The 62,856-nt window shown below is 37.2% G+C and overlaps 1 protein-coding gene across 1 annotated transcript; it reads right to left on the bottom strand.

Moving 5' to 3' along the window:
- Window positions 1–17,192: 17,192 nt before the first annotated feature.
- Window positions 17,193–55,488, bottom strand: CDC5L (cell division cycle 5 like). Its single transcript, XM_011354754.2, has 16 exons — window positions 55,319–55,488; window positions 52,901–53,004; window positions 51,704–51,865; window positions 50,988–51,115; window positions 49,302–49,401; window positions 44,346–44,564; window positions 42,833–42,977; window positions 41,434–41,622; window positions 37,843–37,991; window positions 35,976–36,138; window positions 33,590–33,754; window positions 32,277–32,357; window positions 31,746–31,988; window positions 28,913–29,110; window positions 18,371–18,583; window positions 17,193–17,621 (listed from the first exon to the last, which is right to left on the bottom strand). The coding sequence occupies exons 1-16, from the start codon at window positions 55,361–55,363 to the stop codon at window positions 17,517–17,519; spliced, it is 2,409 nt and encodes an 802-aa protein (XP_011353056.1). The 5' UTR covers window positions 55,364–55,488; the 3' UTR covers window positions 17,193–17,516.
- Window positions 55,489–62,856: the final 7,368 nt, after the last annotated feature.

Raw genomic sequence — 62,856 nt, 5'->3', positions numbered from 1 at the left:
AGTCAGAAATGATTAAACTGGGGCTGGTGTTGGGGACCTAGACATCTTCTATATGTTCTCTCCCAAGCCCAGCCTCCCTTTCAGCATTGCCTTGTGGTGCAGTGGCTATAGTGCCAGGTCCCCAGTTGCCAGCACAGAACTCCTAAACCTCTCGGAATTTCCTGAGTGATAGTGATGATAGGAGTGTCTTTTGTTATTCATGACAACCATACCTGAGTCTATGCTAATAAGATGACTCTTGGTGGTACCCTAAAGGGTGCTGGCTGCCAGAGAAACCAAGCACATGATTAGAGGGTTGGAACTTTCAGCCCAATCCCCCACCTCCAGGGAAAGGAAAGGGGCTGAAGGTTGAGTATAGTCACCAATGGTCAATGATTAAGTCAATCATGATGACATAATGGAACCTCTGTGAAAACCCTAAATGATGGCGTTCAGAGAGCCTCTGGACTGTGAATGCATCCACACGCCAGGAGGATGATGAACCCCAACTCCACAGGGGCAGAAGCACCTGTGCTTGGGATTCTTCCAGACGTCACCGTATGTACCTCTTCACCTGGCTGGGCTGTTCATCAGTATCTTTTAAAATAGCCTTTATAATAAACTGATAATAGTAAATAACGTGCTTTCCTGAGTTCTGTGAGCCATTCTAACCAATTGTCAAAGGAGGGAGTCAAGGGAACCCCCTTGAGGAGGGAGTCAAGGGAACCCCCAATTTATAGCCAGTCAGTCAGAAGTACAGGTGGCAACCTGAGACTGGTGTCTCAGATTGGGGGAGTCTTGTGGGACTGAGCCCTTAACCTGTGGGATCTGACGCTATCTCTAGGTCAATAGTGTCAGAACTGAACTGTAGGACATCCAGTTGGTGTCTAGAGAATTGGTTAGTGTGGGGAAACAAAAACCCATGCATTTGGTGCTGAACTGTTGTGACTAAGAACAGTGAAGAAAGAGGGAAGAAGGGCACCCCCACCCCTCTTTTTAAGAACACACCTCTCATACATTTCTGCTTCCATCCCATCCCTCTGGCCAAAACTTAGACACATAGCTTTTTTTATATGGACTCTGAAAATTGTTAAAGAGTGCTGAGAATGTTAATTGAGAGAGTGGTAGTTATTTTGGAAAAATACAAAACAGGCTTAAAGGCTAGACCATATGTAGGAAGTCTGGGGCTTGTAACTTTAAATTTCTTTCCTAAAAGATGTGGGGAATTTATTTGTAAAGTAAGGGTATTAGTCGGGATTAAATTCAGCTGTAACAGAAAACCCCAAAGTAACAGTGGTTTGGTTCTGTTTCCCGTTTCTGAATGAATTAAGTGATAGTAATACCTACCACTGACTGGAGACCTGCTGTGTGCCAGGTGCAGTCCTAGACGCTTCACGTTTTAATCTTCACCATATCCTAGGGAGATCCCTACTTTACAGGTGAAGAGACTAAAGTTCAGAGAAGGTAGGTAACTTTCCCAAGGTCACACAGCTCCTTCACGGTAGAATGTGTATGAATCCAAAACTCTTTCCACTCCTTCTGTCCCTCAGGGGACAAGTGCCACCTTCACTTCTCCCCTGGTCAGCACTAAGGGAGGAAAGACATCACCCAGCTAACTGTACAGTTGTCAGAAGCCTGCTTTCCCAAACTGGTTTTCCGTTTTAATGGTTGAAAACTAAAACTGAAATGTGTTGCCACACTCATCACCACATAATGCTCTTCCTGTTAACTTTTTTTCAATCCCACAGAGGAACATATTTGGGTTGTGCTTCTGGTTCACCAAGTACAACTAATCAGCACGTTCACTCACCCAGATACAAACCAATGTTAAGCCATCTGAGTCAAGACACCATGGAATGATGAGTCTGCGGGTGCTCTGGGCTCCCCAGCCAAGTCCCCTTTTCCTCCACAGTACCACGTTTTGGCTCTGAATCTGGTTGAGGCTCTCTCTAGTATCTTTCTCCATGGGCTACAGTCAAGAAGTCATGAAGAGCGTGGCCGGTAAGAAAGATTTGCAGGTATGGGTGCTTGGCAGCTCACACACCACACTCACCTGACTCTCGAGGCAATCCTTCAATGAGAGCATAACGGCTGGCTGCATTTCATGCAGAGAAGTCAAGTTCAGAATCGTCAAGTATTTGCCCCAAGTCACACAGCCTAAAAATAACAGAGGCAGGACTCAAACTCAGGACTGCTAACTGAGAACAGAGCTTGTTCTCGTTCCCAAGCAGTTCTACCTCCATGACTCTCCTCTTCCCATTTCCTGCTGTCCGTCACAACAAAAGTAATTGGTCATTTCCGGAGTTAAAGCTCATCTGCTCGTGCTTGGTCATTTCTGGAGTTAAAGCTCCTCTGCTCGTGCGAGTGCTGGGGGTGGGAGCTGACAAGGGATCTGGTGTTCGTGGGCCAGAGGAACCCAGAGACGTGAAGAAGAGGGAGACACACAGAGACAGAGAGAGACAGACAGAGGAGAGACAGACACAGAAAGTAATCAAGCAGACCTCTTTCCAGGCAGATGCTTAGAAGACATGGTTCCAAGAAGTGTATGATCTAGCTAAGGAGTAAACACATGACACAGGAAGAAACCACAAATGAAGTCTAAAACACGTGAGACCAAATATATGTCAGTGCCAAGAAGAGGGCTGAGTGGGGATGGGTGGCCTGACTGGATTTGGAATGGAAAGAGAATGGTGAAGGCCCAGTGGGATGACAGAGAAGACTGGGGGAGGCCCCGCAGCCCCAGGGTGCAGGGCTGTGTACGCCTTCGTGGCGTGGCTGCTGCCATGATGAATTTAATCCATTGGCAGGCTTTTGAGTTGTTCCCAGCTTCACACATACAATGCTGCAATGATTTCCCTTGTGTTGCCGGTATATCTGTAGGATAAATCTCCAGATGTGGAATTGCTCACTCAAAGAGCATTTTTCAGGCATCCTTATTACATTCTGTATTACAGGGCTTGATTTTTTTCTGCCAGGCTCCCCGCTGTCTTCACTGTGCTAAGACAGCCCCAGAGGGGCCCTCTTTCTTCTTCCCAGCTCTGTGACATGGTAATTTGTGCCCTCGTAGCGTATTTGAGGAAATGTAGAGAAATTAAGGTTTATAAGGTTATTCTAACCTTTTCAAATGTACTGGGAAGCCTAGGCAGGTCTGTAAACTCCACACTGACTCTTGAATATAGAGAAAAATCACTCTCTCTTTTATGTGCTGTGGGAAAATGTCCAGGTTTTCAGATGGATTGGCATTTGCGGGGCTTGTTTAAAAGGGCATGGGAAGAACATTGTTCTCTGGCAGTGATCTCCACACCCCCAGGCCCAAGTTGGTCAAGCAGGTGCAAAACTGAGAACCGGGCAGTCATAGATCTGGCCTGAACCGTGAAGGTCTCTGAGATTTTGCTGCCATAGTAACTTTTGTCTTAAATTGTTGACCCTGCCTGGGGCATTCCTTCTCTCTCATCCATTTCAGGATTGCATAGAACTTTGCACCTGTGTTCGCATGTCTATAAGATGTGATCTCAGCTGAGTTTGAGAGACATTGAAATGTGCTATCAAAGACCAATACACAGACATTGAACTAATTCTTAGACACTGTTTTATTTGTATACAAGAAGTACCAATCAACAGTGCTGACCAACTGAGTCAAAAGACAAAAAGCTTCTTATTGACAGGAAAAACTGCAAGGACAAGGTACACTTTGAATTGTAGGCAGAAAATGTATAGACACATTTTATATGTGCGAACTCTTACATAAAATGTTGAGCCGTATAAGAATGCAAACGCCTTAGTGGTTTAAAGTGTCATTTTGCTGAGCTGCCAAATCAAGGTTTTGTTACGCAAAACAGTCTACATCCGAGTTCATTTCAAACCTGTTAAAATTAAACTCAAAAGCAAGACTAAACTTGTATAACTTCATGTTCTAATACTAAATATTCGCCACCACCACCACCCCCGCCCCCCGAGTTTTCTTCTAGATAGAACAATAAGCACATTATGGAAAGTGCAGAGTGACAAGAGTATATTTTTGGTTGTTGCCGTTTAATTCAGCTAAATGGAGATTCATGAAGTTTTTCATATTATAAGCTCCATATGCAATTCATAATCGCACCGTCTCTTTCTCTGGCACACACCCACACTGTCAGTCAGTGAAAGACACCATCCTTGTATAAAGAGACCACTTGTGTTACCAATTGTTCAGTATGACACAAGGCAGACCACGAAACCAGGTCTTCTGGCTCTGGGCTCAGTACGTGGTCCACAGCTCCTTATCTCTCACTCCAATAGAGGAAATGGGCACAGATGCCTGTGTTTTACTTTCTGCCTTCAATGCATCCCAGAGTAGGAAGGCATACTTACCACGCTTGCTTAGAGAAGACCATGCAGACTTTCAGGCCCCCTCTGGTGCAGTACAGTTTTAAATTAGAAATAAATTGCTACATCTTAGCAACCAACATAGGTCTACCTAGGTCTTACAACCCTAAATGACTTTCTAGAAGAACAATGCCCAGTAGTCCTTTCTCAATGGTGGGAATGGTGACTATTGAGAACTTGAAATGTGGCTAAGGTGACGAAATGTAACTTTACTTAAGTTTATGTAAATTTACTTAAATTTAATTAATTCAAGCGTTCGTTTTAGCTGTATGTAGCTAATGTCCATATTGAACAGCACAATTCTAGGAGAACCAGCCTCTTACTAAGACTATTTTTCCATGGATTTCCTGCCTCTTTGTCAAAGTACAAAAATGGGTATTATGAATACAGCAAGAGCCCTTGTTCTCCCCATACTCACCCCCAAGCTTCCCTGCCCTTTCTACCATTCCCCCTTCTACCTAAATTCTCTAGAGAACTTAGGACCAAATATTATTTCTAATAACAGGGTTTTCTCACTCCAGTTGTAATCACAAATCTGTCTGGGAAGAAAGTCTTATAGGGAAACAAATGGCCTATCCAAAGGTTTCAGAAAATTACTTTTTAAAAACTCTTTGGAGTGGACTATGCAAGAAAATGAAATAAGTATCGAGTTAGTTTGAGTAAGTTATCACATATGCCCCATGAGCTTCAGGACATGTTTTGAGAAGGCTTTTTTCCACTGCTCCCAAATAACGGACAAATTGTTGATGATAATGAGTGATCGAAGGAAGGGCCGGTTGGCAGCCTTCAGAGCAGGATGGCCTCTGCAGGGAGGAGAATATTAATCAAGCCTTCCCAAGAGCAGAGGGCGACCAGGAGAAAAACAACTTCTCCTTCATGTACAAGGCAGCTCCTGGGTACAGCTCCAGCAGTGTTTCTCAAACTTTAATGTGCATGCATGCAACCTGAGAATCATGTTAAAATGCAGATTCCCAGTCGGCAGGGCCGGGTGATGCTAAAGCCACTGGTGCAGAGACTGCACTTTGCATAGTGAGGCTCAAAGCCTGAATGTTCCTGAAGTCCACAGAGACAGTCCACTCAGAACATCTGGCAGTTATCCACCATTGCCCTGACTCCCAGCCCACCCCTGCCTGCTGAGGGCTGGGTTCTCTTGAAATGATCATCTTGGAGCCCATCTCCTATATCCTGCAAACAGCAATTGACAGAGCTTTGTGAAGTTGTCAGAATAAATAAAATATATAGGACCAAAGCCCTGAAAGATCAGTGTGAGGCTGCAGCCTGTGTGAAAGCATCTGCTCTGCAAACTCACATTGGCCCATAAGGAGGCTGCTCAGAGACCTGGATGTTGTAGGAGCACTAGGCAGTCACTATTAGCACAAATCTAAGCCCCTTTCTCCAGTCTGGTTTCATCTGTAATGACACTGATGTTTTCATTTATTTCTCTGATTTCCTACTCTCTCATTTGATTCAGCCATAAGTGAGGACAAAATGGGTATAATTTGCCCTTTCCAACCCCTTTCCATCTATAAAGTGAGGATAATAAAACACCTACACCTATCAGTTTTGTGAGGATTAAGCTAGTGTACAGAAGGGTTTAGCATTGTCCCTAGTATGGCAGGTACTTACTAAATGCAAGCTGTTATGATTAGTACATAACAGCTTATTCCATGAATTAAGTACAGATCAGTCTCCAACGATGATCTCCTTCTTGACCTCCAGTCCCAATGCCTGCTTGATATTTCCAGTAGCTATAAATATTTTATCTTTTCTCCAAAATCAGTTACCCTCACCATCTTCTGTCAGGTCAGGTATCGTCATTGTCCCTGTCAGAGACTACTAACCAGAACCATTTTTGCCTCCATACCCAGGTACTGACACTTTTTAATTCGGCCTTCACGAAGCCTCTTGAATCCACCCTCTTCTATCTCCATTGCCCCAAACCTCATTACCTGTTCTTGGACTTCTGCAAAAACTTCTCACCAATCTTTCTGCCTTCATCTCTCTTTTCCAATTCCATTACAGGAACTGACTCCAGGTCAGTCTTTCCTGAGCACCACTGGAGGTATTCAAAATAATCCCAATAAGCAGTTCCAAAGACTTTTTTTTTTTTTTTAAAGCAGTGGCAGCATTTTTAGAATAGTGCATGGCTTCCTAAAGGACTGCTTGGGAAAAGGCCACACACGTGTCCCGAGGCTTATGAAATTGTCCCCCAGTCGTGATACTTTAGAGCCACATCACAGCTCCTGTTGAGATGCAGACTCTCACTTCCTCATCCACATTCAAGGCGCTCCTACTAGGGCTGGATACTTAGGTACTGACACCTCAGTCTATCGAATAATACTCAAGTCTCAGGTTGGAAGAAATTGTTTCTCAAAGAGCACTGGTTTTGTTTAGGTTTTTTCCTCTACATATGTATTGTGGTTTTGCCATCAAGCAAAATCATTGTTTTTATTTCTTCATTACCTGTTAGGGACTTTGCAACCTAGTATTATTTTGGAATTCATATAATTCAAAATAAATATTTCCAAAGAAACAAGTTCATTTTAAAATAGCGATGACACTTAAGAACAAACACGTTCTGCTTCTCAGATTTGAAGGTCAAGAGTCTTGGTCCAAAAGGGCCAGGTGTGGGTCCCTCGAGTAATAGCCACTAGATGGTACTTGAGCCTGGTATGCTGAGCCAGCTGGCTCAAGTTTAGGGCCACCCACTGTAGGCCTAGAGAGGACAGTCAGAATTTGGAAGAGGTGTGCCACCACTTCTTTAACCAGGCATGTCACTTGGAACTGATTCTTATTAAAGGCAAAAACAAAATTCTTAATTATCATTAAAATGAGGGGAAAATAAAACCAAACAGGTGACTTCAAAAATAATTCCACACGAGGGTGGCTCCGTAGTGTAGTGGTTAGCACATCTCCTTTACATGCAGAAGGTCCTGGGTTTGCCCCCCAGGTGGAGCCACGGACCATATCCTGGGTGTGCCAGGCGCCCCCAGTGCGCCAGGCCCTAGGTGAGCGCCGCGAGTACGTGGGGGTGACACCCCGCCTTCAGAGATCCAGTTCTTAAAAAAGGAGACGGCAACATCCGTAGGTCAGGGGTGGAAGGGAGCGGAATTAAAGAGGGGGAAAAATAATAATAATTCCACACAAGAGTCTGTAAATCATGCCTCTCTCAAGTCCCACCCTCTGGTTCCATCCACCTTCCCCCTGAAAAAGACAGCCTCTGCAAGCTAACTGCTCCCAAATCCCCATCTTCTCTCCGAGCTCAGTTCTCAAAGGTGTAAAGTATTCTGAAGCTGTTTATTCCACCTAACTCAAACCCAAGCAGAGGAGGCGAGGAGGCTCGCTCATGCCAAGCCTCAGTTCCCTGCCAGCTGAACGCCAAATTAACACGTGGCTGTTATTCTTCTTCCACCAGACTTTATGAACCAATTCTGAACTCTGGGGGCAGAAATTATGTTATGCTCTGGTTTCTACACGTCAGGAATTCAGACAGGGCATAGAAGAAATGGCTTGTTTCTGCTCTATAATGTCTAGGGCCTCTTAGCTGACACCAAAGTTCAGAATTGGACATTTCTATGGATGTTAAAACTTTTAGAGGTCTCAAGCAAACAAATCCTAAATCTGAACACATTTTCTTATTATTAAAAATTATTAGGGTAACATTGATCAACAAAATCCAGTTACGTTTCAAGTGTACAATTCAACAGTATATCATATATATACTGCATTGTGTTAACCACCCAGAGTTAAATTTCCTTTCGTCACCAAATATTTGACCACTTTTATCCATATCTACCTCTACCCATTCCCCCTTCCCTCTGGTCACCACTAATCCACTGTCCATGTCCATGAGTCTGTTTTGTTGACTTCTCCTTTCTTCGGTTTTAAATACAAAACTATAGTTGGCATCATCTACATAATTTGAACAAATCTACTCTGTCAGATATTAAGTTTCCCTGCAAGGGCTACTCTGGGAGCAGAGAGTAAATTATGTTTCATCTTCCAGTGAATCCATGATACATCTCCTAGAGATAGGCCATATGCATCCCTTCTAAAATCTGGTCCAACTTGTTTAGCCACTGCATTATACCAGGACAATTCTCAAGTACATTCTGCCAAAGGTTCATGGTGGGAGAAGAGGCAGAGGCAGAACATCAACTGACACTTGGTGGGAAAGGATGACAGTTGCTCTTCCATGAATTTAGTTTTAAAGGTTCATCAATAGAAGATATATTCCCAAATACAGACAAGACCTTCGTAATTATTCATGAATCAAAAAGGTGAATTTCTCTGCTCAAGACCTCGGTCAGCCCCAAGCTTTGACTCCTAGTCTCACCCTCCACCCTACAGACCTTAAAGGTCTTATCTTAGCTCATCCCAATCCATTCCTGGTTTCTGGATGTAGCACAAGTGCACATTTGTGTCCCTTCCCAAATTTATATGTTGAAACTTTAACTCCTAATGATAGGAGGCGGGGCCATTGGGTGGTGCTCATAAGCCCTCAGTAATGGAATTGAGGTTTCATAAAAGGGGCTCCAGAGTGATCACCAGTCCCTCCCACTTTGTGAGGACACAGGGAGAAGGCTCTGGCTATGAACCAGAAAGAGGGCTTCACCAGAAGGTGACCATGTTGGTGCCTTCCAGCCTCTAGAACTGTGAGAAGTAAATTTCTATTGTTTAACCAAAAAAAAAAGTTTTCTTTAAACCTTCAGTTTATGCCAGTTTTTAGAGAGTTGAGTCCCTCAGGTTTATTAGGTACAATAATATAAAGAGTTTTACTTAAAAACTATTTAAGTGTTCTGGGATTGGTCTGGTCTGAGATTTCAGACCCCGTGGAGGCTGGCTACAGTGGGAAAACAAAGGCTGGACCTTGGAGTTGGCTTGAACATCAATTTCATTATTTGGTCATATCCTTTCCTTATCCTCATGAGATCTGTCATTTATCTGCAAATAAGATTTAATTGCATTAGTTGTTTAGTGTTCCTTCATGACTCTATTTTGCACACCTCTCTAGAATCAATAAAAACAAAACAATGAAATCAAACTAGCTGCTTCTGCTGCTTATTTAAGTTGAAAAAACTCAATCTAATAAAGAGTAAGGAAAGGACAGTGACTCACTGCCCGCACAAGACACAGCCACCAGCAGCCTTTCCCAGGCACAGGTGGAGCTGGAAGAGCCCGGGGAGAGCAGGGCACACCACATTTCTAATCAGAAACCACACAGAGCTGCAGATTCTGAGCAGAACATGTTCCTTATATCCAGCAAGTTTAATCTAAATCAGCAATTCTTGCTCTTGGGATCTCAGAATTCCTCTACACTTTTAAAAACTGAGGATCTCAACAATTTTTTTACATTGAATCCTATCTATTCATACTTACTGTAGTAGAAGTACAAACTGAGAGAGGTTTTAGATATTTACCTACAAATTTATTTTTAAACAATAAATACTTTACTAGAGCAAGGGTAGGCAAAGTTTTTCTGTAAGGCCAGACAGTAAATATTTTAGGCTTTGTGGGCCATATGGTTTCTGTTACAGCTTCTCAACTCTGCTGTTGTAGTGTGAAGGCAGTCAGACAATATGTAACAAATGAGCATGGCTGCATTCCAATAAAATTTTATTTACAAAAAACAGGCATGGGCCATAGTTTGCTTGAAAACAAGCCTCAAAAGGATTAAACTTATCTGCAAGTAAATTAACTATCTGCTAAATAAAGCCGAATATAGAGAAAACAAAAGCCTGCAACGTTAACATTCACAATGCGTACCATCCTTTGTAGGTACTAGACTTGTAAAGAACTGGAAAATGACCAGGAACCAGGAGAAAAATCAGTCAACAGAAATAGACCCAGAAGTGACAGATGATTAAATTAGATGATAAGGATGTTAAAACACCTATTATAAACATGCTCTATATGCTCAAGGATGTAGAGGAAAATATGAATATAGTGAAGAGAGAAATGATGTAAAAAAGAATAAAATGGAACTGCTAAAAACAAAAACATAATATCTGACATGAAAATTTCACTGCAAAAAAATAACAATTAGACACTGAAGAAAAAAAGATCAGGAAACTTGAAGAACAGAAGGAAAAAAAGGAATAATTTTTAAAAACAGAGCCTCCGTGACCTGCGGAATGACACTCTAAGACACATGCCTACCCCAACCAACAACATACCTATAAAAACCCACTTCACATAAAGATACAAAGAGGTTAAAGGTAAAAGAATGAAAAAGATACATCATGCAAACACTAAATATAACTGTAGTAGCAATATTAATATCTGACAAAGTAGGCTTCAGACCAAAGAATGTTGCAGATATAAATAACATTTCATAATGACAAAAGTGACAATTCAACAAGAAAAGATAATAATCCTAAATGTGTATGCAGACAAAAACAAAACTTCTGAACGGAAGTAAAAACTGACAAACTGAAAGGAAACATGTGCGAATCCACGATTACAATTAGTGACTTTAACACACCACTCTCAACATCTTACAGAACAAGTGCAGGGAAAAAAGCATTTAAAGATATAGAAAACTTTAACTCTACCGATCAATATAACCTAATCGGTATTTATAGAATATTACAGGCTGCAGAATACACATTATTTTCAAGCGAACAAGGAACATTCACCAAAATAGACCATATGTTGGGTCATAAAACAAGTTTCAATGAATTTAAAAGGACTGAAATCATCCAGAGTATGTTCTCAAATCATAATGGAATTAGAAATCAATAACAAAAAAAATTAGAACAGTGTTGTGAGTAGAAATATAATGCAAGCCACATATGTAATTTAAAATGTTCTACTAGCCACATCTTTAAATGTAAGAAAAACAGGTGTACTTAATTTTAATAATATATTTTATTCGACGCACAATTATCAAAAATATTCTTATTTCACCATGTAAGCAATATTTAAAAATTACATTTTTAAAAATTCATACTAAGTCTTCCAATTCCAGTAAGTTACTTACGACACATACCAATTTGAACCAGACACATATCAAGTGCTTGATAGTCACAATGAGGCCAGTGGAGACCATACTGGACAGCGCAAGTCAACACGGTAAGTTAACAAATATAGCCAGTAACATTTAATACCCATATATTACTGTTGTACTTTTTTCCCAAATGAAAAAAATCTTGCCTTGAGACAGACTTTTTAAATGTGTAGGTGTAGCTAAAAAAATGTTAACCCGTTAATCGTCAAGGTTGCTAATTTGTCTTCAAAATATTACCCCTTTAGCTCACCCACTACTGTAGTGAGCAAAGCCCTTCCCGGTTTTAGCCGCTGTTCTCAAATTGGTCTACAACTCACTCCATGAATACTTGTTAGCCTCTTTAAGTTTCTCCTGTTCTTAGGTTTGTCAGATGCCCCACTTTCTTTTTTTTCTGCAGACATAACAGCACACAGGTCTCCGTGCCTACTGGTGGTTTATCCCCACCCACACATATTTTGCAAGTTCATGGGGATGGATACTTGTCACCTAGTTGTTGTAAATGTTGTCCAGAGGGGTTTGGCTGCTATGATTTCATGCGGAGAGTAAATCAAAAAAGTATTCCAGTCATCATTCCAAGATCTGATTTTGTAAAATATATGCATGTATTGCTGATAAAAATAACCTTTTTTAAAGAGATAATATTATTAAATTCCCTTGATCTTTATCTTTGGCTGAAAATGTTGAATAAAGGGGACCCAGAGAAATAATGGGTATTATAGGAAGGGTAAGGAAGGAGGAAACATTTCCAAGAAATGCTCTAAGCACAGGAGGCCAGGCAGAGATGAAAAACCTGGATCCAAAACCACAGATTGGCCGCAAGGGACAAACACCAGATGAAATAAACAGTTTTGAATAGTGAAATAGGATGCATACCCTGGAGATATCCCCGAGGCTAAAATAGAAAGAGTCCCCTTATCATGGTGTAAAGGAGTTGTTTATGGAATTAAAACCAGTTCAGACACTGGTTTCATTCTTGACTTAGCCACTAAGGAAAAGAAAGGCTCAAGTATGATTTTAGAAAACAATGGTTGTAGTGCCAGCTGCAAATCCACCTTTTTGCCCTGCTTCATGATACTGGAGTTGTACAATCTATAAACATTTCTCATTTGCCAGTGACACAATATTAGGCGTCAGAAGGCGGCACTGGAAGGACCCTGCAAACCAAAAGGGGCTTCACTTTTCATTCCAGTCTTTCCCTCTTGCTCTTACTGTGTCACTGTCAGCATGTGACTTCCCTGCCAGCAGGAGGCTGCTCTGCCAGTAATGTGTGAAAGAGCCAGTAGCATACATTCTCCAGTTTTGCTGGCACCCCAGAGGCAGCTTTCCTCCAAGTGTCACCTGCACCCCAGCAAGTGACTTCCTATAGTTTCCCTGCCTCTCACTTCTAACTGTGGGACCTCAGCAAACTTCTCCATCCTGTGGGCCACACACATCCTCTTCAACGAGATCTGAATCTCAGCCTTGCAGAGAAGGGCAGGGCTCTTCCAAGTCTATCCCTTCCCCGAGTAGTACTCCCCACATCTACTAGTCCTGTATTCTCTTAAAGATGTCTTAGACCCTTTGGTGGTTAATCCTGTTACTAGTTAATAATTCTTCATATTGAATTTTCCCTGTTCAAATTATTGGTATGATTTCTTTCTCCTGAATAGATCCTGAACCCTAAATGATACCATAATCATTTGTAAAATTTAAAAGAGGATGTATATTTTCTAAATCTCTAAGAAAATTAAAGCAGGAAATAAGTCCATTTAGGAAATGAGAGGCATCAGTGAGAAAGCGTAAAACATGATCACAGATGACTAAAGTCAGTAATTAACATAAAAGCAAATGGATCAGACTCCACTATTAAAATGCAGACTCTCCAAATGTGCTGAAATATAAAAATCTTTAGTTGAAGAGACAACTAAAAATTATATAAAAGTTAAAAATAAAAGGACAGACAATTTATCAAGCAAATATAAAACAAAAAAAGAGAAATATTCTAATATCCAAGAAGTAAAATTCAAGGCCAAAAAACAAATAGGACAAAAAGAGTAACTTTATAGACTAGTAAGTCTTCTATATGAATTGTACACAGCAGACACAAGTATCTGTACACTAAATAACAGTATCAAACTATACAAAGCAAAAGCACCAGACGAGACTGAAATAACTATATTAAAAGAGACTTTAAAACAATGCTATTAATCTATCGTAGTTTATAACCAAACATAAGAAAATAAAATTTGAATAATTAAAGTGGTTGGATACACATTCACCTGTCCCACACAAATTGAATAAAACTTTATTTAAAAATCCACAGAACACTTTTTTAAAATGCTAGGCCCCAAAAAACCTCAATAAATTCTAAAAATCAAAACTACACAAGCTGTATTTTCTTTCTGCAAGGGAAAAAATCCTCCAAGTAGCTAAAACTGGGGGGTGGGGGGCGGGGGGAAGCCAACCACAAAGAAATTTTTAAATATTCTTAATTATTTAACCAAAAATTTAAAACACAACAATAAAGTACTCAGAAAATAAAACACATCAGCACAGCTGGGATGTCAACATGTTTGAAACCAGAGATATGCAAAAGCCTTGAAAGTATTCATTTGTACACAAACAAAAACAAAAAATAAGCACTAGACTCAAAAAGTTACAGGGAAAAACTTAGAGAAAACAAAAATAATAAACATAAAATGAGAAATTAACATATTTTAAAACAAAATCACAATTGATAAGCAAATCCAAACTGGTTTAAAAAAAAAGACACCTTTTCCAAGTCTAATCAAAGAAAAAATAAGAAATGTTAGAACAAGAAAAGGTAAATTTCTTAACTTAGAAGTAGCAAATTTAATAGAAATTTTTCATTCTCTTTCTACTAAAATCCTCTGCTAATAAACGTATTATTCAAAAAAATGAAGTTTGTTAAAAAGTATGTTACCTAAATTTAGTAAATAATAAACACAAATGGTGAAATACATTTTAAAACAAAGTTTAAATTTAAAATTAAATTTAAAAACAGATGACATACTAATAGCCACAGAAGACACTCACTGACAGTTATCAAAAAACTATTTCCAAAAAGGGCTCTGAACTCAAAAGTTTTATAAGCACAGTCCTTCAATCCTTCATGGAACAAATCACTCCCGTGCTATAATGTAACCTGCTTAATGCATAGAAAAATATATATGGTTATCCTATCCGCTTTATAGAGCTAGCAAAATCCCTATGTCGAAACTTGGACAACAGCCCAAAAGACCAAACTCATGTAAAAATGCAATTTTCCTAAGTAAAATATTAGCAAATCAAATTCTATAGTACCAAATTCTATAGAGGCAGTCACATTTTATGAAAAATGCACTCCAGAGGACATCACGTATTTCGAAACTTTAATTTTCCCTGAAAAATAAATGTAAAAATAGGGAGGGTACATGGTTGGACTACATAAGTCAATAATCACTGTACTGTACTTTTTCTTTGAGACTGCTTTTTCTTATTATTTCTAAGATTTCAAAAAAGGCTCTTGCTCATAGTGGTGGTTTCTTTTAGATCTTTATCACATTTAATTTCTGTCTTAAAGTTACTGAGACTTGAACATGCTTTCACGCCAGTTTTAACACTACCACTTAATGAACGCCTCTAAGAGAATAACTGTGAATGTTAAAATAGTCACCAAAATTGGCCTCCCAGTGTTGCTGGTAAGGAACCCTGGGCTTTACAGGATACGAACAAAGGATGATGGCATGTCCATTTGCCAAAGTTGCACCGTTATGTGGCAAAAGCATGAGCAGTTTACAATGCACTGAGACTGCCAGTTTTGAAATAATGCAATTCTTGGCCTTTTTTAGGCCACAAGTACGTGCATTACTTCAAATTTTGAAAGCAAAGTGAGCCTTTACCAGTATTATTAGATCAACAATTTTAAAACCTTATAATTCAAGTCTATGTAAGATGCAAGTAAACTGTAAATCCTTAAAAAAAAAAAATTTTTTTAATTAAGTTTCCTGATTCCAGAAATTCAATGATTCAATATTGGAAAAATCTATTAATATGTCATCCAGAAATCAAATTTTAAAAACTATACCCAAAAAACATATTTGACAGAATTCCAGAGCCATACCTAATTCAAATTCTTTAAAAACTAAGAAAAAAAAGAGGGTAATTTCCTTGCTAAATGAAGAATGTCTGACTCAAAACAGCCAATGTAACAATAAAACTCTATGGACGTTCCCATTAAAATCAGAACCAAACAAGAATGTCTACCACCATCGTCGTCACTTAACATTGTTCTAAACATTTCAGCCAAGGAAACACGCAATAAAATTAAATGTAACTATTAGAAGAAACATCATTCCTTACAGATGATATCAAAGTATTTCTTAGAAAATCCATGCAATTACTGAAAAAAATGCCAGAATTAAGTAGATACCAGGAAAACATACATTTATGGTCTGATGAGACTACAGAACTATTACTGCTCAAATCTTTCCAGCTGTTTCCATCAGGATTGTTTCTATCCTAGTTTGAGTCACTATTATTGTTTGCCTGGATTACTGCATCAGGGTCCTAAACTGGCTTCCCTATCTTCAGCCCAGTGTGGGTGTTTCCAAAACAAATCTGATCATATCATTCCTTCACTTAGAATTTTCTCATAGCTTCCCATCAGTCAGAATAAGATCCAAATTCCTTACCACAGTCTTATAAATATGGCCCTATACAACCAGGCCTTATACAAATGCCATTCTTGACGCTCTAGCCACAATGACTTCCTTTGTTTCTCAAATACACCTTTGTGCTAGTTCTTCACTCAGCTGGCATTGTTCTTCCCTTGAATCTCACAAACATAGCTCCTTCTAAGGTGTCAGTCACATCCTATCTTAAATGTCACCTCCCTAGAGAGCTCTTTGATCATCCAACCTAAAGGAGCCAGCCAGCTCACTATTTCCCAACACCTATTTTAGTTCCCGCCATAGAAGCTACAGCTCATGATCTAATATTTTTTCCTGCATGTTTAGTATCTTCTCCCAATAATGTCACCTCCATGAGAGCAAGAACTGTGTCTTAATAACTGTTTAACTCTAGCACTTAAATAAGTGCCTGGCACATAAGAGTCACTCAGTAAACATTTGAATTTTAGCTGTCATTCTCAATAGACTATAAGCTCCACAAAACAGGAACCATATTTTATTCACTGTTTTATCCCCAGGACTCTGACACTGAGTACACAGTCAATAGATGGATGGATGGATGGATGGATGGATTCCTCCTTCCCTATTAAGATTGGGCAAACTTTTTTGGTGAATCCAACACATTGTTGGCCTATACTGAACTTGTAGCCAACTAATACTGTTGTAAATAATTTGATATGAATTGCTATAAAGTTAGATCTTCTCACCTCTACCCATCCATTCCCCAAATTCTACACTTGTGTAATTGACTTAAAATAAACACAGAGCTTTAATAAAGTTTGACAGCTTGTTGAAATTAATCTTTAAAATACCTTTGTCAAATATTTACAAGAAAATAACACATCAAGAAAATTTAAATCTTTTCGGTCCTAATCCATAAACTGTGTAAGTAGCTGGGCAGAGACAAGACCTTCCTTAAAGTTATATTGAAAAAAAATGAGGTATTAAAAAGTTAATCTATTTTGTCAGTGTATAGACAAATGACCATTTTATGCTAAAATGGTCAAAACTAACAAAGCCACAAAAGGATTGCCTCTTAGAGACTTAAACTAAGATATTGGATTACCATCTTGATTACCAGGAGTTATTAAAATATGACACAGTATACATATTTGCTGATTTGGGGGGCACTCTAAGTATCTAATTACTTCAAACAAAAGGCTACATTCTCAATTTTTTATATTGTTTTTATTCAAGAGTATACTCACAGGCTGGCACTTTAAAATCAGGCTTTTAAAAATAAAGGCCAAAACTGAAAAAATTTTGCAAATATGACACTGCAATAAGAATGATCGTCTTAATAATTTAAACCCTAAAATGTCCTGTGGAGTTAAAGTCTTTATACATAGAATGTGTAAGATTGATATCATTTAAAATAAAAAAAAAAACACCGATCTTGGTCGAATTTGTCAATGAAGATAAACATCGGTTTCAGCCTTCCAGATATGAAAACCAGCAATTAATTCATCTTGTGACAGAATATAAACTGTGCTTCAGAATTTGGCCTTTAAAGTCTCTTTCTCCAGCAGCAAATCAGCATATCTATGCTGAAGTTCCTTTTCTCTTTCTTGTTGTCGCTGTACATCTTCTTTTAGACACTTGAGGAAACAAAATGTTAAATGATTATTTCATATGTAAGCATACTGAAAATCAAAAAGGTCTTATGGTACTTTATCATCTTACAAACAGCTGAGTTAAGTCACGATTCTTAAAGCAAGTAGTCCCCAAAGAGAGACAAAAATAGCAATTATGTTTCCTATAAAACAGGTACTACTACAGCCATTCTTCGGTCATATGAACGACTGCCATCTTTTTGTAAAATTTCTCTTCTACCTCAAATAAACAAGCCATTATTGTCCTCTCGCTATCCACAAATGCATTTAAATAAGCTCTGACTGCTCTTTATCTGAGCAGAGGCTAACATGGACACTTGAGAAATAAAGTTAAACCAAAAGAATCTGATGTTTTGCAATGACTAGCTACTCCCAGCATCCTAAGTTACTAAACAAAAAGACACTGGTTTAATGTACCTCGGAGAGCTATATGAATGGGATGCAATTAACTTTCAGGGGACAAATCAGAAGGGTTACTTATTCCATTTCATAATATATCTTTAGATAAAACAGAAAATGAGTAAAGGAAAAGCTTTTGTATACACCACTGGCCTGGTGTATCCATCTACATCCAGGCAATTCTAGATCAGAAAGTCAAAAAGTTTAGGCTCTCACTGAAAAAAGCCAGACAGTATCAACTTCAGAAGATAGCCTGCACAGGAAGAAGAAAAAAAAGTGCTGGATAATTCTTTGCAGCTCTCTTTCTAAGCAATGCTGCAAGACAATAATGTTACCTCTAGCCTCCGGGGAATAGCAGAATCTTCATGTTTCTTGAGTTCTTCAAAAGTGCGTAACTCTAAGTAAGCCTGCTCAATTTGGTCCCATAAGTCATTCAACTGTTTCATAAGCCCCATAGCACGAGACTGGTAACCCCCAAGCAAAATTTTCATCTTCTTTTCCATCTTTGCAGCTCTCTTGGCTTCTGTCGTCATGTGACCCCTATTTATCTGGGGCGGGGGGAGAGGAGGAGGAGGAGGGAAGATATCACATCAGCACACATGAAAAGCAGGCTAAATAACAGGACTAAAAGGGCACTTATTGGTTCATCTACCGTCTCAAAGCAGAAATACTTTAGAGTTCTTTTATACTTCAGCTACCGTAACACAAAATTACAATAGTCTTGCACCTGAAGGGTTTTACAGGTTAGTCCCAAATAATCTATTTATAACTTCACTCCTGATTCAATCTCAAAGGAGGCTTGAATTTCATAGTATGGAAAAAACTAATTTCTTCTTCTGAAAATAACTTCAGCCATCATTAATCTGCATTGATTTTGGCAGCAACCCATCTTCACCACCTATATCTCAAAAATGCACCTCTACATTATATATGTAGTACATTTTAAAACTGAATAATATGCAATTAATGAACCATAGTTGTGATCAAAACATAACTCCTCAAACTATAAAATTACTAGATTTTTACAATGTAATAACCCTAAATTTGGCATAAAGCCTATTAAGGAAAGAGAGTATCACATTTGGCAACATAAAAAATTTCATTTTTGAGGAGTAAAAGGATACTATAAAATTAAACGAAATGACAGTTTTCCTATTAAATATGCATACTGAGCACAGGTGGGCTGCCTCCTCAGCTCATTCTAAAATTAGGGGAATAGAATTAAAAATGTATAAACTCACAAAAGAACAAGACAGGGACAATTAACAGTTGAAAAAAATTCTAAAGCTGATGCATAGAAGCAGAGAAAGCCCCACCCTAGAAGGTCCAAAGAGAAGTGGATGAGAAGGGAGTAGGTATGTAATGCAGACTCTCCCTGGCATAATACCTTCTCTAGGTGTATATTCTACATCCTACAATATAATTGCTTCATAGTTTAAAATGATCTGCAAATGCTTGTTTTCAACATGAAATACTTAAAATTGTGAGGTCAAAGCCTTAGGAATACTTAGTAAATTTGTGTTGATTTCTTTGTGTCTGTCTGTTCCTCTTTTCCTCCCTCACTTCCTTTCTCTCTCTGCTCTCCCTCCCATCTCCTTCTCTCTCAACTGATTCCATCAAGTGGCATCCATAAGTAATCAAAACTAAGCAGTTTCAGCATAATGGATATTCTGTAATACTGTAATTCACAGTAATGTAACTGAGAGCACCCTATAACATGGAAGACAGTATGACAATGTTAATACTGTTTTTTTCTGAGATACTGAATGTGGGGGTGGTGATAAATAAGCAGAGAAGGTACCGAAGGAAAATGTCAAATGCAAAAAGCTGATATGAAAACTGTACCTAGGATTTTTTTAAATATTTAGAAACAATATAATCTCCTAAACAAATATACAGCTTTCCATGACAGCTTTGTAACATCCCCTCCAGTGCATAACATCTGATTTAAAAACAAACATGTCAATTTCAATGCTTTGTGTTAAGTTAGAATATATTAGAACACCAAACACTAAAGTATTACTCAAAATATAAAGTATACTTCTAATGGAAAAATCTCCAATTTAGTTTATTAAAAGTCAAAGTCAAATGAGCCATTGGGAAGGGGGGAGAGGGGAGGACATGCTCATGTCTGTACATTAAGAACATAAGATCAATCTAAAATGAATTTAAATAAAGCTCTTTTAAAACCGGTCATATCTTCAGCATTTTATAAAAGTTAATAAGCTTTTTATTCCTCTGCAATTCACTTGAAGAATAAGCCATGAATAAATAATATCCTTTATAAAGAGCCATTTTCTTCTAATAACAAATCAACGTTAAGTCCCACGGCAAAGATATATCTCATGAGTCAGGAAATACTGGTGAAGTCAAGCAACACAGTACCGTGGGTAACTTACTCTTTCTACCTAGCACTGCCACCCAGATGTTCTGAGTTGATGCAAGTTATCTAACCTCTGTGTCTCCATTTCTCGAACATCAGTAAAATGGCAGTCTTTGCTAGAAGTTATTATAAAGCTTAAATAAGATAATGTTCATGAAAAACCTTAGCCGCCCAATGACTGGCACACAGTAAGCGGTCAATAAATGTTAGCTCTGACTACAATTATTTTACAGGCATTAAAAGTTTAACCATTTTTGCTCTCCTCTCTTAATGAACCAAGGGACGAAGGATGAGGCTTTAAAATTCTCTTTAAAATTCCAACCTTAATTTAAAAAATGACATGGACCCCTTCCTGGAAATAAAGCAAAGGAAAAAGAGCTGTTCCTTATTTTAAGTCAGCAGTTTGCCTCTTGAGAACCACCACACCACGTAACACAACTGGAGCACGTCTTTTCAAGTCAGTGGTTTTCAACCCCTACTAAACTTTAGAATTACGTGTAGAAGTTTTAAAAATCTACCAGTGCAGGTGCCCTAAACCTAGGAACCCTTATTTAAATGGTCTCGAAACTTTGTATTTTTAAAGCCCCCAGGTGATTCTAATTGGCAATCAGGATGGAGAACGCTTTTCAGCCAGTCATTACAGAAGCTAGGTATCAGCTGTTTCCTCTTAACTAGACCTACCAAAAAGTCCTCATTCTCAGTAAGTGAAAAACTAAATCCACGAGTTGCATCAAGTTCCTTATACTACAATTCAGCATATTCTAATAGTATCAACATTTGATACTCAAATTACATGTGGATTCAAACACCAAAAACCTTAACAGCATAAAATTTTAAATTAATACATTTAAGTGGGGTTTTCTCTGCTTTTTTAAAATTAGTCATACACAATAGATGTCAAATGATAATGTACACCTGAAAATTATATAATTGTATTAACCAATGTTACCCCAATAAACAATTAAAAATTAAAAAAAAAATAAAAGAATATTTAAAGAAAAAAAGTCATACAAATTATCATTTTCATTGTTAAGATAATTCAATTAGCTATGCAGTGCACTCCATGGATATTCAATTTCCAATCTGATGTAACAGCATAAAACTTAAGTTCAGAAAGTGTTTAATTAGTCATCAAGGCACATTTAGTATGACTGGTACCTTGCATCTGGGAATTACCTCACCTCAAACAGCTGAGTCATATATTATTCTCAAACTACCAAAGATTTTCAAACTGCAAAGATGCTAGTTTCCACTTAATGCCAACAATTTTATTGGCTTGAGCTTTATAAAAGTCTTCTGACTCAAATATTATGCTAAGGTTCTAGCAAATATGGAAATAAATAATACAAAAAAATTTTTCAGGAAAAAATTTAGTCAACTATATAAAGTTAGTCACTAAAAATATAAAGAATAGAATACAGCTTTTGATATTAGATTTTAGCTGTTACCTTACATCTGCCATATGATCATTAAAATGAGAAGGAAGATATCTGTATACTTTGTAAAATGCTCAACCTATGACTGCTCAGTGCACTTTAACAGGGGAAAAAAACTACTAAAAAGTCTGGCCTTTTTTTAGCTAATAAATCTCAAGCATGAAATGCACATGCATACATGCGACAGAACTACCTTCAATCAACTTTTGAACTACCTTCAAAAGTCCCCCACCCTACATTCATACATACACAGAAACAACATTAAAGTCCAATAGAGTATAAAACCTTATTGTTTAAAATACAAAGAATTGGGAAGAACCAGACTGATTCATATTTCTAAGCCTTTAAAAAAACACACACAGAATTAAGCATTAGCAACTGCCCTGAAGGACAACTCATTTTGGAAAAAACAATATTGGCTTACAGAGCTTCCACTGCATCTACAGCTGATTTACCAAAAGTTCTCCCCCAAAAATGATGTTCAGATCACTGTACATATAGATTTACCAAAAGTTTCCAAAAAATTTTTTTCAAATCCGTAGAGATACACTTAAAGTCTTCTTAAAATATCTAACAAAGTTAGCAGTAACATCTAACAAAGTTAGTAGTGGAGCTAAGATTAAATATTCTGTTCACTTGTCACCAGACGAACCTCCCAAATATGATTATAATGGAAGTCTGTGCTTTAAATATGTATCGGCACTGAATTTCTAATAATCTTAAATAAAGTTCACTAAAACTATTAGAAATTTAAAATAGGACAACACTTGATATAATTAAAGCTGACTTCATCCAAAATGAAAGAGCAAAATTCAATTTAAAGAAATGAATGAGAATATACCTAGATATAAATATATAAGGAAACCAAGCTGACAAATTTCATGCCCCATAATTCTGTTTTATAATATAATGTCTGGAATTTGCTTCAAAATAATAAGAAAGGGGAAATAGATGAAACAAAGTAGCTATGAGTTAATGACTGTCATAGCTAGGTGAAAATACCTAAGGACTCATTACACTAGTCTACTTTGGGTATATTTTTACATTCCCATAATAAAAGATATTTTTTTAAATTCGAGTTCAGTATTACTCTAAAGGCTAATTATTTTAAGATCGTACACCACAAACCATGAAATATCAATACAATGAAATATAATACAGACATTAAAATGTATGTCAACTATTTCAGCACACCAAAATGAAATGTGTAAGTAAAAATCTACAATCAACTAAGATCCATTTATACTAACCAAAATCTGATTTTTAGTCTCTCCTAAAACCAACCCATGCCTTGTATTTCGGACATTCATCAAAATGTACAGAATAAAAACTCAGCCACTCTCTTTCAAGGTGAAGTTACTTCTTGATACCTCAAAGTATCAAATCATTTAGATAACACTAAGAGTGATACAGACCTGAAGAGAAATGAGAGAGAATTGCCATTCGCTTAAACTTGCTATTTACTAGGCACATAGGATCTCATTTAATCTTACATTACCTCACTTCCATGAGATAAAAAACATTACCCTCCCAAATTTTATAGGTAAAAAAATTTGAAATTCAGAGAGGTTAAGTAACTGGCGCTGGGCCACACAGCCACTAAGTGATGAAGCTATACAGTTGTGTCCTACTTGAAAGTCCAACACATTAGGCCAAACCACTGCTAATAAACTGAAAGTTCTCCCTGCCTCAGCCCCCGAACCGCAAACATGCCTGAAGAAATTCAAGCTGTGGGACTAAATGGCTTAATGCCACCAGACAGTTCCCTGAAAAACAAATTATTCTAGACATATGTAAACAAGATCTTAACAGATCTGCCCATCATTCTTTCCCTGATTTAGACATTAACCTGGATGTATCCACATATATGAACTCTGACACTTCAGAAAAGCTTTTACTTTCCCTGACCTTATATTTTTAAATTCCTAATTATTTTATTCTTAACAAACTATAAAACTAAAGGAAAACAAACATCTCTCAGAAAATTTTTATGGGGAAAAAAATTACTTAATTTTTTAAGAAGCTGGGCAGACTATAACTCATGTGATTATTTAGAGATTTCACCAAAGCTAATCTTTGCCACAGACTTTAAATGAGAGTAAGTGATCAGGTTTCTTTTTATTTTTTAATGATATTTATATTACACTATTAAATGAACAAAATAGTGTATGATGGTCCCAATTTTAAACACTCTCCTCCTTTCATCCACACATAGTTATGTGTGGATGCACAAAGTAATCTTTTTCCTACCATATTTAATCATATGTATGTACGCACATATATAAATATTATATACATATACATACACACACCCCACAAAATGTTTAAGGTGATTATGTCTAAACGACACGTTCTTTTCCTAATTTTTTAATTTCTTTTAAAATTTTCTACAAAGTACATGTATTATTTCTAGAAAAATGCCCTACAAATGTTATTTTTTTAAATGCATAGAAGAGAAACTGTCTAAAAAAGACTGGCCTGAGACCAATGGAAAACTGATGGTCCCCAGGAGATGAATCAGTGGAACCATAAGTGTTTCCTTGGGTCATTACAAAAGGGGGCTGTATGGGACTTATAAAAGTGTAATTGTTACTTTCAAACTCACTAAGTTTGTTAAGGTTACTAAGCTTAAGTAATTCCAAAGTAAACACATTATCCTTGGGTTTCCAATACTGTCTTCAGTTAAAGTCTGTTACAGTGAGGTTCAGAAACATTAAGAGCATCCCTCACTGAAACTCTTGCTTGGGGGCCCAGAATATAATCTTATACCACTGGAAAAACAGGTTTAAGGATACCCAAAATAAATATAGAGTTAATGGCAGCTCCACTTCCCAGCCCATCATTCAGCAATATGATCCTGCAGTAGTAAAGATGTGGTTCAACCATCGAAATGTTTGCAAGCAACAAGAGTCCATGACTGACTCTTCTTTAAACTCTATACTGCTCACTAGCATTAATTTTTATCAGTGAAATTCTCTATATTGACGAGATACAAGTCCGACTAAGTGATTATTGCAAGCATCTAACAGAGTTAACAATTGTCAGAATGCATTCCCTGTAAAGCGAGCTAAGCAGTATAAAACTTTAATAAAAACCTTTCCAAGAACAGTTAAATACCAACAAAATAATACCGAAAGCACTTTACATCTGCCTAAGTTAGGAAATAAAATCGAACTGCAGGAAAGAAATTCAACTCAATGGTGAAGGCATGAGAGAAGCAATATGCTTGTACCAAGGAGACCTCTGGTCCAACTCTGGAGTTCTTGCTAGAAACATCCAAGAAATCTGCCAATGGTTTTAAGGGTCAGGGCAGAGCAGAACTTGAGAAACAGAGCATTCCAAAGTACTGGAACTTCTCTCCTGCACTCCACGTCATCCCCCACACGTACACACACACAGAAATATAAGCATAAACCTGCTGAGATACAACATATAGTCCTCCACCTAGAAGTGCCTACCAACTTAATCCCTACCCTAATTTTTTACTTTTTAAAGTATTAAGCGAATATTTTTCCTGTGTAAAAACATCTGACTTTATAATAAAAATCACTGAGAAAATGAGATCCATTGTGCAGCCAAATTTGCTAAAATATAACCATTTCAGTAAAGACAGGGGTTCTCAGAGTGTTCTACAGATACACTGAGAAGGATTTTAAATGTGTTATCTGTGTTCTTTAAGTTACTTTATTTCCAAGAAGTCAATGTTACATAATATTTCTTGACTAAGTTGACTGTGCCAGTAAAATACAGGGAGAAGTATTACTTCTGGACTTAGTTTCCACCTCTAAGGAAAGCCTTCCCATTTTTATAGCTAACATGACAAAATCTACTTTTCAGCCAAACTTCCTCAACACAGCAGTTTAGATACTATTTCAAATACTATTAAATTTAATAGCAGGCCTAAATTCAGACTTCTCATTTCACTTTTGCACCTACTGGAAATTATTTCACTCAAAATAATTATGTCTTCAGACGATTTCCTATTTCCACTTAAAGTGGAAACAAATTAGAACACTTCAAATTCTATTTGCACTTCTCAAATACAGTAATGACTCATTTATCTGGCATCATCAGAAAATGAGGTTCTCCACATTAAGCATTCTCCAGATAACTGCAGTCCACAGGAGCAGGGAGCTCATCTGCCTGTTTCCTTTTGTATCCCTAGGGCCTGGACCAGGGGCTGGCACATAGTAGATGCCAATATTCACCGGACATGGGACTAAATAAAGTACTAACGTACTTTTATTTTTAACCATGTGGTAAAAACTTCTCTATAATTATAGCCATCCCTCTCTAAAAAAAAAAAAAAAAGACACTGAACAGAAAGAGGCTACTCTCATTTATTTAGGCTATCACTATAATCGCCAATCACTCTACCCTCCAACCATACATCCATAATGCCTTCACAGAAGCTATTAACATACACACAGCTTTTTGCCACCATATTTAAGTGATCTCAACAGGCTATGCTTTCTAACTTTTCCTTTTCTAATATTACCTGTCATTTGTTCGTTGCTGCTGTCTTATTTTACATAAAAATGTTTGGCAAGTTTCTAAAATTAATTCTGCCTCCAAAGCAGAATAAAATACATGGACTTGGTTATAATTCAGAAGTCTTTCCACTTACTTCTGACCTGTGACTACATTCTGATTCTATTTATTTAAGACTCCTTGCACCACCTACCACATTCTACATAAAATCTGAGATGGTTCTATTAGTTTTAAATGACTATCTTAAGGATTTTCATTTAAGTTCTAAGTTTCAAATATTAATCATGAGTAATGGCTCAAAGACTAGCTCTAATATAAACCTCAGGGCATATTTTTTTAATCCATTTAAGAGACACCAACTACGACAAAGCTGGATTTCATCTTGCTTGATATGCTGTGATAGGGCTATAATTTAAATTCACTGTTTCAAAGTTCATGGCAGCAAAAATCAAACACACTAGCAGCCATAGTGTACTGTGCTTGCACAGAAAGGCATATCTCCCTGAACCTAAGAGTAGAAAGGATAATTTAAGTATAGTATTTAGTTTATACAATACAACTAGAGTTCCTTCCCCACAACAAACTTTGAATAATGTTTATAATTTAGCAATCAACTGAAATGATGAAAGAATTACCACAATTGAAATAAAATATTTATGTAGCTTAAACCAGTAGAATTATATCTTCAAAAACTAAAATAAGCTCAGGCAAACCTAGTTGTGAATTAGGGATGGATACAAATAAAATGGGGGATTTGTTTATTTGGGTTTTTGAGTCTCTTTTCTTCTTTTTAAAGATTTAATGAACTTTCATTTGAAATAAGCATAGTTTACTAAATTAAAAGATTTGATTACATATTCTTTAAAAGTATCTAGTTAGGTAAACAATAAAGTAAGTTATCCAGGAGTCAAGAAAAATTACTTCAGATTGTTTTATGAATATTCTTCCAAAATCACCAGTCCTTCCACAAAAATAGTTCAACGGAAGATTTCAGTTCCTGGTACTGAACTGAACAAAGAGAACCACATGTTTTTAATGGTTGCTCATAAACGACCCAAATAAATCTTCTAAAGAACAGCAGTGGTTCTTTCTGTACTTTTCCCTTCAAAACTCACAAGACCAATTCAACATAGAAATAAAAATTACTGTACTTTATAGCACTACTCAATTCATGACACATTTATTTGCTGTCATGAAAGTTAGTGCCTCAATCAATGAGATTTAGGGAAAAACTTTTTTTTTATTTTTTATTTTAAGAGCACAAAATGTCCTTACCATTTGATACAGAGTTTTCCCACCTCAAATGAGAAGATTTTCAAACTAAGTGAGAGACCTAAGTATTTATATATAAATGTTACAAGAAAGATTTCCAAATAGCTTTCCAATCAACTATGATGCTGACCTTAGATCATAATTACACTGCTAACTACCATTTATAAGGAATGAAGCCTACACAACAGAAAATCTTAACTTAAGATTTAACTGCTGATGTTCTACTTTCCCTCGACTGAGAATTAAAACAGAGCAACAGCACACCCTAGTGGAAGTTAGTAGTATAACTAAGTAACACTGGATTGCTAAGGTTTCCTCCAAGATGAGCATTACTTCAGGAAAAAAACTAATTTTTCACTAAATGATAAAATATGTTCATGAGCATTAACCATTATGTGCCTACACATGTGCTCTGAAAGGTAAAATTAATCTAGAATAATTTCAATTTAAAAGATACTGCTTTTTCCAGCTCATTTCCCTAGCCCCACACAGTTCCAACCACCCCGATGATTTTATTTATTTACTATTTTTGATTTTAAACCTTAAAAATATTTTCAAATCTGCTTTCTGTAAAGGAAAACTTGTAATCACATAAGAGGCCATTTTCTGCATGAGACTGCCTGAAGCGACCCTTTCTTTTTCCCATTCCATTTTGGCCTCAGAAACATCCCTGAAGACCACCATTAAGAATCCACAAGGCAGTCTAGTGGTCCATGAACCACAATTTGCATGCCAATGGTAAAATACCTACACAGATTCTGGAATTCAAAAAATTCAGATTCTATTAAGAAACCACATGCCATCAAACTCCCACCTAGTACATTTCAACATTTTCACAGACATGAAAAAATCATGGAAGCCATTCTAGATAATCTAACTCTCTCTGCAACAAACTCAGGAAATCAGAGGATGAACTAAAAGGTATGTTTTGTAAATGCGCTCTTTTGGCTATAGAAAAAAGTCTTGGTACCACTGAGATCCCTTCTTTGAGAAAACAAGCTACTCTAGCACTGATCTACATTGTTTTGAGTGACTAGTGTTAACTTCTTGGCTCCTGCTCCCACATCTAAAAGGTTCTGACTGACTGACCTACGGCCAACTTGAAGGGCACTCTATCATGAAGGCCAGCAACCCTGAAAAATCCAGAGGCCAAAAATCAAAACTTCGGAATAGTTTTCCTTCAAAAACTGCAAAGACGAATCCCCCTCAGGCTTTTTCTGAAGTTGTTTCCAGTGGTATTATTTGGTTCATTATTTCAAAGAACATTTAAATTAGAACATTAAAAGGATACCAACCTCAAGCCTCTTTTCAAGTGACTCAATTCTGTCCTTTTTGCTTGCTAGGTTGGCCCGTGTGTAGCGGCTCTGCCCAGGGAGATATAAAACTTGACTGTAGCATTCTTCCCACACCTGGTTATAAGCTTCACTTGAGAGTTCTCCATGGCTCATACCTTGTTTTACCACTTCCATCTCCTGTACCAGAACGTCCTGGGCCTGTTTATAAATAACAATTTCAGTAAGTTTGAATACTAGAAATATTTGCCATCAACAGAAAGCTTTAAAAGACTAGTCTTTCCTCCTTCTGGGGGCAAAGGCAAGGAGTTCTGGTTGATTGGCTGTTCTTTGGAGGTAAAATTAATCTAGAATAGATTAATTCTAGAGGGGGGAAATATCTAAGCAATTCTGGAGATTAATTCTGGAGGGGGGAAATATCTAAGCAAAATGAATTAAGAAGCCTCTAAGTCAATGCCAACTGGTCTGAAAAGTCAAGCACCCATGTACTCCAATAACAAATGTCCTCTGCCTTCATTCATTATAATAGTAACTACTATTTTTCAGGTATCTACTATGTGCCAGGAACTGGATTTAATAGTTTTATCTATATTATCTCCAAACACCACAATCACCTTACAAAGTAGCCAATATTAACTTCATTTTGAAGTTGATAAAACTGAGGCTCAGAGAGATTAAACACCTTGTTCAAAAGCACATCACTAATAAGCAGACAAAGCAGGATTCATGCCCAAACCAAATACCACCAATGCTTGGGTGAGCTCCTTTTAACTCTACCACCCCTCCCTACACTTAGGACTTCACATGATCATGAAAGGGAACTAGGCATTTGTTTCACACATGACTTTTTTTTCCTCATCTGAAGGAACGCCCCTGATATTGCCAGAGAATGAGACTGGGGGCACAAATCGAATAATGATGCATCACAGACAAACTTCTGTTCACTACTGAAGAAACAGTTATTATGACAGAATGAGAGGAGAGTTGGACGAGCCTGGGTTTAAATCACAGCTTTACCACTTAAGTAGCTGTCTGAACTTGTTTAACTTCTCTGAGCCCATGTCTCAACTGTAAAATGGGGATAATACACATAAAAAGCCCAACATCAGACACAAAGACTCCATGAGCATACCGAATCTTTTTCCAGTTCTTTGCTTCATGGCTCATGAAAAACTGACAATGATTTTTTGTGCTTTATAGAAAGCTTCCAATTATTCCAATAATATTAGAAAATAAACAGAACAAAATATATAAAATCAATGACCAGCATACAAAAAATTTAAACAAAAATATGGAAAATCACATCTATAGAAGATAAAGAATGGATACTTTTAAACAATACCTCTTAAGGGAAATAATGGAAACAAACCAATTTTAACATAGTTAATAAAATTTGACACTTTATTATAAGAGAAATAGTATTTCATTCCAAAACTGTACATAGTAAAAAAATTACAATTTCATCTTTTATAATTCTGAGGGAGTATGGCTAAGTTATCTTTAAACTGTCCATATAGAATCTGCTAAGTAAATAGCTGCTTCAAATTCTTTTGGACCAAACAGTACTATAAATAGATAAATAAAATATTGGAGAATATTTAAACTACTTTGTAATGGTTTCAAATAATTCCTAAGCACTACTTACAATTATTATTTTCAAAAATTTCCTTAGAATCTATCCCCTACAGGACCTCTACTAGCAATGATGTGATCCTAATTTCAGGTTTCCATACATACAATAAATTTAAGAAAACTTATTTCCTAAATCTCATCTTCCCCTCCTATTTTCACTCTAACAAGAGGAAACTGTTCAAGTATCAAGTTCATAGTCTAATTGTCAACCCCAGTTCAATCATTAAATAAATGTGCTTGACACAGCATAGGCACTCAACAGATGTCTGTTTCCCAACACACTTACTTAAAAAGTAACTAACTCAGTTACTCAGAAACTAGGGGTGAATTGCTGAAATATAAATCTAAACCCTCCTCCCTTTCTCTATTTTCTAAAAATCTTATAATAAACAAGTATTATTTATGCAATAAGAAAAATACAAAGAAAGAGAAAAAGGGAAAAGTGCAGGAGGAAAGACAAAAAAGAATCTTGTTTTCTCCAAAATATGCATTAGCCCATTCCAATCAATGGGCTTATCACTGCCCTTCAGGGATAATGAAAAAAGGACTAAAGAAAACGACTTTTAAGCTAATAAGCACTCTGCTTCCAACCACAAAACCAACTGTATTTTCTAAAACTGTTGTACAGATATCTATTCACAATCACAGCTGTTTGCTCTGTGAGAGCAGAAGTAAAATGCTTATGAAGGAAAAGGCAGGACCAACTCTATACAAGGACATATTTACTTCCTTATCCAAAAGGATAAGCGGAAATTGTGTGAGGGGGGAAAAGTTGAGTAAAAAATATTTCCTTTCTCTGGATAGGTGAAATGTTTAACCTATAAACGTTTTTAACACATGCACGTTCTTGCTTTTTCATATTAGTCTAAATAAGTGACGTTTAAGTATTAACGGCATTCAATTCTATTCAAACAAAGCAGGGTCAAAGAAAACAGTAATTGTAGTATCACTGTCAATCAGGCAACACCTATGAAACAAAAACATCTTGCCACCGAAGCCAGTGTTTACCTGATAAAGGTCTGTTATTAAACATGGGATGCGGGGGAGTGTCCTTTTCACAACATTTAATATGAACACTTATCTCCTAACCATCTACTTCAGTTGTTTATGAATACCAATATGGGAAAAGAAGTTAATATTTGTCCATGACACACAGTGTCAAATACTTAAATCTCAAGACAGAAATATTCCTGCTCAATCATACCTTTTTCAGCTCTTCTTTGGAGAACTTTTCATAAGGGTTATGTTCCAGATAGGAAATGTGCTCTGAATTATTGGTAGCAAATGCTACAGTTTTTCCTTTTTTATTTCCCAATGGTTCGTAAGGGTGATGTAGAAGGTCATAATGAAGCATTGTGATCATTTCTTTTTTGATTAGCTCTTCACTTTTCTGTAAATCTGTTAAAGGTGGTTCTACATTTAAGGGTCTTAAAATAGTTTCATTTACCTAAAATTTTAAAACAAGTATAATTACGAAACATATCACTGCAACATACTAATGTTATTACTTGTTCTAGCATGAAAATAAATAGCAGTTATACATTTTCAAAAGAAATTAATTTTTTTTCCTTCCAAATTCTTATTTGTACCAGTGAGTGGATCTGGAAACTGCTTTACTATATATTCCAGAGAGTAAATAAAATTTTGTTTTACAGATTTTATGAATGATATATAAAAAAAAAATTCACATAAAAAGAAACTTAAAACTTTCTTAGCCAAAAATTCCAACACTTACTTCTGATGGTCTTGGAAGATCTTTCTGGACAGCTTTGTGCATTCGTTTCATTTCTTTTACACGCTCTGCATCTCGTATAGCCTAAAAAATTACATATCCATTACTGCAGTTATAGAGTATTTGACACATTTCAATAAAGTTGAAAACACTTTAGTCTATAAGAACATGAATGTCCAAGAACTAAAGCTATAGACATCTTTAAGTTTGCAGAAAGGCAATATAAGGCAACAGAAAGTAGTCTATTTACTCTCTCAGTAAAATAGAAACTAAGAACTTCCAGTGTCTACTAGATCATTCTCCAAATACACATGGCTATATCATCAGATAATCATCCTTTTCTTGTCTAAATCAAAATCCTAAACTTAGAGGAGTGATTATTCCTCCTGCAACCCAATCCCTCTCTTCCACCCCAAAAGCTACTGATTTTTAGTTCAAAAAGCCAGCCAAGGAATGTACTGTTTCCTGATTCTCAAATTATGAAAGTGAGATAAAACATTAGAATCTCACGCCATTTCTGAGAGTGAAAGTAACTAAGAGAACTAAACACAAAAAGTATTATCCTATATTCCCCACCAAAAAGCACATTCATATGATTTCCCTCTAAAATATGATTTCCATGGATGCCATTGTCACTCCAATTCCATGAAACCACTCAGCCTATAAAACCATCCTGAAATGGACTGTAGCAAGAATTCCAGAAAGGGGTCCTATGATCTCGGTTTAAGTTCAAGATTCACCACTTTCCAGCCGTGAGACCTAGGAAAGTTAACTTAATTCACCTGAATCTATTTCCTAGTTTCTAAAATGAAGATAATACCTACTTACATCACTGGTTTATTATGTGCAAATGAGAAAAAAGTTAACTATAAAATACATTAGTACAAAGCATTACTAATATTATTCTGGCACAGTCTAAATTTCCAAACCCACTTTTTTTTTTATTTTACACTGACCTAAAACCATTTACTCGACCAATCCAAAATATACTTGTTTTTAAGACTGATAGTTACTCCTTCTCTTGGCTAGAATGAAAAGTAGTGTCTAAAAGACTGAGTATTTTGAAAAGAATAATATGATAGAGGGCATTTAAATTGCTATGTACATTTTAAGAATGCCTATTCAAGATAATGAGTATATTGTTAATAATTTGATTACATATCATTAACGATGTAATTTACTTTAGGGTAATATTTTTTTAATATTGAAAGAACTTTTAATTAGAGATCATGAGATATTTAATGGCCATTCTGCATTCTTTCAGCCTTCTGATATATTCAGTAAACTCACACTTCCTTTCCAGAACAATTACCAACCTGTTTTCGTGCATCCACGTCAGCAGCATCTTCAACATATGTATCATCTATTTCACGATCTTCCAGCTCCTTCTCAGCATTTTCTGGTAGAACAATTTCAAAGTCATTCTTAGGAGCTGGAAGGCCCAACAACCCCAAACGGAGGTGTTCACGAGATTCTCTTTCCTGTAGAAAGAATTGATCCTTCTCAATTCATACACATTAAGTATTCAACCAATATTCTATAAGAGTTTTAAAAAAATAATTAGCCTAATTTTAATTCTAGAAAATGTTCCTAACTTCAGAGCTGAGACAAGCTTTTTGTTTAATTTCTATTTCCATTTCTTCCCTACATTAAGATCAATCAAAACTTTAATTTGGAATCAGTGAAGTTACTCTGGGATATTCTAACAGAAGGTGTTGGAATTACCTCTGCAGGGGCAAAAAAAGTCCTTCAGGATTTCCATTTAACCCATTTCCCATTTAGAAAAAGTGTAGCTCACTGCCAGCATTAATTTAATTTTACATAAACACATTCTTTGAGGCTGAAGAAAATCTGACTGGTTTTCAATGTGAAAATAAAATATAAAAACTGTTCTTGGAGTTATTTCTAAACAGAACTTGTCTCTAATCCTAATATAACAGAAATGTACATAATCAGTATTTAATCATTTTTGTATGTGTGGTAAATTTCAAAGTACGAAACAACACAAAGCAGAACATCTAAGATTTCACATTTTCAGCAATTGAGAATTACTATATTTTTGTATATGGAAATACCACAAAAAACAGAATGCTATATAAATAGAATGTCGTCATTTGTTTCCAAAGATTGTCGATATACTAGAGCGATGTGAAAATAAAAATAAAAACGAGATATATTGTGACAAACTTTGGGGGTAAGGTTAGGGCTGTAATCTGCAAGTTATCTTGGGGTAAACGCTAAAGCTGCAAGCACCACCAGTGAGTATGCTCACAACAAACAGAAAATAGATAAAGAAAAACATTTCTGACACTGAAATTTAATAGTAAATGAAAAGAACAAGTTCAAAAATTAGTTTATCCTTGGACTAATAAAACCTAATCTGAAAAGATGCCTAAGAGTGACTGAGAATATGTGTGTCGGGGGGAGGGGGGGAATGGATGTGGGTGTATGTGTGTGGGGGGGTGTGTTTAATAGAAATACTAGATCATATGCAGGCAAAAAGTAAAAAAAAAGGCCCATTGTTCCAGAGGAAATTGTCTGGTGCCCAAAGTTTTCTCCAGTACAGTCTCAGCTCACTTTTCCTTTCTCACTCCCCACTGGCTCCATTATACATATGCTAGATGCGAGAAACAGATGAGTTGCTAAAGTTGCTTAAAACATACTCCATGCTTATTCACATTGTGGTCTCCATCTGGAAGAGCTGCCACCCACCTACTGAGCATACTTCTTCAGTGAAGGCTTTCTTCATACCCACACAACAAATGTTAATATTTCTTTAGCCACCCTAAGCATGTTAAGTTTTAGTCAAAGGGCTTACTTTGTTCTTACGTGACAATTATTTTTTAACTAGTTTTAGTACTGCCAACCTCTCCAGAGTATAAACTTTAAAACAATGGACATCTTTTGTCAACTTTAGATCCCCTAAAGTGTTCATGCCTTGCACACATTAAATTCTTCATTTAATTCTTATGTAGCTAATCAGAGTTTGCTTTAGTCGATATCAATTTGAACATTAAAAGAATTCTAACTAACCAAATCTATACATGAAGTTAGAATTAAATTATAAACTGAAAACAGGCCAGTATCACTGGAACTCATTAACAAAAAAAATCTCACAAATGATTTCCCTGGCATAGATAAGGCCCAGTAATGATGTAATAAAAGCAATAATGTGAGCAAAGCAAAACTGGAACTTTTATAATTTACCTTTCTATATCACCACGCAAAACATACAAAAGAAAACTTTACCAAGATCAGCAATAAACATCAAATTGATTTGGCTTAGAGATCTAGATTGTCTATCGAAAAGTACAGAGCAAATAGAGAAATCAAGGGTCAAAATTTAATTTGAGGCATTCGAAACTAAAAATTTATTTTACAGAAAAAAGGTTTTAATAAGTGTATGATTCAAGAAAGTATTAGCAAATTATTAAAATTAGAATCATGAAAGAGACACAAGGAGCATCACTATAGGCATAATCAATATTTACAAACATATTAAGATAAAAAAAAGTAGGCATATGAGACCAAAGGTTCCCTTCTCAAGTACTGTAAATCATTCAACTTTTCTGACATCCACAGGTATACCTATTCTTAAGGTATATGTAATATGCACTGACAAGGGGGAAATTTTTAACTTGGCACCCATGAGGTATTTTTTTAAATTTTTTTAAAGAGTATTAAAAGGGAATTGATATGTACCATCTGCTTCACATAAGAGGGATCACTGTAGTCTGCCATTCCATCCTCAGGATTAATGTTTAACTTGTCTCGAAGAGGAGTTCTACCTGGGGTGGAGTTTACAACTGGTTTGGGAGTTGTCCCACTCCGGGGAGTCAGTCCTTCAGATCCATGAGAGGGAGTCCTAGAAAAACAGAAATTCTAATTAATAAAAGTGCTCTTTTTATTTGTATTGTGCTTTCAAATGTTTTTCACTTACATTATTTTACAAATAAAACAAATAGAAATTCAAAAATTCTGTCTTCCTACCTGGTTTTAGGTTAGATCTCTAGGTTAAAATAAAAGTTTAGCTCAGCTAACTTAGTATTTACATACAGCATTCTTATTTTAATGACTTCCATTAAACTCACTACATTTGACATGTTCTTGCCTCCCTAAAAAAGGTCCACCAGACATTATTTCAACTTTTTCTTGACACATTAGGGTGGCTAAGAACATACATACAATGGGCATAGTAGTGAGCCACCACACTCACAGGCTCTCTGTTTGAGTTCAGGGTCTTCACCTGATAATTGGCATCGTCCTCTGCATGTATAGCTGTTCACTATCACAACATTATCAGTGTGCATATTTTAAGCAGTGTGCATATTTTAAGTAGTTCCCCTCTTTACATTTTATTTGGAACCAAACAGCAGGCTTTAAGAATCAAATCTAAATATGAACAGTTCTGAGTGAGAGCTAAGAGAATCTCTTAGGAATAAAATCCATAGACTTTGCAGCTTAAATTTTAATTGTTCGAAGCTTTTTTTTTTTGGGGGGGGGGGGAGGGCCAGGGTTCTTACTTCCTGTAGCTTGGCTGTGTTCCAGATATATGGTACTGCCAGACAGCTGTTCCCCAGGGGTGAGGTGAAGTGTTATCATATAAGACATGGTCCCTGCCCGCAAGGAGCTTACAATCTAGTTGAGAGACAAGACACACACAGGAAAAAAGGGATTAGGCTCTCTTACAAGCCTTGCAAGAAATGTTAACATACATGGATTTGGCTGCCACCGTTTCGTGATCTTGCTGTCAGTCATATACAGTTTTAACAGTCTGAGATGCTTCTCATTATAAACAGCAGGAGAACATAGCCTAACATTTAAGATTAAAAGGAAACCTTGACTATTTCCAACCTTTAAAAGCTAAAATTCCATTTTAATACGACTTGCTTCTATTAAGTTTATATCTTTAAAATTATTCTTAAAAACACAACAGCTTAAAACAAAAAGACTGCAAAAAAATACTGAACTCTGAAATCTAGTTAATGATATGCATGAGGAAGTGTTTAGGGGTGAAATGGACTGATACCTGCAAGTTACTCTGAAATGCATTAAAATAAGACAGATTGACGGATGGATATGTGATAAAGCAAATACAGTAAAATGTTAACAACTGTACAATCTAGGTGATGGATATATAGCTCTTTGCTTTACCATTCTTTCACCCTCTCTGAATGTTAGAAATTTTCATAATGAATTGTTGGGGGAAGGCAACATTAACACATACATAAAAAGGATTACAATTTTGTGCTCATTTCAGCAGCACATACACTAAAAAAGGATTACAATTTTTATTAAATTCACCAAATGATCATTAACAATGGACTGATTTGCTCTTTAAAATCAGATAAAAAGTATTTAGAAACGAGGTGAAGGCATCAGAAACTCTGCACAAAGAAGGAAGCTCCATATAGTATTTAACTATTCCCTGGATACTATTATGTTATTTACTACTGTGAAAAAGGCAAGCTGATCACTTATTTCCATTCTGTTAATGTTACTAAAAGCAAAAATGTCCAAGACCTCAGATTCAAGTTTTTTTAAAACAGAAAACATTTATCTACAATACCTGAATGGGGTAGAAAGAACTGTGTTTGGAGTCTGTACAACCTGCCTCTGTGGAGTCACACCTGAGAAGTCACTCTCGTGCAATGGTGTGTTAAGTCCACCTTTTAATGGGGTATCCACATTGGTGAGAGCCATAAGGTTCTGGGCTTCCTGAGTAACAAGAAAATAAAAAAAGTGTGTTTTAACAGTTTAGACAGAAAAGCAGAATCCTCTCTTCTAGTCTTCTATACATTTTCTCAGTGAAAACCGAGAGAGAAAATGACTACTAGACCATGGCAGAATTCAATACTTCCATTCCTTCTGTCAACCTACACATAGCAACTAAGAAGTTTAAAAACAAAGTTTTATGTGTCAAATGCTCCTGTGGCCTCACATATGAAATTACCATTACCCAAAAACTTCTATTTAATGTGCCAAACCTCTTTATAATTGTAAGTAACTAAGAATTCAAAGTTCCCCATGTCAGTTTAAGCTAACTGTCAGAACACCAAATCTTTAACCTAGCTTTATCACTAATTCTTTATTTAGTCTTCATCAGCCTCTCAGTGTCTTCAGACTCTTCTAATGGAAGTTAAGACACTACCAATTGGCCTATCCACTAAGAACTCACGTGGGCAGGTTCCTTTCTGATGTCTTCCTTGACCTTTTGTAGGCAGGACTGACTATACTCTCTTTAGTCCCTCCACTATAAACCTGCATTCATTACTATCACTGCATCTATAAGTCTCTTAATCCCCAACTTAGGGTCTGTGAAAGGCTGTTATTTTTAAAAATAGACACTACTCTCTCTCATCTCACATGCTCATGTCGTAATTCATCCTTGATGTACCTTCCATCAAAAAGTGGAGTCTATGTTCCCTCCTCTTGAATCTATGTGCACTTGTGACTTGCCTATAACTAAGAATAAAGCAATAAATGACACTGCTTAATTTCCAAGGCAAGGGTAGGAAAAAAATGCAGCTTCCCACCACACTCACTGCAACATTCACGTTGGAGCCCTGAGAGGCCATGAGAGAAGTTCAACTCTCTCATGCCACCATGCTGTGAGAAAGCCCACAAAGAGAGGCCACATGCACGTTCCCAGGTAAGAATCCAACCCATAGCCAGCATCACACATAAAACATGGAAAAATGATGATTCCAGGACCTATTCATCAAGTTACCCCCAAATGCTAAGTCTTTCTAGCTGAGGCCCTAGACATCATGGAGCAGATCCAAGCCATTCCTTCTATGCCCTGTCTAAATTCCTGACCCAAAGAAACCATGAGCATAACAAAATGTTTTACGTCACTAACTTTTGGGGCATAATGAAGATAACTGAAGCAAGGCTTATTTCATTATTCAGTATGTCTTTATTCATGGAAAGAACCTTGAATTTCATATTATCAAAGTACTTTGTGTGTTCTTTTTACTATTCTAAATACAAAGCATTTTTCTCCATCTAAGCTCCCCTAAGGCTGTCCAGTTTTACACCCTCCAGGCAGGAGACTGGAAGCTACTTACTTCTCTGGGGAATCTGACTAATACAAGAGAAAAGGTCAAGAAATACTGACATCAAGAATTCCCCAATGAAATACCCCAGCCAGCTAAGCCTTCAAACCCAGAGTCAAGAAGCCCACTCCCACCAAGGAGCTTCTACCTTAACTGCCCCACCTTCACCCACTAGATATAGGCAGAGAGCTAAAGCTCAAAAGATACTTAAGGAAACATCTCATATGAAAGACAGAATAAAACTAACAATAATTATGCAGAAAAAATAAAACATAAAAAGTACCAATATAACCTCAGAGAAATAAGAAGATATTCATAAATAGAATAGATCTTTAAAAAATTAAACACATTTAAGAAAGAACACTTGGAAATTAAAAATACGACAGTAGAAATTTTAAAACCAAATAAAGGTCAAATTCAGAAAATCTGTTCACACTAAGTCAATTAAGGCAGACAACCTGAGAAAAACAAACAAGAAAATTTGAGGTTTATAAAGAGAACACAATAGTGAAAGGGAAGAAATTTTTTTTTATTTCAAAATAATTTCCCAGAATTGAAGGCCCTGAGTCTCCAGAATGAAAAGATCCACCAAGTACCTAGCATAGTGATTGAAACAGAACCATACCAACAAGAAACATGCTTGTGAAAAAGAGAAGATCATATAAACTTCCAAAGAAAGAAAAAAAACAGGTTTTCTATTAACAACCTAAAGGGCACCAGAGAGCTCAAGAGCAACAATGGAAGTCAGAAGACACTGGAGCACTGCCTTCAAAACTGAACAAGAACCATTCCAATTCGGAATTCTACACCCAGTTATACTCCCAACCAAATAAGAAGATAAAACAGTAATTTACAGATATGCAAGGTCTTAAAAATTCCATCTCCCATGAACACTTCCTCAGAAAGTTACGGAAGGATTTACTTCATTAACAAGGGAGTAAACCAAGAAAACGAAAGGCATGGGAGCCAGGAAAGAGGGGATCCAAGGGACTTTCTAGGGTGACAGTGAAGGGTAATCAAGAGAAGGAACGATAAACAAGATCTTAAGAGTAATCAATCCAGACTAGAACACTGAGAAGTTTTGGGAAAGACTTCTTCTAAAAGATAAGAATACCTAAAATTTGCCCATATTACAGGAGATTTACAGTTAATATAAAGTCTAGAGTAGAATCAGTGCTAAGTAATCAGAAAATTAGCAATAACTGTTAACTCAAAGAAAAACAAAATACTGCACAGTGAAGTAATTATAAGGCACTCTGTGGCTCAGCACTGAATATGGTTGCAATAGTCATAAGATAAACTATGAATATGGAGCTATCCAAAATTATGACATAACTGTAATGAAAGATGAGGGAATGGAAAGAATATGTAGGCATGATAGAGACAGAAGTTATAAAAGAGCCAAATGTTCAAATTCTGGATGCAAAAATGTCTAAAACTAGGAAAAAAAATCAACATGTTACCAAGTGTCTAAGGTAGTAAAAACAAAGTTATAACTGAAACCTCTGAAGAGCAAGTAATGCGGAACACCACTGTTTTCTTACTAAGCCTTTTAAGACTATTTGGCTTCTGGATCAAGACCTTAAAATTATATTTCTGACTATCAGAGAAAAGAAAATAAGACATAAGGATAATAAAAGACTCCACAGTGTTTTGTTACGGTCTCCGGCATACAGACACCGTAAGAACGCACAGAGCTGTATACCTCGTGTGTTAAGGAGAGAAAAGGATGGCAGTACTGATGGCAGCCTATGCCGAGCTAAGTACAGAAATACAAGGAAGTTTTAAAAATTACTGACTACACACACCTGCTTTCTTTCTAGGATTGCTAGGCAACATGAAATTTTAAAATGCTGTGCTTTACCGATAGATTAATGAAGGCCGAAGAGCTGGCTTCAAAAAAAACTATGACTTAATGTAGAAAGGAAACCACCTAATTACTGAATCTGCTGATTTAGCTTCCGTACTATAGAAATCTCTAGGATCTATGTATTCAGGCCCCTAGGATCTATGTATTCAAGAACCACTCAAGTGTTCACCTTCATAATACTTTCAAGAACAATAAACAAGTGAAAGGCTCACTCTGCTATATGACAGCTTACCTGCAGAATTCTGTCCTGGGAAGCTGGCGTCCGTGGTGTTCGAAGAGCAATGCTGTTGTTGGTGACATTGTACTCAGACAAAAGAGTGCTGGAAGCAGAGTTTGTTATGCCAGATTCCTCAGCAGTCTGACGTGCAATTTCACTTGCTTGGCCTACTTTCACAACTTCCTGGAGTTCTGCATCTGAAATCTAAAAAGACAGTTATCACAGTAAGCAATATTTTAACCAGAGAACAACACAGCTTAAAGCTTCCATATTTCAGAAAGAGATATCGCTGAAACTGTGTGATGAGTACCCAGGGTTCATGGTACTACTCTCTTTACTTTTTGTGGATGTGAAAATTTCCATAATAAAGTTTTTAAAAGTCTTTCCAATATAAGGGGTGGGGGAACTTCATGGTATCAAGCTACAAAGTCTTGCATGTATTTCCATACTGAAATTCTTTTAAACCAAGCAATATATTAATATAACAAAAACATAAAACAGTGTTTGTACAAAACTCTCATATGGGGTATGACTGAAAACCAATTAAAATATCAAACACAGAGAATCCACTCAGCCACAAGATCCCTAAGAAAATAAATCAAAATGTGTTATCTTAGTAATTTTACCAAAATAAATATCCTAAGGATTACCAAGAAAAAAAAAGTAACAGGCAAAATCTCAATTTAAGAAATATCACAGGAATGGCAGCATATGACAAAATTATTTTGTTTGTGAAGAATCTTGTGTTGCTGCAGCCAGAGTATTCATTTTGAGAGAGAAACTCTTCTGGCCTCCTAAGTCCATCTCTCTGCTCCACTGAACTATCCAATTCTACAAAGCTGTATGACTCAAAACAGAACTCTCCTGTAGCAATCCATCAATCGATTCCTTTTTCATCTACAGAGTCTTTAAAAAAAAAGAGAGCTTATTCAAAATTCCCATGTTTCTGCCCAACTATAATTAAGTCGAAGGAACAGAGCATGTGATAAGCTGACTGAGGGAATGTTCCCCTCTCTCTTCTCTGTGACTCCCACACCAATTTTCACTGCTATTCTCAAAATCATATGACACAACAAAACATTTCCTAAAAGAAAGCAGCCTAAGGTCCACAAAGCCAAATACCACCTTTATCCTGGGTCAACCACAAAAGAAAGACTTGAGAAATTGCTAAGAGCTGACAATTACTTACTAAACCATCATGTAAGCGGTTTAAGGCCTGATATAATTATGCAGAGAAGTTGTTGCTTATTTATCATCCTGTATCACAATGACTTATCTTTATGTGGCTCACTGTGAATTCCTTAAGGGTACCCAGCACCTAGCAAAAACTTGGGATATAAGCCCTCAAACATCTGTTGAATATATGATAAGCCTATGAGTTCACACAGTGAAAAAACTGCTTTTATCATAGTACCTGAGGAGCAGGAAGTACTAGTTTGCTTCTCTTTTTTGTAAATTCAGAAACACCACTAGTTTGAAGAATAGCTGATGGTAAATCAGACTCCTTTTTCCTTTTCAAATGCTGTTTGTCTTTTTTTCTATCTCTTCCTTCTTTTTCACTGTCATGAATCAAGGTAGAGATTTTTAAAAGTTACATACAGATAATGACATTAAAAGCCATATAAATACACATACACTTTGAACAAAATAATTCCATTTCTAAGAAAAATGCTAATAAACTGACAAAAACTATATACATTAATTTGTTCCTTACACCATTACCTACCCACTATATTCAATAGAAATGCAGACTTAGAATAGTGATAGAATTATTAAGAAAATAGGATGTATTAAGTAATTTATGTATTAAATATTAAAACTATATAAGTATAAAAACTATGACAATAAGCTAAATGTTGCATATAACATTAAAAGAAAAACAGAACTCTTCTATATCATATTCATATAAAAATATATGTACACATAAAAGAAAAATAATTATGTGAAGGGGATGAAATTGAAACAATGAATTTTTAAATTTCCCTGTAAAACTGTTATTCAACTGTTTATTATGATTTTTTAAATTCACTATATTTTTTAAAAGGATATTTAAGTCCTGATAAATTACACCAAAAAGTTGTCAGGAAGTTTAAAGCCAGGCTCGAGGCCATCTTTTAAAGCTCCATAAATGCCTCCTTCCCTTCTCTGCATCATGCTCTTCCCCATCTAGTCTATACCTTCCAAATGATTAGTGTTCATCTTCAATCTCTCTATTTGTAAAAGCTACTTAAAGCAAGGTCCTAATTTGAGAAATAAATAGAGTATATCCAAGAAAATCCTATTTCACAGTGACTAATAACTGTTGTTTAATAACACCTCATGTCAATAGAAATGGAAAGTAAGAGAGTAAAAACTAAAAATCTTTGACAATCATAAAAGGTTCTCTCCACAGTATTCAGATTGTAGAATTAAAGAAACTCTAAAAATCTCTAGAAATAGGCAAAATCTTCTGCATCCTAAAACCACCATTTTATAAAAGTATATACTTATCCCTATTGAGTGAAAATTTTAGAATGTATTAGTAGTTTTCTTTTAATCTTCATTTTAAGAAAAATAAAATAAATTTTTCACTAGAAAAGACAAAAAGAATCAGACAAGAGTTTGACAGATTCCTTCAGGCTATTAGTAAAACAATCAATCTATTCACAAATGTACATAAATTTTAAGATTATACTCAGTGAGTAGACATTTCACTAACAGCCAAGTGCTGACATTTCAAGAGATATAAATAGTAATCTATGCTAAAAACAGGACAGCCAAAGTCATTGATTTTCTCAGAAAGGTGAACTCATTAATAAATAGAAGGATATGTAGGCCACTGTGTTCTAAATAAAAAAAAAAAAAAAAATCCGGCTGACAATGATACTTGGCCCTCCATAAAATTCCAACTATACCTTTCCGTTTTCAAAATCAGAAAAGCAACTTACGATCTTAGCTCTCCATCAAGATCCTGCTGTCTTAACTTCCTGAAATCTGCATCAAGAGCCTGGTAGTTTTCCTCAGAAGTATCATAGAAACCAAGAGCAGGCTTTTTTTCAAATGGGATTTCAGCATTATAATCAACTCCTCTCTTCTTTTTTCTCTTCTTCTGAATTTCTATACCAGCTGCTCGAAGTTCTCTTCTCTTTTGGAGGGCAGCAAGACGCCTGAAGAAAAAGAACACAAGATCCTCTCAAAAATCAAGTGCCATGGGGAAGGGATGGATTATCCAATAGAGTTAAGAAAACTCATTGGTTATTTGAGAAAGAAATAAATCTTCACCTCATACCATTCACCAATATATAGTTCAGTTTCGATTTAAAGGTACATATGTAATCACATGTGCACATACAGACACACTAAAACAAAAAAAACCACAAGGAACTATATGTTATTTTATCTCTGGATGAGAATGTATTCACCAACTATAAATTAAATAAAGAATAAAGAAAAATATCAATGGCTTTGAAATTTAAATTTTATATCTCTGTAGCACTCTTTAAAAAATCATAAAACAAAATTAATAAAGCAAATGAGAAAAAATACTTGCAATTAATATTAGGAATGGTTAGATATAAAGAATCTATGCAAGTTCTTTAAAAACATAACCAAGGGAAAAAAGAACAAGAGGAAATAAACAGTTCACTGAGGAAAAAAATATGAATTGCTAAAATGACAAATTTTAATAATTTAAAAATCACAAATTAAATCAACAAGTACCATTTTTGTATGTCTAATTAATAACATTAAGCTTTTTGTTTTGTTTTAATGGCAAGGGTACAAAAAGTAGACACTCTCCCACACTGGTAATAAGAAAGTAAACTGGTGTAGCTGTCTCCAGAGAGAATTTAGAAATATACATTAAAATACTAAAGTTTTTCACATTTTTAAACCCAGCAACTTCCTCCTCAGTCTTTAGCCTAAGGAAATAATTAAGAACATGAACAAGGACTTAGCTACAAGACTATTCCCTCGGCACTACTCATAAGAGTGGATAACTAGACATAATCTAAACATTCAACAATAAGAAATTAGTTAAGTGAATTTATAACATAGTTATAAGATAGGTTATTATAAGCCTTCATATAACCTTTAAAAAACTTATATGCCCAAGACACACTGTGTATTATTATGAAGTTTACATGTTACAGAGCAGCATGTAAATACTATATGCATATTTATCAGTGAATATGTGGGGATATGTGAAGGATGTCCACCAAAATATTAACAGTGATAATCACTGAAAGTTGAAATTTCATTTACTTTTTACTTTTTTCTTTGTACTTTCCCATGATGCTATCGTTTTAAATACTTAATGATTATAAAAGTTATTCACAATATTCAAGGGGGGGAAGTAAATTTACAAAACAGTACACAGAAGCAACTTCCAGCTTGTGGCTCTGCAGACCCATTTCCCAGGAAAACTGATGAAAACTAGTAAAAAAATTTTATTAATAATTTTAAGTCTCTGAAAAGGATCCTAAGGGCATAAAGCAAATGAAGCAGCATTTATTCAAGAAAATCTAAAACTTGGTAAGAAAAGTGAGAGTCTGTGATATCTGAATCTAGATCCACTCCTTTCTCTTTTCCTCCCTCTCAGCTCAGGGAGGTGAAAATTCTACTCCACACAGGTGCCTCAACCAAGAACACAGGATTCTGGCTCCCCTCCAACTCCCAAGTGGGCTTTCATTCCAGGAAGGGCAAGATACCAACACTTTTTAATCCTGCCTCCAGATAGAGACCTATTGGAGAATCTAGTTTGATCCAGAGCAGCAGAGAAGTAGTGGCTGCCTTCATCTGCCCAGAGGCTCTATCTTGTGCACAATGCTGCTAAACATACTGGAACCTCAACAGCCCTTGCCCTTGATTGGGGGATGAGGATTCCATGCTGGGAGAGGTAGGCCAAAGAGAGCTAGGGCTGCTACCCACCCCCCCACCACCACCAAGCACTTAGCTCCTAATGTGTGGGTGTCACTCACAGACAAGCACATCAGAGTGCAGTAGTAAAACAGAGAACTCCAAATCTCTCTCCAAAGACACTAACTTCATTTGGAACACATCATGAATAAGTTCAAGCCCAGGCTCACTCTCAAAAACGATGGAAGTTGTAGTTACATGCAACTGGGAAGAAACTGAAAAATTCATTGCAGATACAGGCTAAGCTGTAAGTCCACTAGTGCGCCAGAAAGAAACACAGAAAGAGACAGGTGGGAGGAGTCTCCCTGGAGTCAGAACAAATATCAAACACTGACATCTGAAACTATCCCTTCGAAGGAGCCCAAATCTGACTGGATCAGTTTGTGGAGCAATTTATGCCCCAAGACACTGCTGAAAACAATAAAGCAATCAGTAGGCAATTAGAAGAGTTTAACAACTGTGTGTAGCCAGAGAAAAAGATGTCAAAGTCCTGTCAAAACCGAGTCATCCAGGGTAACTGTGGGCAAACCCAAGACTGCACTCCCATGAGAAGCAAGATGGGAAGCTTCACATTTCTGAGGGGAGGTAAGGGAGAACAGACATCACTAAATAATCCAGCCAGTCACTAAGCAAATAAACAAGGAAATAACACTAACAAAAAGGGGTGGGAGAAGACTAGTACCCAGAACTGCTAAAATATATCTTCTAAGTTCTACAGTTCTCAATAAAAAATTATGAGGCATGCGAAGAAACAAGAGAGCATGACCCATGTACCAAGAAAAAAAGCAGGCAACAGAAACTGTGAGAGCTACCAGATGTCATATTTAACAGACAGACTTCAAAGAAGCCATTAGAAATATGTTCAAAGAACAAAAGGAAACCATGATTAAAGGAGTAAAGTATGATGACAATGTTGCATCAAATAGAAAATATCAGTAAAGAGATAGAAATGATTAAAAAGAACCAAATAGAAGTACTGGAGTTAAAAAAATATAAAGCTGAAATGAAAATTTCATTAGAGAGGCTCAACAGTAGATTCAAACTGACAGAAGAATTAGCGAACTTGAAGACAGATGGATAAAGGTTACGCAATCTGAAGAACAGAGGAAAATAAGAAATATGAACAGAGCCTCATAGAAATGTGAGACACCAGTAAGTGCACCAACATATGCACAAAAGGAGAGGAAAGAAAAAAGGGAACAAAATAAAATATTTCAAAAAATAATGGATGAAAATTTCCTAAGCTTATTGAAAATACCATTAATCTACACATCCAGAAAGCTCAAAACTCCAAGGAAGATAAATTTAAAGAAATCTACGAACAGAAACATCAAGTTAACAATGCTGAAAGCCAAAGACAAGGAGAAAATCTTGAAAGCAGCAAAAGAAAAATGATTCATTACTTACAAGGAACCTCAATAAGATTAACAGCAGACCTCTCATCAAAATAGTATAAACATACAGTATGATCGAATCTTACATAAATGTTATTTTCTGTGTACATACACATAAATGTACATCTCTACTGAAAAAAAAGGTTTGGAAGGACATTCCAAAAATTAAAGAAACCTCATTCTTTACATAAAGGACTTAAAGACTGTAAATAACAATAGAAAACATTTGCAATATTTTCTTCTCTTTATTTTTATAATAAGCGAATATAACCATGCCCAAAAAATAAAACTGAACAATACTGAAAGAAAATTATATTATTTTTATAATTAATAAAAAGTTTTAAGTTGTAAAACAGATCTGTAATTTACCATTTAAAAAGACCTGCACTGCATTTTGCATACAGACCAATTGAGTCTATTACAAGATATATGTAAAACATAAGTTATAAAAATGTGTAGACACTCCAAGAAAATCTACAAGGAAGTGTAGCGTAAATTTAAACCTCAAAAAATTTATTTAAGGCAAGCAACGTCAGCCATAGATTTTTCATATATGCACGCTTGCCACATCCCAGGCCCAATCCACATGGCTGAAAGGCTCAAAATATTTTGGTTCACAACCAACCATGGACAAAAATAGAAAAGTGAATTTTTTTCAACCTTACATTATTTAACCCTAACTAGTGTACAGAATAGAAAGGTGGCTGAGACTGGGCAAGAAATTTAGTAACTCCTCCTGGTTTCTGTTTACTGTCCCAAGCCAGTCATACTCCCATCATAAGTTACTATTCTGGGCTAGTGCCAAACATCCTTAGGCATGAAAGAATCCTCCTTTCCAGGATCTGGCACTTCAAAGTCATTATTGGGGAAACCATCAAGACAACGCTAGTCATTAGGTCGGTAAGCACCTCCTGGTTTGAAGACCACAAAAAACAGCCATGCAGGTCTGATTCTAAAAGCTAATAAGCTCTTATACAATTCAAGTTATACCTTTATACACTTCCTCTTAGGTTTTGGGCCATTAGTAATGATGTCAATCACAGCTCTAACCAAAAGAGAGAAAGGAGGGGAAAGTGGAAAAAACCTGGAATAAAGGGCAATACTTAATTCTCACACTTTTTAAATAAAAATTTCTGTGAGAACCTAAAATTTAATTTAAGGTTCATTAACTCCTTCTGTGTTGTCAAGTTTCCTATTTTAAGCCAGTGCCTGCCCTACACTAATCAAAGAGAGTAACTAACTGGCAATCATGCAAAAGTCACACAGTTTTATATGTCCTCTAGCCACCTGACTCCAAGATGGCTACAACAAATGTAGCTCTCCCATGCTAACAGAAAAATCCAACATACTGAATGAACTTCTGCCATACTGTACCAAAAAATTTTTTTAATGTTATTTTTTTCTATATTCTGAAATGGTTAGGGGGAAAAATAACACTTTTCCAAAGTAATAAAGAAACTAAATAATATTAGCAAAATTGGAATTGAGTATTCTAATTATTACTCACCCAACAGGGTTGGATAAATCATGCAGTTTTACTGAGCCAAAGGACACAAAGACTAATTGATCAACTACAGATAGAAACAACCATACCTTGCTTCTTCCAACTGTTTCTCTCTTGCTTTCCTTTTGGCCTTCTTTCCCTGAGTATTAGCCAGGCGGGCTCTAGCTTCAGAAAGCATCTCAAGTTCATCTGCAAAAATAAAGAGAAGAAAAACTAAGTTGTTCTCCAACAAAGGCAAGGTATGTGAGAGGCATACCCTAATGCTTAAGATGAAAAACCCACTCATAATCATCATATGGTATAGCATAATGGAAATAGCCTGGGTTTTAAAATGAGAAATATGTGAGTTAAAAACCAGGCCCAACACTTGCTAGCTACGTGACCCTGGATAACTAATTCTCCCTGAGCATGTTTCATCATCTATAAAAGGAGAACAATACCTACTTCACAGGGATATTGAGAAAAGATAAGTAAAGCAAAATAGGTAAGTAAAGCATCTAGCAATATTCATGAAACAGTGGCTATAATTATCATATCCTTCATTATCCTCTACTAACTGGCACAGCACAAACTGTGCAATACTACAAAACTACTAATTATAAGGAAATTGATAATCTTCATTATATACACCTTTCTTTCCTCAGAACTCTCTCTCTCCTCCAGTACATTTTCCATGGCTCCCCAAAGTGGAATAAATATCATTACTGATGCCTTAGACCAGGGGTCCCTAAACCCCAGGCTGTAGACCCGTACCAGTCAGTGGCCTGTTAAGAACCAGGCCACACAGCAGGAGAGTGGCAGGCAAGTGAGCAAAGCTTCATCTGCATTTGCAGCTGCTCCCCAGAGCTAGCATCACCGCCTCAACTCCACCTCAGACCATCAAGCATTAAATTCTTATAGGAACACCAGTCCCTGGTGGTAAAAAGGTTGGGGACTGCTGCTTTAGACCAATTCCTATACACGGCTATCCAATGGAATCGCAACAGAACTTTTAAAATACTCAGATTCCAGGATCACTCCTCCACTCCCCAAATTACTGATTCAATTATCTTCAAGGGAGGCCATAGTACTTGTTTTTTAAAAGTTCCCCATGTGACAATGATGCAGCTAGACAAGCCATGTCTGCCTTTATGAACCACTCCCACCAAACTTTTAAATGTTAAAAACTCAACAAATATTCATTAAATGCTTCACAACAATCCTGTAAGGTAAGACAGATATTATTCTCCATCTGGCAGGAAATGGAATCAAAGCTCAGATTATATGACTTGCCTAAGGTCAAACAGCTAATAAGTGGCTGAGTCTAAAATGAGTCTAAAACCTAGTTCTTCTGATTCTTGATTCAATGTCTTAAGGAGTCATCATAAGTCTCCATCACAGTGCTGTTTTTTTCAAAAATTAAATTATCTGCCTAAGTCAAAGAAGTAAATAGGATTAAGGACCAATATCTTAACTTCTTGGCCCTCTCCACAGAATGGAAATGAGAATAAAAGATCTTCAAGTGCTTACCTCTAGCCTCCAGAAAATCTGTCCATTAGTATTACACTACTTTTTAAATGAACTGAAAAATTAGAAGATAAAGAAATACTGTCTAAAAACAGCAATTACTCTATAATAGAAAACTGGACACATTTAGAGACTTAGAATACAAGTACAGATTAAACTGGGATTCTAAAAAGTCAGAGTTTAGAAAGAAACTAAAAGAGTTCAAAAGAAACCTGAGGAGTATATGGCTACCAAAGAAAGAAATAAGTTCTTCACAAGCATACACTTACCCTCGTCCATATCAATTGGATCAGGCCGTGCTGGTTTTGTTTCTGGATTTGGATCTATTTCTCCAGGTTTAAGTTTTCGTGGATCATCTGTTGTTTCTTCTTCATTGTCTCTTTGGGCAGCTTTATCCCTAGAAGAGTCCAATTGAGTTAGTCATACCATCATACCATTTAGTCTTAGAAATACCATGTTTCCTAGCACTGGCACTTTCTTTCAAAAACCCAATGATGGGCACTGACAAAATAGAGCATTTCTACTATTGCTTCACCTGAAAGAGATGGTATCTAAATTCCTTCTAATTTCCGTATTTCCATTCACTAAAAAGAGGATCCAAGCAGCCACTTTATCATAAATGCAGAGCAGCCATACCAAAAAAAAAAAAGCAACAAACAACAACCACTATTACTGAAGAACCAAAATCTTCCATTGGTTAACTCTCAACAAGGTGATTATGGGTGATTTTTATTTGTTTTACTATTTTTTCCCAGGTTTTCTATGATTTGTTTAATAGTCTTAAATTATTTTTTTAAAAGTACATAATAAAAAACAATTTTGATCAACCACATGAAATTTGGAATATATAATCCAATAGCTTTAACTTAGTTAGCTTTACTCAGGTCTGTAACTAAATGTTTAAAGATAGAAAATGCTAAAGTTTATTCAGCCTCATTCAGAAGATATGCACACATTTTAATACTGCTTTTGGAGATTCACTTACAGAAGAAATTCATAGTGCTCCAAGCACTGGGCAGCCGTTCTTCCAATGATTGGAGCGATGGTCCTCCACTGTGTTGGCATCAACTTGGCCAAGTGCAGGAGTTTTTCCTCTTCTTCTCTGGACCATTCCGTTTTCTTAATGCTTGGATCCAGCCACTCATACCTATTTTAAAAAATACAATTTTATACATTAAACAGTCATCCAACATGAATATCTTATTTATACATTAGACACAGAATTCTAGTGTCTGAAAAACACAAGGAAATTCTCATCCTTCAATTACGAAAGCTGTGTTTTTACATCAGAATATTCGCTAATTTTTTTGACATGTTTTTAAACTTAAAATTACTGCCATTATCTGTCTAATGCCCCACCCAACCCACCTTTTCCACCCAATCTATTTAGCTGGATGAGAAGCTGGCAAATGAGATATAAATAAGCATTACCAAACATTAGGGCAGAAATCAAAACCACTTCTTCATGGTGAGGACCATCTTCCTCTTTGGAGTCCAACCACTACATTCTGATCCTTTCCCCTAACCAGGTGCCTAGAAAATTAGGTCACTCAACTGTAGAATTCAAAATGTGATCCTGGTACATGGGTCAGGGTAGAGGCCAGATCACTCATGCCACAAACACATGTAAAAAGTTTAACGTGTCCGCTACCCTGTGACTTCAAAGGGGACACCCCAGGTGTAGTGTTGAGTTATATTATATTTTAGGGCAGCAAATGTATAATATTTCGATTATATTATGAAGAAACTCACTGTGAACTAGCCTAGAAAATTAATTACCATTTATCATTTATTTCTTTGGGAAAGTAAGTTCTAACCAACTTTTAAACTTTCTGGAACACAATCTATTTATAAACTGGAATTCATCCGTACCTAAAAGCAGATTTATTTTATGCTTCACAAAGCACTCTCAAACACATTAACTCACTTGAGCCTTGTATCTCCATCAGTTAGGGCCAAATATTATTATTCCAATTGGGAGGAAACGGGCAGAAAAAGAGCTTGCCCAAAATCACGTAGGAAGCAAGTGACAGCTAAGTCTTAAATCTAAATTCCCATCTCTCACTCCATCCTTTCTATTATATCACAATGCCTGCTTTCTTGGGTAAGGTTCAAAGAACTGACATTTTCATCATCATAATGAAGGTTGGTTTCTGCTTTCCACTCATTAACTGGCACATACCATCTGGCTTTGCACTGCTTTGCTGATTTTCTGTGCAGCAGTGAGGCAATCCTAGACCACTGGTTTTTCCCATATTTCATTACCGCTGCTTTCAGAATTTCATCCTAAAAAAAAATATTGTCAAAGAAAAACAGTATATTTAATCACAAAACTACAAGTGAAAAAATTTAAATTAACTCTGACAAGGTAGCTAGCGAGAAAGACACACACGTTTCCTAGGTTTAAAAAAAAAAAGTACAAAAACCTCATTTACTATCGTAACAGCAAGCCAGAATCAGCAAAATGTAAGAAATTAAGAAAATATCTCTTATAAGGACACCTTACCCTCCCTTACACACAACTCTCCTCCCCCAATAAATTGGGATGAGTACAACCCAATCTGAGAATCCATACTTGATAGAGACCAACAAAAAGTATTCTCCAATGTGTCCAGCTCATTCACTAATTCATTCAAAAAACATTTCCTGAACACCTACCTTGTACAAGGTCTTGAAGTGAATAGGACAAATCCAACCCTCAAGAAGCAAGTCAAGACTCTAATGACTCCAATCTCCAATCTAGGCTTCCTGCCTCCAATTTACAAATGGCATTTTCTCCCCAGTCCCATAACCCCCTCTCTGACCCAAGAAAACACATCTCAAGTCTAATCTAAGAATTAAGTATTTCTCCCCCACCTCACCAATCAGCTCTCTCTAAATACTATTTCACCACAGCACCCATTCTGATATGTAATTAACCAATCTGAATCCCAGAGGAGGCCAGCAAGCTAAGCCAGACACCAGGAATAACAGAGCCAAAGATGAATGCACTTGGGGCATTCTGCTTTTAGAATTTTTTCCACATTAAACTTGAGCTATATGCCTCGTATATGAGCTACTCCACTCCACTCCACCTTCCCCTCATCAGAGATTAAAAAAAAGACTGCAGGAGAAGATTTAAAAAAAAAGACTGCAGGGCTTTGGCCACTGCAGAAGAATCGTGCTGTTACTTGATTTTGTACATCTGTCTCTCCCCCAGAAACTATCTCTTCTCCAATTTAAATAGCTTGGTTCCCTCTGTAAGCTGTGAGGCAAGGTTATTCCTGACTTTATTTGTAACTTTGTTGCAGTACTACTATACTTAAACACATCTTCAACTGTGTGTATAATAGCAGTTATCTACCCTACTAGAATCATTCTACAAACATTTGCCAAGCAACCTATTTCACCTTGGTTACTGGCCTAAGTTCTAAGGATACAAAGATCTGGTTCTTTTGCAGTGCTGTCTGTTGGGGGAAAGAAATAGCAACTAGCACTTACTTAAAGCCTACTATGTGTCAGACTCTGTTCTAAATATTCCAAATATATTTACTCATTTAATCCTGGAGAAGTAGGTATTATCATCCCCATTAGAAAAAGGAAAAAGAAAATGAAGTCCTGAGAGGTTAAGCAACTTATCCAGCATCACATAAAAGGATACGATGCTTGCAAAAAGACAAAGCAAGCAATAACAAATGAATGAAATAGGAGCCATAAGTGCAATGGGGGCTGCAACTAATTTTTACAGGATGAATGGGCAAAATTTCCAGGAAGAGCTCCTGAACTGAGTTTTGAAGGATGGTGAAAGATGCCAAGCAGTAGGAGAATATTTAAAGATAGCACAAGATATAAAAAGACACAGATCATGAAAAGATATGATGTGCTCCAGAAACTGACAAGCTCAGTGCACTCTAAACACAAACTGCACTAATATGTTATTTCTATTTTACTCCCTCTCTATTGCTCTTCGGCACACCATTGGCATTACCCGCTACATTTCTGGAAGCAAAGAAATTGCTGTAGTCAGTTTATCCCATCTGGCTTCTATCCAGGCTGAGGAGGAGTGACAGGAAGAGACAGGCCTTGGGATCTTTCAGGAGGACAAACAAGTTATGCCTTGATAACAGATAACCAGCGGTATGCGGGCATAAATGGGCAATTCGAATCTGGCATTTAAGCTGCTTTCCCTTTGCATGGAAGTCAGTGAAGAAACAAAGTTGTGACCACAGCACTTCTTTATTTTTGAGTTATCAAGGAGAGGCACGGTGCCCGGGTACCCCATGAAACCAACTCTCGCCGATGTCCTATCTCCCCCTCCGTACTCTGAGTTCCTCCAGGAAGCGAGGCGCGTCCTCAATTCAACAAATATCCACCGGGGGCCTAACAAGTGCCTGGCAGGTAGTCAGATGGTGAAATGACGGTCCCTGTCTTTGAGATGCTCAGATAACGGAGGGTCAAGCACTAGGTAAAGGCCCAGAGGGTCTGCCCCGCGTTGCCCGATCCCCACCACCGCCCCGCAGACCCTGCAGGGCATCTTCCTGGCCTCACCGACCTCCTCGCGCGTGCGCAAAGGCTGCCGGAGGGGACGAAGGGCAGCGGACGGCGGGAAAACGGGACTTACCTCGGTATTCCTCCACACGCCCCCCTTAATCATAATTCGAGGCATCTTGGCGGCGGAGTGTCTCGGCAAGCGGCCGAGAGGAGGTTCGCAGAAGTAGTAACGACGCTATGGCCACGGGACCGAGAGCGGCCACTTCCTCCAGTCACGACCTTCTGCTTTGTGAAGATCTGCGCAGGCGCAAGGCAGTGGGCGGGGAGCAGAGTCGCAAATATCGCGAGAACTCGGGTGGCTGAACTAAAAATAAGTGCCTTGTTGTTAAAGCTGTGTTGTAGGAAAACGGACAGAAAACCATCAAACCACTCTAGCCGAAGCGCACTACGCCGCGCGCATGTCCAGACGGGTTGGAAGAAAACGGCCCTCGCATGTATCGGCCGTGGCTTTTAGAGAGAGAATATAGTAGGCTCGGTCGTGACGTCACCTAGTGGGACCGTCACTCGTGCGGTGTTTCAGCCCAGCAGATCTAAAAAGAGCTTTCGTTAATTATTAACTTAGCACTTTATTAGGCATTTAACTAATAGGAATTTGTGCACAGAATACTTAGGAAAAGGCAATAGCTTCTTTAAGCCTAAATGTCCTAACCTGTAGAGAAAATTGTACCAATCTCATAGGGTTGTCCTAAAAAATAAGAGGAGGAACCTAGCACAGTATCTGATATATAGTAACTCCTCAAAAAAAGTGGCAACTGTTATTACAAGAAAGACAACCCTTGGTGGTCAGTGGCTGTCCCAGAAACCCTCTGTAGGATGTATGACCGTTACCTCCTGCCCACTCCACCCCCAACATCCAGTCTGTTGCTAAGGTCAGTGTCGCACATACACGAACGTGCGCGCCCACGCACACTGGCCCTTTGAGCTGTTAAAGGCTGTGCCCAGTAAGTCTCCCCAGGATTTTTGACACTGGAACCTAGAAGAGGCCAGTCTCTGCCGATGACTCTCTAATATATGACACCCAGGAGTTGTCTGCCACCATGTTATATTCTATGTAGACCAGGAAAGGAAATAAACTGGTCCCAGATGCATTGAGAGGAGCAGAAGTGAGAGAGCAGAGACAGAGCTAGGTCCTGACGGTGCAGGAATCCCTGGATCCAATATGTGCCTCAGTCCTAGATGCATCCCTATTCTTGAGTTCTAATGATTAGTTCTTTAGACTTTAGCCAGTTGGATTTGGGTTTCTATTATTTGTAAGCAAGATTCCTAACAAATCTAATCCTCTCTCAAGGGCCACTTCTGATCTGACATTCCAAGAAACTACGTTGATGTCTTCTCCTTCCCATTCAGGACCACCTGTACCCCATATGTCACCTTTATACCAACTAGAAAAAGGTACCTCTTCTTCAAGGCACTTGACTCCTGCCGGAGAATGTCACGAAATACTCATGTTTTGGGAATTGGACACTCTTACTACATGAAAATTAGATATACCATGTCTACAATGTAAATTGTGCATGCATTATACAACCTGCTAATCTGGACACAACAGTTCTGTCAACTGTCCCCCCAAGGTGCCCCTGAACATGCAGACTGCATGTCCCAATTTAGGATTCAGAAAATACAACATCAGTCCAGTTCTGATATGTCTAAAACTAGATCCCTGTAGCCATGAACACCAGAGGCTGTCCTCCAGCATGGCATGGATTGGTCAGTCTACCCTACCATATCACTCTAACCTCACCAGCCAGAACTCGAGGGCCCCACAAAAAATCCATTTCCACCCCAGGGGCTGCCAAGGATCTCTTGCGAGGCAGCCATAAGGAAACGGTCACCATCAGGCAACCAAATTGTACCACCAGTCACTGTGAACATTTGGGAAAGTGAATGGTCATTTCTAAAAAAAGGTTTAATGAGAAAGAGCCTCTTACTTCTTTCTCATTCACCCAAATATGTTCCTCAGACCACTGGGTTACTGCTTTAAAAACAAACGAGTTTTTTATGATTACTTGAATTTGAAAAAAAGCAGCATGCTCTGTCAGCTTCCTTTTACGGAGTCACCAAAATTAAAGCCTAAAAATAAATAAATGGGATTACACCAAACTAAAAACCTTCTGCTCAGCAAAAGAAACTGTCAACAAGGTGAAGAGACAACAATCCGAATGGGAAAATATATTTGCAAGCAACACCTCCAATAAGGGCCTAATATCCAAAATATACAAAGAACTCATACAACTCAATAACAACAAAACAATCCAATCAAAAAATAAGCAGAGGACCCGAACAGACACTTTTCCCTAGAGGACATTCAAATGGCCAACAAATATATGAAAAGATGCTCAACGTTGCTAGCTATTAGGGAAATAAAAATCAAAACCACGATGAGATACTATTTCACACCTGTTAGAATGGCTATAATCAATAGGACGAGTAATAACAAATGTTGGACAGGATGTGGAGAAATAGGAACCCTCATACACTGCTGGTGGGACTGCAAATTGGTACGGCCACTATGGAAAGCAGTATGGAGGTTCTTCAAAAACCTAAGAATTGACCTACCATATGATCCAGTAATCCCTCTACTGAATATTTACCCCAAAGACTTGAAAACACATATTTGAAAAGATATTTGCACACCGATATTCATAGCAGCATTATTCACAGTGGCCAGGACATAGAAGCAACTGAAGTATCCTACAATAAGTGATCGGCTAAAGAAGCTGTGGTACATAAGTACAATGGAATATTACTCAGCCATAAGAAGAGATGAACTACTGCCATTTGCAACAACATGGATGGACCTTGAAATAATCATACTGAGTGAAATAAGCCAGACAGAAAAGGTTGGAAATCACATGATATCACATATGTGCGATATAAACCTAAAAGCACCAAATGAACAGGACAAACAAACAGAGACTCATGGACATAGACAATGGACTACTGGTTACCAGAAGGGAGTGGGGAGTAGGGGGAAATAAAAAAGTAAAATGTCAAAAAAAAATTATGTATATATAGTATGAAAAAATAAACTGGCATTTAAAAAAAAAGTAAAGCTATAAGAAGTTGTAAGATGAAGAAATCAATTGTTTCCTGTTGTGAGTTGACTTGTATCCCCCAACCAGATATGTGCAAAGTCCTAATCCCTGGTACCTATAAATATAACCTTATTTGGAAATAGAGTCTTTGCAGATATAATCAAGAAGTTAAAATGAAGTCATACTGGAATAGAATAGGCTCTAATCCAATGACCAGTGTCCTTACAAGGAGAAGAGACATGCACACACAAGGAGAAGAGTATGTGAAGGAAGAGGCAGAGGTTGGAGTGATGAATGTAGAAGCCAAGAAACACTAAAGATTATCGGCAACACCAAGAATTGCCGGCAACACCAGAAGCCGAGAGACATGGACTATATTCTTCCTTTGAGACTCCAAAAAGGAACCGACCTTGCTGACACCTTGATTTCAGACTTCCTGCCTCCAAAACTGTGAGAGAATAAATTTCTCCTGTTTGAGGCCACCTACTTTGTGGTACTTTGTTATGGCAGCCCTAGGAAACTAATACACTCTTTTTAACATAGCATTTCCAAACTAATTTGAGATTGGAAACATTTTTTCTTATAATATATACTGATACACAAGAAACACAATTTGGGAAATTCTGGCCCAGGGCAAAGAGGTTGGAGGTCCATTCAGCTCACAAGGGGGTAACAAAAGATGTTAGTAGGACGGTTTTATAGGTTGCATTATCCCCCACTTTCCCATTCCACACCCCTTTTGAGGGAGCTGGTTCTAACAGGACTAACTTTGCTTAGTCGAGAAAACAATCAAAATTCTAGATCCCTCTCGTCCCATTTTTTGCCAGGATGGGGCTAAAATTAGCGTTAAAAGCCTGTGACAACAAGTCACGGCAAGGGGCTGGGGTTAGCCGCCCGCATAATCTTTATCACCTGTCCAAATAAACAGATGGGATTTAAGTAGAAACACTGTGCTGCTTTGCAAATACAATTTCAAAACCAAGTCTTCTAGTCCCGCCCCACCTACCAGATAGCCGCCTTTAAGCCCCTCCCTCCCATTTAGAAATTCCGAAGCTAAGTGTTAGGAAAAAGTAAAGTCTGAGTGTCAAGTTACTACAAAATGGAATTCCAAGCACCCTAAATGCTGGTAATCCGTGTAGTATTGCTAACCATGGTTAATCATATTAATTGGCTTGAGGTTCACCTCCTGAGACTTCCTTGAGCTGGGTCCAATTGTAGTTTGTAATTTTTTTTCTCAGAAGCTCACCTTCATGGGTATTATTTCTAGGGAGTCCCCTGTGTCCTGAGGTGGAGAAGTGTTCCCAACAAGAATTTGTTTCTTCTCAGGCCCCAGAGGGTGAGCGTGTGTGTGTGTGTGTGTGTGTGTGGTTTTTTTGTTTTGTTTTGTTTTGAGCTCATTTCTCAGTTTGAGAATGATATTCCAACCAGGTAATTTACATCTATATCCTGCATCCACATGGCATAGGCTTGGGATTTATATTTCTCACAAGAGACTTTATTTTTTTTCACATGCATATACCAGACCCCAGACTCAAATGTCCAACTACATCTTGGACAGTTCTCTCCATGTGTGTCACAGATTCCTCCATCTCAACTTCCCAAAATTGCACTCCCCCCCGCCAAAAAAAATCTATATTTCTCCACAGGATTCCTTATTTCAGTAAATAGCATAAGGTTGCTGGCTGCCAGCTGCCATGTACAGTTGTATAAGTAGCTCACTACACAAGGGACAAAAAGAGCTGAAATCCAGCTTGCATACTGCTCACCAGGTGACACATCCTGTGGCCAGCAGGAGGTATATAGATGCCACGTGAGCTAGACTCTACATGTTGACTCTATATGACTCTACTGTCAACAATACCACCATCCACCTTGTGGCCACTTTTTCTCCCATAGCTTTTCCCACCCATATTTAAACCATCCCATGAAGTCTTGCCACTTTTACCTCCTAGTTAGCCCTCAAATCTCTCTTCTTTGTGCCACTTGTGCTGTAAGTTGCCAAATTTAGCAGGTAAAAATACAGAACTCTCAGTTAAATTAGAATTTCAGATAAACAACACATAAATTTTAGTATAATTATGCCTCATGCATCCATTCTTTCCTAAGAGAACCCCAATTTCCACTCCAGCCCACACTGCACCCAAACAAAAGAACGCATTTCTTGCCAGATGATCATACCTATACTCACACCATCACCACTGGAAGCTGCTCTCACACCCTCTCCATATTTGGTGGAGGCAGACACATTTCCTCAGAAAACTAGGCCATTGTGGTATTTGGCTTCTTATTTGATATGAGGCTGGATCCCTATAAGAATAAGAAATGTTTAATTATCATGTATATATTTCTTACAAAGTCCAGGTTTGGAAGCTTTGGTGTTGGCTCCTCATGTCAGTAGTGGCTGCCCTATCTCCCAGGCTGGGCTCAAGCTATAACTCTCCTGGAGTTTCCCAGCATTGAAAGGACACCGGGCAACTCAAACAGGCTCGCATGTCCTTTCCCAGAGCGCACTGGGAACTTGGCCAGTAGCCTCCCAAAAGGTGCACCATCCCACATCTGGCACATTGCCAAGGTTTTACTCTCCTGATTTTCCAGCCAGGAAAGTAAAGCCTCTCTAGGCCAGTGCCATGATCTTGAAAAGTTCCAACTCTAAAATACTTCACCAAGTCAAATTCTATAAACGAGGCTTTTACCTACTTTTGGTGGGCCAAATGCCTAAGAGCAAAAGGAAACAGTCTAACCACACTGAGTGCCACGTACTAGAAATGTAGACAAGCAATGGAATCATACAGAACATTCCTAAATCATTCGTGGAATTCTAAAAGTTTAATACACTAATATCTTAATATTTTGATAACTTATAGTGCAGAGACTGCATAACGGTCTTGGAATTGTCTTCATTTAGCTTATTTGGACTTTAGTACCACTACCTGTATAACATAATTTTCCCTCTAGTCCACAGAGGACATTTTTCATTTTTCCCAGGATCTGATATTAGAGTGCCTTATGTGCAATGGAAGTTAGTACTCTAAGAAATTTATTTGTAAATGTTGTGTATGGGTTGTTTCTGTTAAACCTGTAAACTTTAGTTATTGAAAGTAAGAAATGAACACACACATGCACGCACACCTGTGCACACACATTTTAATATCCAAAGAATCTAAAGTGAGGTGAAGGGGATCTTCATATCTAATGGGTTCAACTTCTCCGTGCCTAGAAAGAAGAAAGGGCTGGAACAGCTATAACACTCATATTTTTCCCATTTCCCATCTGCCTATGCCTTAGTTCCCCCCAAACACACATGAGTGTGCACACAATGCCTGCCCAAAGTTGGTGGTTGAACGCTTCACCTGCCAGCTGTTAGGCGTGCCATGGAATAAGCCCTGGATGCTGAGATGTGCCCACAGAGAACCCCAAATCCAGTGAAAACTGCCCGTTTCCAGGAAATAGAATGTGGTCCTGCAACTTCAGAAATGTAATCATTTAATAATATTTTAAATGATATCTACTCAGGTTTAGAGCAGCATCTAGAAATTATATAGACTTCTCTGAAATCTAAAGACTACTGTAAATCTTCTGAAATCATATTTTTTTTTGGTTGTTTTTCATAATACTTTTACTATGTAGGACTCCTCCCCTCCAAACACCAGAGTACCTGCAGAGAGCAATTTCCTGTTCCACCTAGATAATCTCATCTGGAAATTCCCGCAAAACCTTTTTCGTCTGTATTGCATTCTCCATTAATCACTCACACAGGTGGTTGCAGTTGACATTTTTACGTTTTAAGTAATAGCAGCACAAAAAAAATTTTTTTTTTCAGAAGTTAACATATTTGAGAAAATCTGTTGGCAACCTCTTTTTTTCCTTTTCTAAATTATTTGGTTTTATTTTCTTTCCTGGATTTTGTTGGGGAGCGGGGTGGGTCTTGTGTCCTAGGGGCAAGACAATTATCACAGAGGTATGCTGATGTTAACAGAAGGAGTGGCTGGGCGCAGTTGCCTGCAGTAGCCACAGGTTCTCTCCTAGTTCATCTGAAGGCATGTATGAAGAGAGCGTAAATGTACCATGTCCTAAGCCTGCTTCATTCACTTTGGAGCAGTTTGGAGGTAATGTTTTGACAGGGAAAGAAAGCATGTCTCATGTCTTGGGCACTTTGAGTCTTAGCATAGGCCCTAATTCTCTCCATTTAAAGATTTTGGAGGGACCAGATCTGTACCTCTCATTAGCCAACCAGTGGGGTCTCCATAGTGGAAAGGAGATTGGCTATGAAAATGCAGAGTCATTGGTTTGACTGCTGGGAGTCATAGCCTGACTGTAGAGGGTTGGCTTTTGTTCCCACCTTTTCCTCCAAATGTTTGCTTCTCACCTGATTGATGAGAGATCTTAAGACTCATGATTGGTGCTCACTGAGCTGTCACCCTGCTTGGCTGTGTAGACAGACAATACTAAAATGGGGGGATGGAGCTACTGGGCAACAGTATTGATTACCTCGTGGAGATGTAGCGTTCACATTTTTGCTGACATGTATTAAGTGAATAGAAGAGAAAATCTTAAAAGGAATTAACGAAATGAG

This window comes from Pteropus vampyrus, unplaced genomic scaffold (assembly GCF_000151845.1).
Source record: "Pteropus vampyrus isolate Shadow unplaced genomic scaffold, Pvam_2.0 Scaffold18, whole genome shotgun sequence".
Lineage (NCBI taxonomy): Eukaryota > Metazoa > Chordata > Mammalia > Chiroptera > Pteropodidae > Pteropus > Pteropus vampyrus.
This window is presented reverse-complemented; position numbering and strand designations above follow the sequence as displayed.

Bases quoted from the DNA above. Each gene is read 5' to 3' on its own strand.
- CDC5L (XM_011354754.2), bottom strand. From the start codon at position 55,363: ATGCCTCGAATTATGATTAAGGGGGGCGTGTGGAGGAATACCGAG. The intron at 51,866-52,900 runs GTATGTGCCAGT...TTTTTAAAATAG, and splicing joins AAGCAGTGCAAAGCCAGATG to GTATGAGTGGCTGGATCCAA. The intron at 37,992-41,433 runs GTAAGCTGTCAT...CTTGTTACTCAG, and splicing joins CCCAGGACAGAATTCTGCAG to GAAGCCCAGAACCTTATGGC.